The 71,650-nt window shown below is 47.7% G+C and overlaps 1 protein-coding gene across 4 annotated transcripts; it reads right to left on the bottom strand.

Moving 5' to 3' along the window:
- Nucleotides 1-51,592: 51,592 nt before the first annotated feature.
- On the bottom strand, nucleotides 51,593-57,799 carry IGSF11 (immunoglobulin superfamily member 11). 4 transcript variants are annotated; one of them, XM_065422900.1, is made up of 6 exons: nucleotides 57,644-57,799; nucleotides 55,762-55,969; nucleotides 54,729-54,884; nucleotides 53,453-53,576; nucleotides 53,066-53,131; nucleotides 51,593-52,040 (listed from the first exon to the last, which is right to left on the bottom strand). In XM_065422900.1, exons 1-6 carry the CDS (start codon nucleotides 57,680-57,682, stop codon nucleotides 51,593-51,595), a joined length of 1,041 nt encoding a protein of 346 aa, XP_065278972.1. In that variant the 5' UTR covers nucleotides 57,683-57,799. The 4 variants fall into 4 exon arrangements, with proteins under 4 accessions (XP_065278972.1, XP_065278980.1, XP_065278956.1 ...); XM_065422908.1 differs by having other exon boundaries at nucleotides 53,525-53,576; nucleotides 57,644-57,787; XM_065422884.1 differs by having other exon boundaries at nucleotides 53,066-53,216; nucleotides 53,454-53,576; nucleotides 57,644-57,682.
- Between the last annotated feature and the right edge of the window lie 13,851 nt (nucleotides 57,800-71,650).

Genomic DNA, 71,650 nt, shown 5'->3' with positions numbered 1-71,650 from the left:
ACAGAAACGTATTTTTTATTAGCAACTACACATGAAACTGGGTGGTGAAACTGGGACGGGGGCTTGGGTGAGACGGGAAGGAAAGGACTTTTCAAATTTTGGGGAATGAGAGCCTTCTGGTACTTGAGCAGTCTGCAGGGGTGGAGTGAGAGTTTTCACGGACTCTGCCGCCCCTCCTTCTTGGGACTTTGGGCGAGGGGGGTATGGGACTTGGTGGCGGGGGAGTGCGGTTAGAGATAGACTGCAGCGGGGCTCTGTCCTCCTGCCTCCGGTCCTGCAGAACATCCACAAGGCGCCGGAGCGTGTCCGTTTGCTCCCTCATTAGTCCAAGCAGCGTTTGAGTCGCCTGCTGGTCTTCCTGCCGCCACCTCTCCTCCCGTTCCATGTGTGATCGGTGCATTTGGGACAAGTTCTCCCTCCACTGGGTCTGCTGGGCTGCCTGGGCTCGGGAGCAGCCCATAAGTTCTGAGAACATGTCCTCCCATGTCCTCTTCTTCCTACGCCTAATCTGCGCTAGCCTCTGGGACTGTGATGCCAGGGTATTTCGGGAGACAGTCGCAGCTGTGGGATGGGAAAAAGGGAGTGAATTCCTCAGAAAGAGAAATTTTTTTGTGAACAAAGAACATAGTCTTTCTCTGTGAACAAGACCATGACAGCACCTATCACATGCGCACTCAGGACAAGGTCGAATTTTCGGCCTTCGCATTCAGTGCCTGGGGTCTTGCAGTGCAGATCAGACAAGCGGGACAGGACAGCGGAATTTGGGTAACAGGCTGACATGGTAAGCCGTAGACTTGTGGCTGCTTAAAACTTTAATAATAGCACTGGCCTCCTTTCACGTTCAAAGCAATGCCAGTCCCTGCTGCCAGCAATCCGGCAAGCATGAACTCTGCCCCTGTCCCACCCCCTCACGGCTGTCCCAGGGAAAGATCCCTGTATGCTGCTCCTCTCCCGCCTCCACCGCGTGGCTCTAAACCGCCAGTTACAGTTCTGTAAAGGAACAGGCAAGCAGTCCCAATACTAACATTCCCCTACCTAATTCAAAGCAGGTCACCATGAGCGACATCACTCTGATGAGGATTTCAGAGACGGAGAAAGAACGGATGCTTCGGGAAAGCCTGCAAAGACCAGGGCCGTATGCCGCCATGCTCTGCAAGGCTATGATCCCCGAGTACTTGCTTATCTCCTGGCGCGGAAACGTCTCCTACCACGGAGGACCCAGTAAGGCCGCTCTCCCCAGGAACCTGATGCAAAGGCTTTCCAACTACCTCCAGGAGAGCTTCGTGGAGATGTCCCAGGAGGATTTCTGCTCTATCCCCGGACATATAGACTGGATTTTACTGTAGCTGCACTGGCAGGGTCTAAACAGTAGAGCGCCTAGGGCAAAACAATCATGCTAAACCGGACATTGTTAGATTTTTTTTCAGTAGTTGCACTGCCAAGGACTGAAACGTTAAGCACCTAGGGAAAACTAATCATGAAAAACCCATTGTTAATATTGTTAATATTCCTGTTCTGTTAAAAATAAATGTGTACATGTTTAAAACACTTACCGACTGATCCTTCCCCTGATTCTGTGTCCGGGTTAACACCTGGGGACGGTTGGTAGGGTGATGAAGAGATGATGAAGAGTGTAAGGGTGATGAAGAGATCCTGGCTGTAAGGGTGATGAAGAGATCCTGGCTGTCGGGGAAATCAGCGTTGTAAGCGCTGTCGACTGCCTCGTCCTCCTCATCTCCTTCCTCATCTTCCCCGTCCGCTAACATCTCCGAGGAACCGGCCGTCGACAATATCCCATCCTCAGAGTCCACGGTCAGTGGTGGGGTAGTGGTGGCGGCCGCACCTAGGATGGAATGCAGTGCCTTGTAGAAACGGGATGTCTGGGGCTGGGATCCGGAGCATCCGTTTGCCTCTTTGGTCTTCTGGTAGCCTTGTCTCAGCTCCTTGATTTTCACGCGGCACTGCGTTGCATCCCAGCTGTATCCTCTCTCTGCCATGGCTTTAGAGATCTTCTCGTAGATCTTTGCATTCCGTCTTTTCGATCGCAGCTCGGAAAGCACGGACTCATCGCCCCACACAGCGATCAGATCCAAGACTTCCCGATCAGTCCATGCTGGGGCCCTCTTTCTATTCTGAGATTGCATGGCCATCTCTGCTGGAGAGCTCTGCATCGTTGCCAGTGCTGCTGAGCTCGCCACGATGTCCAAACAGGAAATGAGATTCACACTGCCCAGACAGGAAAAGGAATTCAAATTTTCCCGGGGCTTTTCCTGTGTGGCTGGTCAGAGCATCCGAGCTCGGACTGCTGTCCAGAGCGTCAACAGAGTGGTGCACTGTGGGATAGCTCCCGGAGCTATTACCGTCGATTTCCATCCACACCTAGCCTAATTCGACATGGCCATGTCGAATTTAGCGCTACTCCCCTCGCTGGGGAGGAGTACAGAAGTCGAATTTAAGAGACCTCTATGTCGAACTAAATAGCTTCGTGGTGTGGACGGGTGCAGAGTTAATTCGATGTAACGGTGCTAAATTTGACATAAACTCCTAATGTAGACCAGGCCTAAGACAGTGTATTGTAAGTGTAGTGGTGCTTGCTATCGGTGATGATGCAGGAACCATAACTGATGCACTTGTAAAAAGGGTGCTGTAAATAAGACTCAGTGTTATAACAGGCCATGATAAAGAGTGTGGGAACACTTGGGATGAACTACAGCTATATCTAATAGCAGAGCTAGGGAGTCACATTGTCTGAAAGCTGGGCTCATGGACAAAAGCCATTAAAATGTGCTATAGTCCTGGAATGAAGGGACATGTCACTGTTTGGTGGGGGGAGCGCCCTGTTGTAGATGACTGTCTTAGACATGATCTCAGGGTAGATTATGCTGTAAATCTTGAGTGAAATCTATTCTGTTGAAACTGCCAGTGAGGTGTATTAGGTGGAATAGACTCCCAAGGGAAGTGGTAGCAGTCCCATCACTTGGGACCCAAGGGTGCATAAAGCACTGGAGAACTAGAGGAAATTTAGTAGGACTTCTCAACCTGTTAATCCTAAACTCTAGGGTGTTATTTTTCTGGACAAATGATTCCCCTCCTTCCCATATTAATCTGGTTCAAAAGATTTTAACCCTCAGATGCTTGTTCTGTACAGCCATGTGCACCGTTCACTTTATTATGAATACAATTCTTTCAGGCATGTCTTCCCACAACCTTCGCAGTCCTCAGAGCTACCATGCATGGTTTCAACCTACGAGACTCAGTGGCCTGGAGGATGGTCCCCTTATGCATCATGCAACAGTATTGATTTTCAGGTGTGTGTTTTTACTAGTGTGTCTGCAAGCCTGTGAGGAATAGAGAGAATGGTGACTCCTGTGGTCTATACCACCAACCTCTTTCTATAGCTATACTGCACTTGCAAGCTGCTGGATCATACTTTGGCTTTGGGAAGCCGAGAAGCAAAGGCGGCTGTAGATAATAAACACTAGGGAGAAAAAACTATATATTGGAAAAATTTCAGGGGGAGGAAAAAGCCAGAAGAATCTGGTCAGCCTTCTCAAATATCCATCTCTACCATTTATGTCACAGTGATGCATGTTTATGCTAAAAGTCCGTCTCATCAACACAGACCTTGCCTGTTACAAGAAAACCATTTGCCCCTTGGAAAAATCCTGTAATGTGCTGATTTGCTTTGTGGTACATGTACTCTCTTGGTTGTTTTGTGCTGTATCCACTATGAATACTTGATAAACAATGGGGAATTATTTGCTTTTAAACAGCTCATTTGCCACTGGCATATACAACATTTGTTTTGAATGTTGATTGAATTTTTTTAACCTTCTGAATTTATATCTATGGGTATCAGTTGTGCTTAGATACAATGATGGGTACTTATCAAAGCTCATCAATAGCATGTGCTATAGTCCGTTTATGGTACACTGCCTGACCTTTGATCAAAAGATAAATTATTTTCATAAATGACTGACAAAGTCCTCCCCCCACCCCCACTTCGATTTAAGAGCTTTAGAATTTTATAAATTAAAGGAGCTCTGAATGGTTTCAACTCTAATACACTGGGTTGTGAATTTCTGGCACCTCCCAAGCTCAGTAGGAGCAGGCTTACCTACTACTTGAATGGGAGATCACCAACAAAGAGCAGGGTGTGGGTAATTTCAGGATGTAGTAGCCTTCCCTAAGTGCTGCCTCAGTGTGGTGTAAGTGACTACAGTGTCTGAGGTGACAGGTAGAACTGAGTCCCACATGATTGTCATTGCATAAGTTGGGTGTTAGAACTCTGTGGGTCATTCAATTCTGATTCCTTAACTTTCCTTTAGTTTCAGGTAGATTGAGAATCCTTTCCTGCCTTTTGAACTGCAGTGTTGATGATTCTGTCCCTGGCTCTGCTAATAAGTCACTTAAAGCCAAATAAGTCACCTAGCCATTCCTACCTACTGGCTAGATGGCTCAAGCTAAGCACCTAGAAACTGAGATACCCAAAAGCAGAGGCCACTGTGGAAACTCCAGGATACGTCTACACTGCTATTAGACACCTGCAGCTGGCCCACGCCGGCTGACTCAGGCTTGTGGGGCTTGGACTGTGGGGCTGTTGAATTGCAGTGTAGATATCCTGAGCCCTGGGACCCTCCCAAGCTCAGAAGTCTACACTACAATTAAACAGCCCTTCAAGCCCAAGTCAGCTGGCATGGGCAAGCCACAGGTGTCTAATTGCAGTGTAGACATACCCACTTTGGCCTTAACCGCTGTCTTGGCTTATAGGAATAATACTTACTTCAAAAGGATGTGGTAAGACCTAGTTAGTGTTTGAGATACTCGGATATGAAGCAGATATCGGTCTGTAAATTATAATTGTTATTCTTGCCATCTCAGCTCCACAAATGCTCCATTTTAATCAATTTAGTCATCTTCCTGGATTTGGGAGCAAACACATGCAGAGTGACAGGAGATGCTTCCCCTCACACAGCCTTTTAGCAAGAGGAATGCTGACACCTCTTATATAGCCAGCCAAAATAAAATTCTCCTACAACACAAAGCAATATATTTTTCCTTTTTGGATGATAACAGTGCAAAGGCCTTGTTGGATTGATTAGATGTACAGAGGACTTTGAGGCTATCCTAGGGGGATTCACAGGCAGAAGAACTGTAAAGCTAGAGCTATAGATTTAATTACTGTTTATTGATGTGGTTATGTTGAGTGTATTGATGTGTTTTATTGCTAAGCAGTGCATTCTGCCCATGTCCTTTCCCCTTGTTAACAGCAGACTTCAAAGCACTATCCAACAGAGACATGTGGCACAGTGGTTTCACTTTGCCTGCCACCGCACAAAAGGACCGATTTGAACATCACCCAAAGCTGAATTCTCTGGCTCAATGGTATCTCATTTTTTAGAAGTCTCTTCTCTTTTTTCTGCAAGTAAACACATTAGGTCAAACTCAGAAGAGACTGACATGATATTGCACGTTACTTCCATTAGTAAACAGATATAATTTGCAGGCCAAGTGAGTTGCCTAGCTGGGAAAGCAACTACCAGGTAAAGATATTTAAGATAAAGAAATGATGACTTCACTTGGTCTAACGCTTTCCAGTTAGTTGCTTTCTCTGTTGCACCATCTATTTTCCAACCCTTGTCTTGTAAATTATTCTAGATTACTGTCATGTAACATACACCTCCATTTATAATCAGCTTTGAATTTGGCCAATTAACATATCACTAGTTCAATCACAAACCTCAGACAAAAGCAACCTATTCAGTGTAGGCAGCCCAAAAGTTCTGCCTTGCTACACAACCCTGAAAAATGCAGTATCCAGAACAAGAGGGGAACCTGCAAAACACTGTGGGAATTGCTGATGATGTTTTAGTCATTGATACATTACCTGTAACATTTGCCACACACAGGCTCTGTCAACATACACTTACTGTGGTGGGAGAGTCTCCAACTGTATCTAAAGGATCTGGGGGCTAGGTTTGAATATGGCTAGTAGGGATTTTTTAAATTATATAGTGTATGTTAGAGTCATTTATTCTAATACCATTTCTGCCATCAACTCACAGGGTGTGGCTTTGGGCAAGTCACGTCCTGTTTCCATGCCTCAGTTTCCCCTTCTGTAAAAGGACATTACTACTTCCTGCCCCCACCTAACAGGACTGTTGGGACAATTAACTAATTATTGTAGAGAACTTTGAAAATACGGAGCTAAAGTTCTATAAGTGCCAAGCACCACTATCTTCTTTCTCTTCATGAAGTCCAGACACTTTTCCAGATTCAATACAGACACATCTTTAGGACTTCCTTGAAGTGTGAAGGCTAAAATAATAAAGCACTATCTATTAAAAATAGCCCTTCGTATGTTTTCTATATGCACTACAAATGTTAACTAACTAATCTTCACCACCCCCATGTTGGTAAGTCTATTATCTCCATGTTACCTATCCATCAAGGCTTTTAATATCAGCGCCTATCACTGTAGTACGTGAGCCTTCTCAAGAGAAAAATAAATTAACAGTACACTTCCCCCCAGCCCCCCTTGGCATTTGTAGATCATGTGGAACAACGGGGCTCTCTGATCCTGACTCAGGTTTTTGGGGACAGCCAAAAGGCAAATAATTCCTATCAATAATAATCTTGAAATCCAGACCATGGAGTCAATGTTATGTTTCCATAATCCACAGTGCAGTGATTTAGTGGTGCAATGATTTGCACATCATCTGTTTGGAAATTTATAGCCGGTTTGTAAGCGTAGCACAGCCTTGCTGTGCAATTGTATGTGCGCTGTCCAAAGAAGTTTAAAATTTAAAAATAAAGGCTAAAACTTTAAAATATATGAATCAAGCTTCATTAAATGATAAAAATCTGTCAGGAACCAAGGGTAAGGGCAGGGAGCTGGTTAATTTGGGAGACTAACAATTTTGAAGTGTTGGAAAGATAACAGCAGGAATCTGTAAGCAGTTTTAGTTGGAAGGTCATTCTAAGGACATGAGGCCAAATAGCTATATGACCTTCTACAGGAGAGGGTGGGTGGGGAAATACATTCTGCCTCTTTTGATAGCACAATTCAAAGATGTTTATACTCTTGAACTGTAATGATTAAGGCACCGAATTGTTCAAATAGGCCAGTAAGCATCATTCTCACAGCAAGCGATACCTCTGCACACATCTTCCAGTTGTGACGGACTCAGTCCAGAAGGCTATAAGAGAGTAGTCCTGTTGGTATACAGGGGCCCGATGAAAAGGTCCGGAGGGCCTGGGGTGCAGGGTGGGCGTGGGGCACCCTCTCGCAGGACTCAGTTGAGGTAGGCCCAAGCAGCGGGCAGTAAAGCAGCCCTGACCTCCTGAAGTACGCGCCGGGGAGTACGAGGGCCGGAGAGCGCCATGCGCTGAGCGAGCATCAGGGGATCCAGCCAGTCTCCTCGGTTGTAGTCCAGGAGGTCTCCGACTCTGGTGACTTCTGCCAGGACCAGCCTCTGTCGCACCGAGCGGGACTCTGCCACCTGCACAGAGAGTTGGGGGTTGTGTAGCAGGGGCTCCGCGAGGAGATCCGCCCCCTCGGTGACCACAATGGACCTGGTTGCCAAAAAGAGCTTCCAGGTCTGGAGGAGGTCCTGGTAGAAGACCGGCAGCTCTGAGAGGTCTCGCGGAAGACCCCTTGGGTGAAGAAAAAAGAGCTGCCGGTCGTATCAGAGCCCTCGGAGATGGCGTACCTATTGGGATCCAGGAAGTGGGCAGGCAGAAGCCCGCCCACTGCTAAAGGACCCCCCCCCCAGCCTAAGGGGAGGATCTACAAGACCCGGAAACCAACTAAGTTTGGGGGACAACTAATGTAATAACAGGGACAGGAGTGTGGTCAAAGGGTCAAAAGAAGGGAACCTGACGGGGACACCGAGCAGAGAACCCCGGACAGCGCCCACTGCTCCTCAAAGGTGTCAAGGGAGCCAGTGGACGCCGCCCAGAGGAACTCTGCCCGGATACGTGAACGGACAGAGGATTGAAAACAGGCCCCACAGTCACAGGAGCCTCCATCGGCCAACCTCCTCTCCCTGGTTTTATAGATGGCCAGTTTAGCCAGGGCCAAGAGGAAGTTGACCAGGAGGTCCCATGACTTTGTGGGGCCACGGATAGGGAGTGCGTAAATAAAAAAGGTGAGGGGAAAAGTGCAGCCAGAAACGCAACATAATATTGGTGAGGAGCCGGTATAGGGGCTGCAACCTGGCGCACTCCAAGTAAATTTGAGCCAGGGTCTCCCTCATGCCGCAGAAAGGGCAAATGTCTGGGACAGGGGTAAACCGCGCCAAGTACACGCCCGTGCTCATGGCCCCATGAAGGAGCCGCCAGCTGATATCCCCGGCGGGCCTCGGGACCAGGGTGGAGTATAGGCTGGCCCACCGGGGCTTCTCACCCTCTACAGGTGGTAGGAGGTCCCGCCATTTTGTGTCGGAGCGGGACACGAGGGTGAGGAAGTGAAGGGTGTGGAGCACGAGCGTGTATAGATGTTTCCTTGGCATGGTCTGGAAACGAACTGGCTGCAAGTCGTGCAGCCGGATCACGGAGAAGGGGCGTGGGGGCCGGTTGGGTCCACGGGGCAGGGGCCCGATGAAAAGGTCCGGAGGGCTTGGGGTGGAGGGTGGGCGGGGCATGCCCTCATGCAGGACCCGGTCGAGGTAGGCCCGAGCAGCGGGTGGCAAAGCAGCCCTCACCTCCTGAAGTACGCACCGGGGAGTACAAGGCCTGGAGAGCCCCATACGCCGAGCAAGCGTCAGGGGATCCAGCCAGTCTCCCCGGTCGTAATCCAGGAGGTCTCAGACTCTGGTGACTTCTGCCAGGACCAGCCTCTGTCGCACCGAGCGGGACTCCGCCACCTGCACAGAGAGTTGGGGGTTGTGTAGCAGGGGCTCCGCGAGGAGATCCGCCCCCTCGGTGACCACAATGGACCTGGTTGCCAAAAAGAGCTTCCAGGTCTGGAGGAGGTCCTGGTAGAAGACCGGCAGCTCTGAGAGGTCTCGCGGAAGACCCCTCGGGTGGAGAAAAAAGAGCTGCCGGTTATATCAGAGCCCTCGGAGATGGCGTAGGAAGGCATGTGCCAACGTGCTCCACGCCGGACTACCTGCACCATAAAGGAGACTCTGCAGGGCCTGGAGGCAGAAGACATGGACCTGGCTGCGAAGGCAGACTAGACCCTGCCCTCCCTCCTCCAGGGGAAGGCTCAAAACCCCTGCAGAGACCCAGTGTAGCTCCGGCCAGAAAAACTCCAGGGCGGTCCTCTGGAGCCTGTCCAGGATCCCCGGGGCCAGGCTCAGGGTGTTGAGCCAGTGCCAGAGCATGGACAGGACTAGCTGGTTCAGCACCAGTGCCCTCCCTTGCAGGGAGAGACACCGGAGCAGTACTGTCCATCTCCGGAGCCACTCTGCCACCCTGCCCTCTAAACCTTGCTAGTTCTCGGCTTAGACAGATGCATGGCGGAAAGGTAAATGGCAAGATAGAGCAGCGGACCTACGCTCCACCAGATAGTTTGAAGCGCGGGTGGGAGGGAGCTCGCCTGCCACCCGTCCCCGACCACCAAGCCAGAGCTCTTGACCCAGTTGACCCGGGCGGAGCAGGCTGCCAAGTAGATGGCCTGGCATGCCTCCACCCGCACCAGGTCGCGCGGGTCCTGGACCACGAGGAGTACATCATCGGCATATGCCAACAGGACCAACCACTTAGGGTTGGAAAGTTACTCAGCCTTTGAAGGCTCCCTCCACAGTGGTCTGCAGAGGCTCTGCGCGCTCCCCCAGCAGGGAACGATCCTTTTCTTCTCCACCTTGAGGCTCCAACAGCTCCCAGGCAGCAAACACAGCAGCAGTGGCTCTAGCAGGCAGTCCGGTGGCCAGGCAGGAGGGACCCTTTCCAGGTGGTAGTGGTGATGGTGTCCACAACAGCAGCAATGGCTGGGGCCCCTCACTCCCCTCTCCTGGGGAGCGGACCAGGAGGCCCCCCCAAGGGCTGCAGCAGGAGCAGCAGCAACCAGGGGGAGGGGGGTCCCCCAGCCAGGCAGCAACTAGGTAGCAGAGAGGAAGTAGCTGGAGCAACAGCAGCAAGGGCCCAGGGCCTAGCAGTACCAGCAGCCTCCCACTGCTCTCCAGGCCAGAGGGGAAGGCAGGGAGAGTAGCCACAGACGGAGCAGTTCCCTGGGTAGCTAAACAAGGGCTACTCCAGGCCAGTCAAGTCACCTGAAACCAATTAAACCAGTTAAGGTCATTAGGCTAATGCAGGCACCTGACTCCAATTAACTGGCAAAGGGTCAGTTAAGCTAATGGAGACAGCTGGAACTCATCAAGGTCCTACTCATACTGCTTAAGAGCTCTCCATCCAGTTGCTTCAAGGAAACCTAGGTGAAAGAAGCTGGAGGAGAGGAAATATTGCTGAAGTCTGAGGTAAGGGTGAAGCTGGGAAAAGGGGATCACGGGGAAGTGGTCCAGGGAATCAAAGCAGTGTCTGTGGTGAAGGGGAAGCTGCTAACAGCTGCTACCATTAGCATCTCTGGGCTGGAACCTGGAGTAGAGGGTGGGCCCAGGTTCTCCCCCTTCCCCTATGCTCCACAGAGATCTCCTTGAGGGGGGGAAGCAGACTCAGCTCCAGGTAGGAGGCTGAACTGCACATACTAAACTCTAAGGAGCAACAGAAACTGGGGGTATTCCACCTTCCTACCTCCTATACTGGCCTGTGGTGAAAGTAGCTCAATAAGCTGTGAACTTTGCCACTATACTGAGAAAGGGAGGTCACATTGAGGTCCTTAGCAAGCTTCTATAATAATAATAATTAATGGAGATATCCCATCTCCTAGAACTGGAAGGGACCTTGAAAGGTCATCGAGTCCAGCCCCCTGCCTTCACTAGCAGGACCAAGTACTGATTTTGCCCCAGATCCCTAAGTGGCCCCCTCAAGGATTGAACTCACAACCCTGGGTTTAGCAGGCCAATGCTCAAACCACTGAGCTATCCCTCCCCCCGGAGGCCACTGAATCTGCCTGGAAGTGTGGGACCCACCAATACAGGCTCAGAGCTTTGTCACAGTCTATAAAGCAATCTAGCCAGCAAGTCTATCTCTTATAGAACTCCTCCTCTACTCTGCAAAAGTAGAATTTTAAATCCACAGCCAATCAGGGTATTCAAAGTATGAGGCTCCTCCAGTAGCTTTCTCTTTCTGTACCAAGCATGTGTATCCATTCCCATATACTAGAGAAGCTGTTTAACTTTTTCCTACTATCACAGATTTTAAGACCAGAAGGGACCACTATGGTCTAGTTTAGCATCATGCATGACACAGGCCATAGTATTTCACTCAGTAATTCCTTTAGTGGTGGGAATTATTTTTCCCTACTACCATATGTAAGTGAATGCTATCAAGCCTGATCTCTGGCTCAACCTACAGTTACTCTCTTGATAAAACATCCAAGTTTGATTTAAAGAGTCCAGGTGAAGATAAATCAGCCACATTCATTGGTAAACCAGTCTAGGGTTATTTGTTACTATTAAAAATTACCTTTTATTTCCATTTTGAATTTTTCTAACTTCAATTTCCAGTGAGTATCTGGTTATGCCTTTGCCTACTAAATTAAAGGGTCTCTTATGTCTATCTACCCTCCCAATTCCACAGTTGCCCTCTGGCAACCAACACAATTGGGGACATAAAGTATTCTAGGGCAGAATTAAAGAGACAAAATGAAAATACCCAGCCAGCTACTCAAATCCCCTCATTCTGTGTCCTTGCTTTATATATTTATCCCTGGGCACAAGACTTTGTTTATTAGATTAGACCTGGTTGAAAATTGTCCAACACCATTTCCTATTAGTCTATGAAATCAAAATTTAGATGGGACATTGTTTTGACCTCTTTTGATAAAGTGTTTCCACTTTGTCATGCAGACTTTCATAATATATACATTCAAAACGTTTTGACTTTTTTTACGTACTACAGAAGTCCAAACAATAAAGAGGATATAAAAGTATTTTGATAAAGTTGAAACAAAATATTTACAGAAAATTCCAAGATTTTGAAATTTCATTGCAACCACAATTGGGCCAAAAAGTCAAAATCTCAGAATTTGTTTAGAAAAATAAAATATTCTGCAAATATTTTGCTTCAACCTTATCAAAACCATGTGTTAAGGTTGAAACATTTTATAGGTGTGACAGAAGCAGCTTTGCCTGTCCACCTGGAGTGTTCTGCAGCACACAGCTTGAGATCTCCTGAAGGAGGGATTTTCAATACATGATCATGCAACATATATGCACTAATGCAAAAGCTAATTGCATACATGGGAATTGTTAGAACTGATAACTTTGTCATAAGTAACATGATTGGGGAACCCTGCTGCTGGCAGACTCTCAAAGACATGAAAGCTCCAGCCAACACCTGATTTTTTGGGAAGCAAAAGTAGAGAATGCGAACTTAGGTAATTTTTTTTCACATCTTAGCTATGCCTGGCAGCCTAGTGAAAGGTGCACTAAAAACAAACCCAGATGCCATGATCTCTAGCCCAGTGGTTCTCAAACTTTTATACTGGTGGCCCTTTCAAATAGCAAGCCTTTGAGTACAACCGCCCCCTTATAAATTAAAAACACTTTTATATATTTAACACCATTATAAATGCTGGATGCAAAGTGGCATTTGGGGTGGAGGCTGACATCTTGTGACCCCCATGTAATAACCTCAGGACCCCCTGAGGGGTCCTGACCCCCAGTTTGAGAACACCTGCTCTATCCCCTGTGAAGTCCTCTCCACTTGGTGTTTACACACTTTAAACACTTGTAGATTGTTTCTTCACCCCTTTCCTACCACCAGATGCATTAAGTGTCATTGTTGCCAAGTGGCACCTGATCAAGTTTCTAATCTGTGTCTTAACAAATTAAATAATAATGAAATAAAGTACTGACAGTGCCAGGACTGTCAGTGCACCAGATGCTGCACAAGATGCAAAGACATTCCCTTTCCTGAGAAGTCCACACTCTAAAAAGACACAGCTCCGAGCATGGTGCCGAGTTAGAATGTTGGGTTGTGTATGTAGAGAGGGGACTGGCGATGGGGCTATGTGAGGGTTAGGACTTTTTTAGACCTGGCAGAAGAAGTGGGTTTCCTGGAGGTAGCTAAATCAAGAGAAGGTGCCTGGCCCATAGGGGGGCCATTCCAAACACAGCTGTCATGGAAGGCAGCACAAAGGTAATAGTGGGAGAAAGTCAAAAGCAATGAGGCATGCTGATGTGGGATATGAGAAGAAAAAGAGCAGAAATGTTGGCAGGGCGAAGTTGAGGACAAGAATCCCAAACTTGATTTTCGGAAGCAACTGGGGGGCTGGTGGGATAGGTGAGGAAAGTGATTGGGGCTGCTGCATTCTAGATGGACCAGAGGGGACTGAAATAGGAGAATTGAACAACCTGAAAGGAATTTGCAGCACCCTCACTGACACCAGAACCTCCAGAACTCTGATGGGGAATGAACAATTTGGGTCAGCTTTCAAAAAAATGTTGAGTAACTTCAACCTTCTAATTCTGGTCTAAATTAATTTAAAACAACCAAACTATTCACTTCCGTTGGTTATTGTATAGCACCCACAAGTGTTAGGCGTTTCACAGGGAAAACAAGCCCTTGCCCAAATTGCTTCCTGCGGTCTTAGTGATGGAAATAGATAATGAGGATATGCCAATGGCCCCCAGATACTTTGCAGCACTACTGGGCTAAATTCTGTTGAAAACAGTTACGTTCCACAGCAATGTTAGTTCATTCTGTTGCCATGAAGTGCTCTTCATTCTTCTCCCTGCTGTTGTAACTGGGCTTACAAAGTGCAAAAAAACCCCAAAAGATTAGTCTAAACAAAGAGGCCTACTAATATAACTCAAACAACAAGGAGTACTTGTGGCACCTTAGAGACTAACACATTTATTTGGGCATAAGCTTTTGTGGGCTAAGACCCACTTCATCAGATGCATGGAGTGGAAAATACTGTGTGTGTAAGATGGGAGTTGCCTTACCAATTCTAACAAGACAATTCAATTGAAGTGGGCTATAATCAACAGGCAGAAAAATCACTTTTGTGGTGGTAATCAGGGTGGCCCATTTTAAACAGTTGACAAAGAGGTGTGAGTAACAGTAGTGGGAAAATTAGCATGGGGAAACTAACTTCTTAGTTCTTGTAGTGATCTATCCACTCCCAGTCTTTATTCAGGCCTAACTTGATGGTGTCCAGTTTGCAAATTAATTCCAGTTCTGCGGTTTCACATCGGAGTCTGCTTTTCAAGTTGTTTGAAGAATTGCCACTTGTAAGTCTGAGTGTTCAGGGAGGTTGAAGTGTTCTCTGACTGATTTTTTTTTTTTTGTTATAATTCTTGAGGCCTGATTTGTGTTCACTTATTCTTTTGTATAGACTCCAGTTTGGCCAATGTACATGGCAGAGAGGCATTGCTGGCACATGATTGCATATCACATTGGGAGATGTGCAGGTGAATGAGCCCCTGCTGGTGTGGCTGGTGTGGTTAGGTCCTATGATGGTCTCCCTTGAACAGATATGTGGACAGAGTTGGCAATGGTGTTTGTTGCAGGGTTAGGTTCCTGGGTTAGTGTTTTTCTTGTTTGGTGTGTAGTTGCTGGTGAGTATTTGCTTCAGGTTGGGGGGGCTGTCTGTAAGCGAGGACTGGCCTGTCTCCCAGGATCTGAGAGTGAGGGATTGTCCTTCAGGATAGGTTGTATATCCTTGATGATGCGCTGGAGAGGTTTTAGTTGGGGGCTGAAGATGATGGCTAGTGGCGTTCTGTTACTTTCTTTGTTGGGCCTGTCCTGTCATAGGTGACTTCTGGGTACCCTTCTGGCTCTGTCAATCTGTTTCTTCACTTCATCAAGTGGGTGCTGTAGTTTTAAGAATGCTTGATAAAGACCTCTGTCTGAGGAATTGGAGCAAATGTGGTTGTATCTTAGAGCTTGGCTGTAGACAATGGATTGTGTGATGTGGTCTGGATGAAAGCTGGAGGCATGTAGCTAAGTATAGCGGTCAGTAGGTTTCCGGTATAGGGTAGTGGTTATGTGACCATTGCTTATTTGCACTGTAGTGTCCAGGAAGTGGATCTCTTGAGTGGACTGGTCCAGGCTGAGGTTGATGGTGGGATGGAAATTGTTGAAATCCTGGTGGAATTCCTCAAGGGCCTCTTTACCATGGGTCCAGATGATGTCATCAATGTAGCATAAGTAGAGTAGGGGCGTTGGGGGATGGGAGCTGAGGAAGCCTTGTTCTAAGTCAGCCATAAAAATGTTGGCATACTGTGGGGCCATGCAGGTATCCATAGCAGTGCTGCTGACTTATCCCCAAATGTGAAATAGTTGTGGGTGAGGAGAAAGTCACAAAGTTCAGTCACCAGGTTTGCTGTGACATTATCAGGGATACTGTTCCTGATGGTTTGTAGTCCATCTTTGTGTGGAATGTTGGTGTAGAGAGCTTCTACATCCATAGTGGCTAGGATGGTGTTTTCTGGAAGACCACCAATGGATTGTAGTTTCCTCAGGAAGTCAGTGGTGTCTCGAAGATAGCTGGGAGTGCTGGTAGCATAGGGCATACATATAACTCAAGGACTATTAAAAACACATAAACAAGAAAAGTGTGGAGCCAGAAGTTACACTAAAATTGTTTGAAGCTAGGCTTAATTGATGGACAAAACACAGGGTATGGGCTTTTCCACACATCACTTCCTTTTGGAGTCCTAAAAGAGAGACTCTTGGAAGAAAATAAGGAAACTACCCAAATGCTGGCTAGTTTAAAGACAAGAGAAGGCTTCTGCAACACAGGCTGACACAAAGACAAATTGAGAGTCACGAGCTTCACCATCATGGCTGCCACCCCCACTGTTGCCTGGAATCCCAGACCTTCTTCATCCTAATCATGAGAGATGTCCTGACCCAGATGACATCAGCACCTCCATCTCTAGCTAAATCCAAATCATGGTCTGCGATGGGAGATTTTTCTCACCCATTTTATTTGGTTTTTTTTCCTGCCTCTCACCTTTCTTCTTCTGTCTATTAGGAGTGTGGCTTAGCCAGCCAAGACTGCATATTTTTCAACACTGCTGTAAGCCTGTGACCAGAAAGACTTGCTAATGCAATGCCCTAAAGAACCTGAGGCCAGCACAAGTTCACCAGGTCTCAGATTGGCTGATAAGGCCACATGTTGTGTCCAGGTTTTTCCAGCAGTGAGGTTGAAAGTGAGAGTCAACACCAGAGAGAAACTGCACTTTCTATCTTTGCTTTTCTTTCCTCTCCCCTTTTGTACATGTTTGCATGGTTTCTTTTTTGGGGTGGGGAAAAGACTGTTATAATCTTTAATACCATCTAAAAGACTGTCACACAAGGGCTTCTCACCTCCCCACCCCCCTTTAAGGACTTTTTACAGCTAAAGGGAACAAGGGATGTTAAGACTTATTTGACATGTAAAGTATTAAGTAAAATGTTTTATCCCTCCCTATTTTCTGTGTCGTTAAACATTCTTTTTAACGTTTTATTAATGATGTGTTTGCCATAGTACAAAACAAGCTGAGTTCTCTGGATACCAAACCCCAAACTTTTTTAACTGTTTAATGTTTGACAGTGTCAGAGTCATGTTAACGCCTTTGACTCTTTGGGCCCATATATTCCATCTAAATTGATACACCACCACGCCTGTGGCTCACTAATGTGAATTTCACCAATGATTGTCTTCCTCAATTATTTTTGAGGATGGGATTGTTGCTATGCTGTCCAGGCAGCCTGGCTTTACTTCCCAAGCTTTTGTTTCCATAACATTACCTAGATGGCCAGGCTCAGAACCTCCTTCCCCACCACATATGCCAGAGGCTGAAGAAAGCTTGTAGCCAGTTTGGTCCCCCTGGCTCCATACTCTGAACTGCCATGCTGGGCTGCTCTCCAGGAAGCCCAGCTTGCCAGTCTATGCCTCTATCTCCCCTCCCTGGCTGCAAATTGTTCTCCAACTCTGGTTTCCCCAACCTTCTATTGCTTGGCTGCATGGAACAGTGCAGGGAGCAAGCACTGTAACCCAATTAACTCCCCCTTGTGAGGAAAGCAGAGGCAGCTGCAGACGGGTCCCAGCAGAGCAGGGAGACAGAAAATGTGTCAAGCCGCTGGCTGCAGCCAAATGGCAAGTTCTGTGGCTGCAGCTCCATGAAGGCCATGGTGCCCTGGATATGATATACCATGAAGGGTACAAGGGGAGACCAGTTCCAGGAGTATTATACAGTTATTCAGTGTAGACAAACAGATTCCTAGATTCCAAGGCCAGCAGGGCTCATTCTGATCATCAGCTAGTCTGACCTGCATAATGCAGGCCAGAGAACCTCACCCAGTGATTCCCACATCTAGCTCATCCACAAGCTTTGAGCTTGATCTTTTTTTTAAAGAAAGTTTCCAAGTCTTTATTTAAAGACTCCAAGTGATAGAGAATCCACCATGTCCTTCAATAAGATGTTGCAATGGTTAATTGCTCTGTCACATTCTTGGGTGCAATCTAGACCAGTGAGGGGTTGGGTCACCGCCTGTCCCATGACCTCAGGTGCCTCACAATGCTTTGAGGTAGCTCCCAACCTGAATTGTTCACAACCAGCCTACTAGCATGCAGGTCACACCCTTAGTTATCTGTGTACTAGAATGTCCTGGTTCAGCAGCTCTGACCCCAGCAGCCTGTCTACAGCCCCATTCTGGCTTTCACCAGCCTTGGTCACCCTGCAAGTAGTAACTCAACACACTCCCACTTCCGGCTTTTCCCAAAAACATGCAATATCCAGCCCTTTCCTGGACAGCTCAGATCTTAGCATTTGTGGCTCCTGTAAAGAGTCACTATTTGATAGTTTGCTACTTTAAACTGAACTGTTTGGTAACTCCAGTTAAACACATTGGATTGGTTTAGATTAAAGAACAAAAAGACCGGATTTTAAGTGAATTCAAGTACAAGATAAGTTAGGAATGGTTACCAGCAAATAAGAGTGAAAATACTCATTTAAAAGTCTAAACTTAATCTAGCAAGTTTGGGCTCAAGGCTTTGTTTAAAATGGCCTCTCACCTACAGTCTTCTAGCAGGCATGCTCTCCCCCACAGGTGTTGGGGGGCCTTTGTCATCTTAGGTGAAAAGGAAATCACTTGGGGTTCTCTGCCCCTTTCTTTTATAGTCCAGTGGACCTTTGAAGAGGATTCTTCTGAAGGTTGCCCCTCCAAATAAAATCCTTTTCCAAGCAGGAAAGGGAGCGACATGGAGCCTCCTTCACAGCCAGACTCCATGCTCTCTCTCTTCCCCTACTTGTGTTTGCTAAAATGCAAGTTGTTAGGTTTCCTGCCATCTCCTCCCCCTGCTGTTTTGAGGGCCCTGTTTACTACTTGCATGTAAATTTAGGGAACACTAGTTAAATAGGCCAATCCTGAACAACCTTTGCCTAGGCAGGACTGCCTGGTTTTGAACATGTGCTATCATCATCCAGAGGGATTTAATAGCTTTACATATAATGTTGCTATACACATTTCACCATGATATTGACAAGTTAATAATTTCCAAATAATACCTTGCAAGGTATATTGTACAGATTCTTACAATCCTGTATATCATGTTAATAAAGAGGAGCGCCAGATCACTCACTGCCTTATTTCCAGCCTGAATTCATCTAGCTTCAGCTGCCAACCATTGGATCTCATTATACCTTTGTCTGCTAGATTAAAGGGCCATCTACTATCAGCCATCTTCTCCCTATGTACGTACTTAGACTGATCAGGTCATCTCTTAACCTTCTCTTTGAGTTAAATAGACAGTTTCTTAAATCTCTCACTTTGATTCAAGGTCTGGAAAACCTACCTTATTCTTCTAGCTTATTCTGAATCCTTTCCAAATTTTTCCAACATTGCTTTTTATGTATTGACACCAGAATTGGCCACAGTATTCCTGCAATGGTCTCACTAATGCTGCATACAGAGGTAATAGAATATCACCTTCCTACTCCTGATATTCTTTCTCCCCCCGGCCCAAGGATCACAGCTTTTAGCCACGGCCTTGCACCAAGAGCTCATGTTTGGTTGGCTATATCTATCATGAACCCTATGTCCTTTGAGTCACTACTTTCCAGGATACGGTTTCCACCCCCACCATCTGTAAAAGTGCCCTACGTTCTTCATTGCTAGATGTCTGACCTTGCATTCAGCTGTATTAAAAACACATTCTTACCAAGCAATCCCAGTTGCGCTACATAACTGACCTGTCCCAGTCATTATTTGCCATGCCACCGGTTTGTGGCCATCAGCAAACTTTGCCAGTAATGATTTTGTTTTCTTCCAGACATTCATCTTGATGTCTTAAATTTTGGGGGTAGGGGGGAAGGGTTGTAGTTGCTGCTGGGAGTCTGAACTGAATGAAATGAGGAGGCAGCCTGGCAAACAGGCAAGAGGCGGATAGCCTAGAAGGCACAGATATCTGAAGGAAGAAGTTGAAAGAGGTGGTGGGTCAAGGGGACAGTGGTAGGAAATGTGAAAGGACACCAGATCAGAAACGTAAGCAGGGACTGAGAGATTGAATTTGAGGTGCAGCCCAATGCAGTGAAGTGACATATGTCATTGAGAGCTATAGGCAAATCCTCCAAGATGGCGCTACTTGTAGTCAGATACCAGAAAGAAGACTGCAGGTGCCATCATCCCTTTGCATATTCATTTTGCTACTGTTCAGAGTTTTTTTATACTGCATTGGCAAAGCTAGAAAAGAAAATGGGGGACAAAATAGTCTTTTCTAAGCTATTCTTCCATAGTGTCCCTATGAAAAGTTCTCTGGCGTGCGGAGTTGGAAGGATCCATTCTGACAAATGGAGGGTGAAAAGGTCCATTGGATAGCAACTATTTAAATATTTGATGGCTAATAAATTAAATGTTAATTGTGTGCTGTCGTGGGAGAAGATCCATTGTCAGTCAATTAACATTTAACTTGTTATAAAATATTTACAATTATGAAATATCCCATGGCAACAAAGTCTCCCCCACCAAATTGTCTCAGGACAACGTGTCGAGAGAATGAAAGGTCAGGCTAGTGTTCAAAACTCCTTAAACAACATGAACCAGCTACATTTTGAAAGACTTTAGGGAGGACTGTGGCTTTCATGGGATGCCAACAAGTTGCCTGTTCCAATCCAACTCAGATGGGCTGGGACAAAAAGCTGTTACCATCTGACGGCTGCTGGGCATCCTGTGTGAAATGGGTTGGGATTTCAGTCCAGCTCTCAGAAGCGGTGCCCATGTCACAAAACCCACCTTTGCATTTAGCATCAGTTAGTCCCTTTTGGTTGTTTATCTCCAGGAGGCCAAGGACTGAATGGAGATTGAACTCCCCTGTAGGCATTCCCTTCAGACCAGGTTGCAAGCATATTACTTCTAGCATTTAACCTTGCTTACAACCTTCCTTTGTTAGGTTCTGCTTCCATGTGCACTGGAGTGCAACAACTTTGCTGTGTGCCACCATGCATAAAATTGCAGCATCAAGCCTTAGCCAGATTCACTTTTGGTCAGCCAGCCTTGAGTTGTCAGTCTAGTCCTTTTCACCAGCATACAACAAAAGGCAAAAAAAAGCACAAACCTGATCACTTTCCCAAATATCTGTCGCTGCAGAGCTTTTCTTGACTTCATTGGGAGCTTGAAGAATGCTCAGAGGTTCTGAAAAAAAAAATCATAGCCAGGCCACTCATTTCAGTACCTAAACATGGATTCAGGTGTCTAACTGGAGGCACTCAAGTTTGAAAGTTCTGGCATTTGTTTTTGCTAACTACATCACTAGGCATTGGAGGTAAGGCTTGGGCAAAAGGAAGTCTTAAGGATTCATCACATGAGCCCCTTCAATTAAGGTGTGAACTCAACACACATCTAATGAGACCACTGAAGAGTCTTCCAGCAAGATCTGACTTGATATTCTGGAAATTTCCAAAGTTTAAAAGAAAAACAAAAAAAACCCAAACCGAAAAAACAAGTGGTGGGAACGGAGAGGAATTCTTCAATCCATCAGAATTTCACTATAGAATCATAGAAATGTGGGACTGGAAGGGACCTTGATAGGTCATATAGTCCAGTTCCCTGCACTGAGAGATAACTAAGTATTATCTAGACCAGGGGTTCTCAACCTTTTTCTTTCTGAGCCCCCCCCCATGCTATAAAAACACCACCACCCACCTGAGCGACAACTGTTTTTCTGCATATCCAGTTGATAAAAAGCCAGGGCTGGTGTTAGGGGGTAGCAAGCAGGGCCATTGCCTGGGGCCCCACGAAGCTATGTTGCTTGGGCTTTGGCATCAGCCCCAGACAACAGGACTTGGGCTTCAGCTTTCTGCTCTGGGATCCAGTGGATCTAACACCAGCCCTGCTCTCTGCTTTATTTTGGCAGACCCCTGAAACCTGCTTGCAGCCCTGCCAGGGGTCCCTGAGCCCCTGGCTGAGAACCACTGATCTAGACCATCCCTGACAGATGCGTCAGGGTAAAAAACAAGAGGGCTCAATTATTATTATTTTTTTTTTAAATCCTTTGCAGGTCACCTTTAAAGACGAAGGGTCCCAGACCAAAACATGAGTTTTTAAACCCCCTGCCCTCCCCCAGCTTTAGGGAATTTCATACCCTCAGTTCCACTTTTTTTTTTTTTGTGTGACCTTGTCCTATCTTGACTCTAAACATTTTAAAGCACCCTATTTAAGGGTGATTAGAGCACTTTTTGATTTCTAGCTTTCTTGAGACTTAGTCGTGTAGATTTTATTCTTTCTAAAACTCTCTTAAGAATGGTCCCTCTAGCCCAGTATTCAGTCTTCCAACAGTGGCCAATGCCAGGTGCTTCAGAGGGAATGAACAGAACAGGGCAATTATCAAGGTAGCCACCCCATCCTTCACTCCCAGCTTCTTTCAGTTAGGGGCTTAGGACACCCAGAGCATGGGGTTGCATGACCATCTTGGCTAACATAGGCAATGTGTAGTGGGGGCATACAGAGTCAAGTGCCCTCTCAGATTTCTGCTTGGCCTGCCAGGGGAGGGAGGGAGACGGGCTCTGTCCTTCTCCAGCTGCGCCTGCCCCCTGGCATGTTCAGCTCCTGTCCCTGATAGTTGAGCCTGCGCAGGGAGCAGAAGGGGTGGGACCAGCAACTTCTCGTACCAGCCACTCTGGGTCACTGCTCTGTGCAGCACAGCAGCTGCCTAAGAGAGCCTGGCTGGGGAGACAACGGCAGCGGTGGGTGCCCCCATCTGGGCCCAGCTGCCAGGGACAGGAGCCGTGTGAGCCAAAGTCATCCCTCTCCCCTACCTTGGCACATTTCTGGCTCACTCAGCCCCTGTCACTGGCAGCCAGGCCTGGGCAGGGAGCATGCTCCTGCCTGGCAGGGGAGGCAGAGGCTCTCTCAGGAAGCTGCTGTGCCGCACAGAGGCAGCGACCTGGAATGGCCAGCTTCAGCTGGCGTGAGACGCAGCTCCTTCCCGCTCCCCACCCGAGCCTGGCTGCCAGGGAGAGCAGCTGAATATGCTGGGGGGATGAGCAGGGGGAGGCACAGAAAACTCTGGTGGGACAGGGAGAGCATGGCAGCTCCAGGCTGGGCACAGGGCAGGGAGGGGATTGGTGGGCAGAGGAGATACATGAGGCAGCCATGTGTCCTCTCCTTTAGATTGTGCCCCTCTACTATTGGGAGGCACAAGTTATCTATGTTGGCTAACAGCCATTGATGGACCTATCCTCCATGAATGTCTCATTCTTTGGAGCCCAATTATACTTCTGGCCTCCGAACATCCCCTGGCAATGGGTTCCAAGGGTTGACTGTGCGTTGTGTGAAGAAATATTTCCTTTTATTTGTTTTAAACCTGCTGCCTATTAATTTCACTGGGTGACCCCATGGTGGTTGTGCTGCTATTTACCCCTTCAAACACTTCCCTATTCACTTTCTCCACACCATTCATGTGATTTTATAGACCTCAATCATATCCCCCCTTAGTCGTCTCTTTTCCAACCTGAACAGTCCGTCTTTTAATCTCTCCTTGTATGGAAGCTGTTCCATACCCTTAATTTTTGTTGCCCTTTTCTGTACCTTTGCCAATTCTAATATCAATATTTTTGACATTGGGCAACCAGAACTGCATACAGTATTCAAGGTGTGGGCGTACCATGGATTTATATAGTGGCATTGTGATATTTTCTGTCCTATTATCTAGCCCATTGCTAACGTTGTTTGCTTTTTTTAACTGCCATGCATATTGAGCAGCTGTTTTCAGAGAACTATCTACAATGACTCCAAGATCTTTCTTGAGTCACAACAGCTAATTTAGACCCCACCATTTTGTATGTACAGTTGGGATTATGTTTTCCAATGAGCATTACTTTGCATTTATCAGCACTGAATTTCATCTGCCATTTTTTTTTTGCCCAGCCAGCTCCCTGCCTCTCTGAGAGCCATGCAGCCAGCAGATCCCCCAACCGCTAGGTATTCCTGGAAGTGAGAGAGTACCGTGGCATGGCAGGGAAAAACACAGAAGATACAGTAGACAGGATTTGCCCTAACTAGCATTTTCCCTGTGGGTTTGGGGTGAGGTAGAAGCTGAAGCTCTATGGCCATGGCAGAGGTAGGCGCAGGTAGAGAAAGGGGCAACATTCTGTAGAGCTACAGGAAACTTGAAGTATCACCATTCTGGGGGTGGGGAAAGAGGAGTGAGGGTTTACAGAGTGAAAGGGCAGTGGATCTAGAATCATAGGCATCAACTCCTTGGGTGCTCCAGGGCTGGAGTATCCATAGAAAAAAAAATTACTGAGTGCTTAGCACCCACTGGCAACCATCTTCCCCCTAACACACACCCCCTGCACCTCCAACCTGCCAGCGGCCCCACCAATCAACTTCTCCCCCTCCCTCCCAGTGCCTCCCGCCTATCACAATCAGTTGTTCTGCAGCGTGCAGGAGGTGCTGTGGGGGGGGGGGAGGGAGGAGCAGGAACAGGGCACACTCAGGAGAGGAACTGGGCAGGAAGAGGCAGGGTGGGGGTGGAGTGGGGGCAGGGCCTGGGCGGGGTTGAGCACCCTGAGGGAAAGGAGAAAGTTGGCACTTGTTTATAGAATAGTCTCAGAGAATCTGAAGAAAAGTTGACTCACCTCTGGTGCACCACTTCATTGGCCTGGTAGGCTTTCCTCATCTAGCACCCCTTGTCAACAGGTCAGCCTCCATCTTGTGACTCAGTTCTCCAGCCAGGTTACATTCAGAGCTTACTAAAGTCCAACAAAACAAGTGCCAGATCCCTCCATCCAGTCTGCCACCTTCAATTCCAGGTAATCAATCATAGCTAGGGCCCTACCAAATTCAGCCATGGAAAAATGCATCACAGACCATGAAATCTGGTGTCTCTCTTCTCCCCCCCCCCCCCCCCTGAAATCTGGCCTTTTGTGTGCTTTTACCCTATACTATACAGATTTCACAGGGGAGACCACTGTTTCTCAAATTGGGGGTCCTGACCCAAAGGAGAGTTGCAGGGAGATTGCAAAGTTATTTTAGGGGGGCTGTGGTATTGCCACCCTTACTTCTGTGCTGCCTTCAGAGCTGGGTGGCTGGAGAATGGCGGCTGGTGGCCAGGCACCCAGCTCTGAAGGCAGTGCTCTGCCAGCAGCAGCGCAGAAGTAAGGGTGGCAATACCATACCATGCCACACTCACTTCTGCGCTGCTGCCTTCAGAGCTGGGCAGCCAGAGTGGCGGCTGCTGACTGAGGGCCCAGCTCTGCAAGCAGCAACTCAGAAATAAGGGTGGCAATGCCATCCCATGCCATCCATACTTCTGTGCCGCTGCTGGCAGTGGCTCTGCCTTCACAGCTGGGATCCTGGCCAGCAGCCACCCCTCTCCAGCTGCCCAGCTCTGAAGGCAGCACCACTGGGTGAGGACCCCTACAATTACAATACTGTGAAATTTCAGATTGAAATCATGAAAGTTATAATTTTTAAAATCCTATGACTGTGAAATTGACCAAAATGGACCATGAATTTGGTAGGGCCCTAATCCCAGAGCATCACAGGGGGCAGGACTGGAATAACAGGGGGGCTGCAGGGCAGGACTGAGGGGCATTGGCAGAGCTGTGTGGGGAGCCCAGCACTAGAATAGCAGGGGCTGCTGCAGGATTGAGGGGTATTGGCATAGTTTTGGATGGGGAAGGGAAGTTTGCAAGGCCTTTCTCCTGGCCCTAGCTCATGCTGTCAGCTACCAGCAGACTAAGATTCAAGTAACACCCATTTTTTCCCTCAAGATGAAGGAACTTCTTTCCCAACCTTGTTTAAGTTGCCTGAGCATGGCCTGTTCTCCTGAAGTGGCAGATTCTATCTCTGCCATTTACCTGTCCATTGGGTCCAGCACGGTGGCAGGTTCCCATAACAGCAGAGTACATCAGTGTCACACCTAATTACCATTCTCGAAGGAATGAGCCCATTAATGAGCCAAGCTGACACCAGATCTGCATACTTATTAGGGAGCTGCCTTGGAGGACATTAATTAGGGGTGACACTTTTAGGGCAAGTTCTACTTTCCTTCTTCGTGTCCCATTGGAGACATGCTGTGCTATGTGAATGCAATTGAGACTAGATTGGGAGGGATGGGGACAGCCCAGTTCTGCATCAAAAGACTAGGCCAGAAAAATTACAGCACTAGCTATCCCTTTTAGAAGCTGCTGATACCGCATGGAAAACTCTGAAAAGCAGTGTTTGTGATGGCAAATCATTGTCATCCATTGTATGCAGCACTCCCCATAACCACTAGCTGACACTGCTGGATTGCTAGGATACATGTCCACGAACCTGGACCTCCTAAATTCTAGTCCCAGCTCTGACACTGACTCCATTCTGTGACCTTGGGCAAGTCACTGCACTGCTCTGTGTTCTATTTCTCCCTTTGTAAAATGGGGAGAACACTATGCTACCTCACAAACTCTGAGGGGGGTTCTACAAAGGTTCGCAACACTGAGCATCATAATATAGTGACTGGAGCAGAAGGACTGGACCCTGGGTCTTCCACTTCCTAGGCAGGTGTTCTAACCACTGGACTAAAGTTTTTTTTCTTGTGTATTCTCTCTCTGGTCCAATGACTATTAATTGTTTAATCTTCAGTGGAACAGCTTCAGCATGAAACAGTGTGGGGGTCTTCTATTAAAGTATCCTACAGCTCAGTGGTTAAAGCTCTCTCCTGAGAAGAGGGAGATCCTTTTGTTCAAATCCTTTTTTTTTCCTTTTTCCCCCATCTGGAAAAATCTGGGTCCCCCCCCCCCCATCCCAGGCAAGTGCTCTAAATACTGGGCTAAAAGAATTATAAGGTGGGCACCACCTCCCTCCTCTGGATTTTGAATGGGACCCAAACTAATGGGCATGCTCAGAGGCCACTTCCTGGATCGGGCTCTGCACACAACTTGAGCAGCCAAATACCTGTCTTCCCCTGATTTATGGATTGCTCCAAGGCTGATGTGAAGAGGCAGATTAGGGGTTTGTGGGGCCCTGGGCCAGAGCAAGTAGCGGGCTTCTGCCTACAGTCCTCCCGTCCACCTGCAGTCCCCCTGTCTTCCCCCCTCCCCTGGCACTCCTGCTGCAGAGTGGGGTCAGGGCATGGGGGGGCTTTCCCTGCTCCCTGGCAGGAGCGCCGGGTAGGCGCGCAAAGAGGGGCAAGTCCCCGCACTCCGACCCCACTTCCTGGAAGGAGTGCTGGGGGGGGGGGGCATTTTTCCAGGGGGCCCTCAATTGGCCAGGGCCCCTGGGCATGGGCCCCGTTGACCCAGTGGCTAATCCTCCACAGCTAAGTCTGGGGTGTAGGCACGTAAGTACCTTTGTAGATCTGGGCCCTTGCAATCTTCGGTGTCAAAGTTATGAACAGGACAAATTCCATCTTCGGTTCCATCAGCACAAATCTGCCAAGTCAGCGGAGTTGGAGGTATGTAGCTGACCCCCCGAATCTGGACGTAGATTTTAAAGCACTTGACAGATTGCTAAGTATTGTAAAGACTAGAGCAGGGGTTCTCAAACTGGGGGTTGGGACCCCTCAGAGGGTCGCAAGGTTATTATATGGGGGGTCGCAAGCTGTCAGCCTCCAACCCAAGCCCTGCTTTGCCTCCAGCATTTATAATGGTGTTAAATATATAAAAAGGTCTTTTTTAATTTATAAGGGGGGGGGTCACACTCAGAGGCTTCCTATGTGAAAGGGGTCATTAGTACAAAAGTTTGAGAATGACTGGGCTAAAGGATGATTTCTGGTGGAAAATAAGCAGCAGGAGCAATGGAACTCTAAAGAAATGAAGATCCTATTTACAAATTTATCACATCTTTCTTCCCTAAGGATCCTGAATGACTTTATACATTATATATGTTTCTGTATGATTCACACAGCTATATATATATGAATCATTTCACCCACTACTAAATTGCAGCCACCCTACTTATTGTATTTCTAATGCGTTCCTCCCAGTACTTTCTGGATACCACACAAAACTAAGAGATGCACATAAGAATTGCCAGACTGAAAATCAGGCAATTGGTCCATCTAGTCCAGTATCCCATCTCCAACTAAGGTCAGCGCCAGATGCTTCAGAGGAAGGTGTAAAATCCCTGTAATGGACAATTATGCAATTAATAACCTGTCAATAAAGGAAGTTTCATCCAAAATCCCATCAGTTAGTAATTGACTGCCCTGAAGCATGAGGGTTTATATCCCTTATACATTTATATCTTGTCTAATGTAATTGTGGATGTTATCTATTTAAATGTCTAGTCCCCTTTGAATTCTGCAAAGCTCTTGACCTCAGTGGCATCATGTGGCAATGAGTTCCACAGGTTAATGACTCAGTCTGTAAAGGATTTGCTTGTACAAATTTTCAATGTTGCCTTTTGATGACCCCTTGCTAAACCATTATCCTTTTATAATCCAGAACTCTCCCATACCTTCCATTTCAGCTACTCTCTTATAGAGTCAGCTCCAGCAGCTGGTTTCCAAAAGTGACTTGTTAGAGATGACAGTTACTGAGAAACAATTGGGTAAAAATGAGAGCCTTTCCCTCTCCTTACAAATGGAAAGATTTTGGAATTTGTCTGCTTTTTTCTGATGGTGAGCATTTTGTTCAGGATCTTATGGCTACCATGACCAACATGGTAGCTCATGGGTGGTCTTGCAACCAGATCCACCAGCATCTCAAGAAGCCAGCAGGACTCTGTCATTTGCTTTCTAACATTGACTTTGTCCTGGAACTTACACTCTCTAGGGGTACACTCAATCAAGTCCATGTTTGGCCTGGAGTATCACCTGCATCTAAAGGTTGGATGCAGAAAGACTCCTCCTTTTCTCCACATCTTTGTGTACTTGTGAATCACCAGCAGACCAATCAAGTTGGTCCAACAACATCATCTTGTTTTATCACAGAGATTTAACTGGATAGAATGCTTTGGCTGCAGTTGGATTATGGATGATGTTGGTTGTATTGTCTGTTCTATACAGGTTCTTATATTGATCTCATCGCCACAGTATCTGAGAGCTTTCCAATGGTGCATTAAGTGATATGACTAATATCTCATGTGTGGTTTGTTTTCTCTCTTCCTCTCCAGAGGGGAGAACTGAGTGTACAGTTTAGCATTTTGTTCTGGTAGGAATTTGCTTTTGTATTTGTTAACTGTATGTGCTGATGTGTGTAGGTTAGAGAAGGCAGGTTGGAGAAATACGCCTTGCACTTGGACCTGAAGGTGGTGAGGTTTGCAATGGCCCTCAGCTCCTGTGGGCGTTCATGCCACAGTCTTGGACCAACCCCCATGTCTCCTGCACAGACAAGCTTCACCTTTCTGGTAAACAGTTCCTTTGCACCTGAGGAGCAATGTCTGACTAGTCCTAGAATCATAGGACTGGAAGGGACCTCAAGAGGTCATGTAGTCCAGTCCCCTGCACTCATGGCAGGACTAAGTATTATCTAGACCATCCCTGACAGGTGTTTTTGCCTCACAAAATGGTACCTTCTCCACGAGCTGGACAAGGGTAACATTCAGAAGCTATATAACTACAGTACTCATACCACAATGGAGTGCTGAGTTGGTGCCCTCTGAAAATACATGTCCTTCTCATATTCTGCTTGCCAATAAAGGGTCCTCTTCCCCCTGTCACCATCTGCCATCTTGGTTCACCAAAAGCTGAGGCCCTTGCAGCAAAGGCTGATGTGAGGAGAGGGGGTTGCAATGTGTTCACTAACCAGAGCTAGTGAGCAAGGGCCTTGTCTACTCCCATCGCTTTGCAAACCACTATCCCTTGCTGAGTGCAGTCAAACTAAATGGTCTGGTCTCAGCACTTAAGGGATGCAAGTGAAGCATGCTTAATGGCCTCTGCCCAGACTACGCAGCCCCAGACAGCTACAGAAAGCAGCATCTTTTGAATGGTCATTGATTTTTTTTTTTCTTTCAGTTGGGATCCAGAGTCCTCAGCAAACTAGGAAATGAAATACACATTGAAAAAGGGATTAGGAGAGACATCTGAGTCCCACCCTCAGAGGGGCTATCTCTGTACCTCACCCCCCTTAGAGTCCCCTCTATCCACACTGGGAGGAGCTGTCTCTGTACCCTCCCACAAGCTTCCTCTACCCCATACAGGGACAGAATAACATGCCGGGCTTTGCAGGAAGATTTGTCCCAGCTGCTTTTCGAGAGAGTCCCTCTTTCCTTTCCAGCTGATGTTCTGACACAGGGGAGCGCTACACTGAGTTTTATTGCTTACAGTCATGGTGGAAAGTGAACATAAAAACACTCCGTAAAAATAATCTGCAAAGTGAAACAATTCCTCCAGCTCGCTTCCACTGCCAGTGGATACTGGCATTTGCCTGCTTCTGCTGTTACTGCTTTCATGAACGAGACGTTCTCAGCCCACCAAGGTTCCAAGCCTATAGTTCTGAACCCAGCTTCCAGGAAGCAGAGCTGGAACCCAAAGCCTGTGTTCCAAACTGAGGTGCTTTATCAGATCCCCCTGTGACCGGGAGCAGACATTTCTCTGTGTAGCTCTCCAGAAAGGAATGTTGCTCCACAGGCTAGTCCTTGATTTATAGCACCCACTGCTAATCCTAAAGTGCTTTCTAACACTATAAACTATCCATGTTACAGGGATTAGAGCTGAGCAAATAATTCACACTATCATTTATTCAATAAGTTTCATCTGTTCATGAACTGTCTGCAAACAGGACCGCCAAATTCCAGAATTTGTTCATTAGTCAAAATTGTCCATGAATTTCCTCTTGCCCTCCATGGACAGTTTGTTCTGAATAGCTTCAATTCAATGCTTGGTTGGCTTAACTGCAGCTGTCTTGTGTGCTTGCCTCCGCTCTGGATGGAAATTGGCTTTTGAATGTGAAATAATATTCACAGTGAATTTCTTCCTCTCTTCACTCAACCCTGGTAGGATTTGGAACATTCCACCCAGCTGTGTTGGCTAAACAGGTCACAGCCACACCATAGGGCAGAAAGCAAAGTACAGCATATCCAGGGGCAACGTAGGAGACAGGATGGAAATACCAAATGGGATTAGAGCAAGACACCAAAGTTAATATTCTGACTCTTGCAAGCAGTGTAGGGGATGTCCCAGTGGTCGGATGGCAGCATCTCTGGCAGTACATAGGCAGGGGTATTTATTCAGTAGTGGCTCAGGGAAGAGGGCTGCCTGTTGAATCACTAGCACCACTTTCTGCAGCAACCTGGGTTTGCTATGGCAGTGTCCCATCCAAGCTCTGACCCAGACAAAGCCATCAAAGCTGCTGTGATCAATCACAATCCAAGTTAGTTCTGTTTCCTCTAGTAGGGTCACCTCTCAAATCCTCCATGAAGAAGAAACAGGGTTGAGCTTCCAGCTGTTGTCTGGACTTGTTTCCTCTTTCGAGATTGGCTTCAGGGGGTTAAATATCCAGCATGTTTCCTGGGGGGAGTTTGTAAGCCTCTTTCCCTCTCCATAGCAAAAGTAGATGAAGAAGAACATAACATGTCGTAAACACTAGTTTGGAAGTTTGAGCTACTGTTGAACAAGCCTGCAGGCTTCTTTCTTCCTGTTATCAGTCTCCAGCAGATGTTCTTCACATCAGTTCACCGTGTTGCGGTCCCCGCTGCTGCCACTATTGCTGAATACAGCTGCTCCTCACGCAGTGGCTCCGAACAGCAGAGTCACACCTGCTGCTCTTCTCCTTCCAGCTTTCACTCTGCAGCATGCCAGGGTGGTAGCACCCTGAAAACCTAGTGGAGGCATTTAGAAGAGTTTTGTGTGTGTCTCATAATAGAGCTGCTTTGGCCAGGGTGATAGCTTTCACAGGCAGCTGGGACACCCAGCTTCTGAGGGCCTGGGTGCTAGTACCTCAGCCCTCCCTCCTTGTCAGTGAGTATATTAATTGCTCCATATAGCAGTTTCACTGAGGAGGTGAAAATCCTAGGGCAGGGAGTGGCAACCTCTGGCACGCGGCTCACCAGGGTAAGCACCCTGGCGGGCCGGGCCAGTTTGTTTACCTGCCGCGTCTGCAGATTCGGCCGATCGCGGCTCCCACTGGCCGCGGTTCACTGCTCCAGGCCAATGGGGGCCGCGGGAAGTGGTGTGGGCCGAGGATGTGTTGGCTGCCACTTCCCGCCGCCCCCATTGGCCTGGGATGGCAAACCGCGGCCAGTGGGAGCCGCGATCGGCCAACCCTGTGGACGCGGCAGGTAAACAAACCGACCCAGCCCACTAGGGTGCTTACCCTGGCAAGCCGCGTACTAGAGGTTGCCAACCCCTGTCCTAGGGAATCTTCCTTGTAAACATTATACAGAACTGCTGGGCTGTAGTATTCAGACAAACTCATGGACACTGAGGTGACAATGATTATAGTTGGTCAGAAAATGGAGATTTTAACACAGAGAATTTTGACTTTTTTGATGGAAAACCCAACCCCCACCCAACAGAGAAGAAAACTAAACAGAAGGCAGCCAAAAACAAACCAGTAACTAAATACATTCAGCTGAAAACTGCCCCACACAAAGAAGTTTTCCACTGAAAAATTATTTTTCCCAAGCAAAACAGACAGTTTCCAGGGATAGCAATTTTCCACTGAATATTATTAATAAATAATATGCCCAGCAATTGTTGAGCAGCCCTTGTAATAATGAATGATCCCTTTCAGACAACGATCCCAAAGGGCTTATGGCCTATGTACGAGAGAGGGGTCTCAACAATATCTCCCAAGCCTGGCCACTGCTAAAACCCTCATCCAGGCCCATCTGATGACTTGACAACTGCAACCTCTCTGACCCCAAACCTCTCACGCACCCCTACCTACAATCTATCCAAACTGCTGCTGCAAAAATCTTCCCCATCACCTGCTGTCCTGACCCCATCCAGCCATTCTTCAGATCCTTTAATTGGTTCTCCTTCTGCTTCCACATCTAATTCAAGAGTCTTGTCCCTACCTTGAACACCCATCACCCACCTACCTCTCTGGTCTCATCTCTTCACTTACTCGCCCTCAGAGCCCCTCTGCTCTGCTTGAACCTCACAGCCAAGCATCCTTTGACCCATCATCCCTCTCCAAGAGCATCCCTGTCCCTGAAACTGCCTCCTTGACTCCATCTGTCAGGCCAGATGGCCTCCACCCTTTTCTCCTTCAAGTCTCTCATGAATACATACTCCTTCCACAAAGTCAGTAAACCCAAGCCCTCTCCTCAAATGAGCGTGAACAAAAGCAAACGCCTCCTACCCCAAAACATGGAACCCACAAGGCACATGCCTGACTTGTCTGCTCAGTGACAATACTTCTTTGTCTCTTTTTCCCCACACCTTTTATCTGCACATTTTTGATTCAGGCTGTATGCTCCCTGAATCAGTAACCTGGTCTTCATCCCTACATCAACGCTCCAACCACACTTCTGGGCACTACGAAAAGAATAACTTCACCAAGTCCTGAAATGCAACCTCCTCTGGGGTGGAATGCAGTAGCTGCTTAACAGTGTACAGCAATGCTACAGAACAATGGAGGGCAGGAAGTGAGGGAGACTCCTGTAACTAGTTAACCTTGCAAGAGGGGGTTTATGGAGGCAGAATGATTACCCTAATTGCAGTTTTCATTTTGCAAGGCCACCTGGGGTCATGGCCCTATTCTTGTGAAAAGCATGATGGGATTTTTATAGCCAGATCCAGAACAAACTTTACACCCCATTGCAAAAGACAGCACTGTGACCAGCACAGCGCCCCCCTAGCATCACAGTGTGGGGTAGGGAAGCAGGGAGCTAACTCAGAGGAATACCACGTATCGGATCAGCAGTAGCCCTTTCTCCAGCATCACGCCCCACAGCAGCGCACTGGGCTGTTGCATTCCAGACCCTCTCAGACAGAGCAGTGCCCCCTTCTGAATCTCCATCACCACTTCCTGTAGCACCCTGGGGTTTTTTTTTCCCCTTGTGACCTTGAGCGATCTGAAGGTCACAGCCCAAAGTGGTGTGAGCGCAGGGAGGTATGCCACACTTTCCTAGACAGGGTTAAGGGAATGATTGCTAAGCCATTGTACTGGAACAGAAGAAAAAGGTGCGTTGCTGGCAGCACTTTTTCTTCGGAGCTTTTCAAAATGATAAGAGTCGGGAGAGATTTAGCTTAAATTAGGTTTACAAATAGCCCAGTGAATAGGGAAATGAGCTGCATATGTTGCATGTTAAAGTGTCACCACCACGTGGCCCAATGTGACTGGGATTTGGAACGGAGCCGGGTCCTGAAGCTTAGGTGCAAAATGCTGTCAGTCAGGAGCAGGTTGGAAGGTAGCTCTTGCTGCTGCTTGGCACAGGGTGTCAAACTGCTTGACAAGGCTGCCCCCCGGTGGCAGTTTCTAGCCTTTGTTTTTTGCTTGGAGGAGTAACCTGAGGAGGAGAAGTATTAATCATAGCCTGGCGCAATACTGGACCGAACAGCAGAGCCAGCAACAGGACGCCCCTGGAGAGTCAGAGTGGCCCAGGCCACTGTGATAAAAAGTGTGTCTAGGTGACCATGAAAGAAATGGTGATTTTCAAGGTTTAAAGTGCGGTAACGGTCTGGAGGAAAAGTCTATTAAAATGACAACTTGGTGCTCTCTATTTATTCCCTGTCACAGAGATTTATTCTCCATCCAAAGAAGATTTTTCCTAACCGCTGCCACTGCAGGCTCCATCTGGCAGCTGAACATAAAGCTGTGGGTTTTAGGCCTTTTAATAAGCACATGTGCTGGTTGTGGAAGCTGCTGCTCTGACAGCCCCGGACACTGAAGACCTCTATCCACAGGAGAGGCACAGCATCATAGCTAGCTTCCACCACACCTGCCCCTGCCGGTGTGCCTCTCTCTTGGCCGCAGGGACCCCCTGTAGGGCTCAGTGGATAATTTGATCTCCATGGCCCATTCAGTCCTTGGCCTCTTTGCTGAGTCTGCCAGCTGGGGGGGAGGGGCAGCTAGAGTCAGCTGGCTATTTTCATGATTTGTTACCATCCTCCACGGATGGTGCATAAGATGAAAGCTGATCAAAAATCCCATTAACTCCCATTTTAGGGAGAGAGAGCTAGAACCAGGTATAATCTCCCCACATGCTCCTTCAAAGGCTGTCACCAGAAGTCCTACTGCAAGTGATTGGGACTCAGAAGTCTTAGCCTATCCTGAAGCTCTGCCTGCTGGGGATGGGAAAAAAGCCCAGGACCAAAGCCTATGGGAAAGCAGTTCCCCCGATAGATGGGAGTATCAGCCAATGAATTGGGGAAGATCATCTAGGAATCCTCCATTCTGAAATAAGCCCCCATCCTCCTCAGTGGCTGGGTAGAGGGATTCAGCTTCTACAGAGAGTCCCTCCTGAAGCAGGGACTCCAGGAAATAAAGAGGGAATCGCTCTCAGAAGTGTCTGTTCATGGTGGGCTTCCTTCCTAGTGCTACAAGAATCAAGCACCTGCAAGCACGTACAGTAGCATATATGTGTGGCCTAAGAGGCACATAACCAATTCTAGATGCATGTTTTGTCAATTAAACTGGAAACCTTTGGCAACCGAAACCTGAAATTTGTCAGCTTTCAACAATATAAAACCAAAATAAAAGGTTTGGTTTTGGGAGGTTTGATGAAAACCAGAAGAATTCCATGGAAAATAGGGATGAAAAACAAAACATTTATTTTCTTTGGCATTTTGCACAGAAAATAGAATATATTGTCTTGCCTAGCTCGAGAGGCCTTATAGTTACGGTTGTGGAGAGGGACTCTTGGAACCTAGCTTTAATTCTTGCACTCCCACAGACTCTGTGTGTGACTGAAGGCCAGTCACTTAGTCTGGCTGTAACTCAGTTCCCCCTCTGTACAATGGGGACAGTGGCACATCCCTACCTCAGAGGGGCATTGTGAAGTTCCGTCTGTTAATTATGAGGCACAAGAGCCATGTATGTACTTTAGCTAGGCAGATAATATAGTTAGTAACGGGTTAAGGAGCCTTTCACCTTATGTGTTCAGTGATTAAACGCTATCACAGGCAGACGGCTGTTTTCACTGCCTGTGCGAGCTGAGCTGATGGTTTCAGTTCTGGGAGCTTGCATCTGTCCCCTAGAAAGTACTGCCACTAATTAGGCCCCTTACTGCAGTCTAAGCTAAGAGGTCAAGGACTGATTGCGCCAGGGAGAGTAAACCTTTTCCTGACCCTTGAAGGCATCCTTTCAGGAGTGGTGAAACTAAATGACCCAGTTCCCCGAGCTGGCCAGAGTTTGGAGGGGCAGACTCAGTCTTCTGATTGGTTCTAAGGTTTTGACCCGGTTTCCTTAGAACCCCAAGACATCTGGTCACTGCACCACTTGGCCAGAGCCAAAGAGTGGGGCACTGCTCCTTTAACAGGAGGGGGTTCGGCTCAGATAGCAGAATGATCTCTGAGCCACTGTGTGATAGGGTGTTCACCCAACAGGACCAGACTGGAAGGGGTTAAGGTGGCCAGATAGGCCAATGAACTGCCCCGGCTGCACCTGGAGGAGCAGCCAGGGAGCAGGGAGTTGATTAAAGAAGGCTCAGCTGGGCAGAAATAGGCAGAGCCTATAAGGCCAAGGAGCTGAGCACAGACCGGGCAGTGCTTCTATATCCTGGGAAATTTTCCAAAATCTGGGAATTTGTGAGTGAAATATTTTGACTGAAAATTCCCAGTTTCCCAAGTTGAAACATTTTACTCACAAATTCCCAGGTGCTGGGAAATTTCCCAGGATATAGAAGCACAGTAAAAAAACTTTATCTGGGAATTTTTCACCAGATTTGGGAAATTTTTAGCGCTAGGTTGGGAAAAGTTGGCATCATGATATAGAAGTACTAATGAGGAAAGAGTAGTAACTGTGGGAAGAGGAAGGAGTGTTTAGGGGCTGCTGGGAAAGGCTGCAGCCATTCTGAGAGAGAAGGAAGTTGATTTGGAGCTGGTACTCCCAGAGGGGGGCAGACAGAGTAGGAAGCAGTCCAGGGCAGGAGCAGAGAGGGTAGAGCCCAGAACTGCTGAGCTGAGGGCCCCTGGACTGGCACCCAGAGTAGAGGGTGGGCCTGGGTTCCCCTACTGGCCAGTGGGGCAGTGGCATCATCATGGCAGCCTAGGAGAAGGCTGCCTGGGACTGTTTTCATAGAAAGATATTTTGGAGTAACCCTGGGAGAGGGAACCATGACTGGTGACCTGGCTGAAGGCCTGAGTCATGAAGAGGATTCTGTGGTTCCTGGACTGAGGCAGGCCCTGCAGGGTGAGGGGAGAATGGGAGAAGCACCACCTGAAGAAGGTGCACCAACTGGTAAAACTAATTCCCAGGATGGACAACAGGAGGTCCCAGTGTAGTGAGTGGGCCCTGTCTCTCACTGCTCCTTGACCTTCAAGAGGCTGAATGGTAGGGGTGAGGGAGCAGAGAGCCGGGGCTTGCACAGGATGGGGTGAAGGGTGAGAGCAAGTGAGGAGCATATCAGGAGTGGGAGATTGAGGTGTCCTGGTACCCAGGAAAAAGGCAGCAGTAGCAGAGCCCCACAAAGCACACATGATGTGCTGAGGAAGTGGCAGTTATAATGGATTTATTTGAGAGGTGGCAAGAAATGGTTGCTTTATTGATCGAGGACAGAATTGACTCCTTTGGGGGAAGGATCTTTCAGATTTTTGGGGGGCTGGCACTCTTGTCCTTAGTGTTTTAATGCAGGGGGGGCTCATCTGTAGTTCTCACAGGGGGGCCCCTCTAACCCTAAAACCACCTCTGTTGGCTAGCACCAGGAATAGCTCCTGTGCTTCCAGACGGCCTTTGGACAGCTCCAAGACCATCATTCCCCAGCATCAGTTTGCCCTTGGGACTGGTATTGGTGAGAAGGATCTTTGGGCTCCTCTGGGCTCAGCACAAAGATAAGAGAACTGGGGGAGGAAAAGGGGAACTGGAGAAAACCAGGTGCTAGTGCAGGGGTCGGCAACATTTGGCACGCAGCTCGCCAGGGTAAGCACCCTAGCGGGCCAGGCCAGTTTATTTACCTGCTGACGCGGCAGGTTCGGCCGATCGTGGCCCCCACTGGCCGCGGTTCGCCGTCCCGGGCCAATGGGGGCGGCGGGAAGCAGCGCGGGCAAGGGATGTGCTGGCCGTGGCTTCCCGCCGCCCCCATTGGCCCGGGACGGCGAACCGCGGCCAGTGGGGGCCGCAATCAGCCGAACCTGCCGCGTCAGCAGGTAAATAAACTGATGGCCTGTGGCCTGACCCCATTTCCCTGGCAGGAGTGCTGGGGGGGACCCCGCTGGCTGTGGCTCAGGGCCCCACAAACCCCAAATCTGCCTCTGCACACAGGGAGGAGTTTGAGGGAAGTAAAGAGAAGACATGCAGGGAATGAGGCACAGAAGATTGGGGGAAGGGAACTGGAGAAAGGCACAGGAAATTGGCAGAGGAAGGGGTGAGAAAGAGGGAGAGAAGAAGAAAGCAAGAGGGGAGCCCATCAGCAATAGGCTGAAGGGAGCTAGTGCAAGTGAGAAGCAAGAGACAATAACCCCCCAAAGGGGAAGGACAAAGGCAGGGGGAGAGAGGAGCAGTGAAAAAGACATAATGGGGTGGGGGGGGATAAGGTGAGGGGGGCTGGAGAAGAAAGGCAGAGGTGCTAGGCAGGAGAGGGTAAGATCCATTCAGGAGGGGGGGAGTATAGGACAAGGGGTGCTGTGCCATGGGGGTTTGTTGTGAAATGATAGTCGCCATAGGGATGAGGCACGTGAGCGGGGACAGCACTGAGGGGTCTGGTGCTGCTCGTGCTGGAGCTGTTCTGTGGAGAGGGGTCTTCAGGCTGGTACCATTTGTTGGAACGAAACCATTTCAAAAATCTCCCCGAAGGTGTCTCCAAACGCCCCTCAGCGTTAGTTCTTTGGTGCTACATAGCCAGCACCTAGGAAAGCTACTAAGGAAGGGTCTTGTTTAGCTCAATTGGCAGGGGTCTGGGCAATGGAGTGGAAGGTCTTAGCTTGTATCCCCAGTAAAGACGGATGTCTGCATGCACACGATTTCATCGAAGATTGGTAAACCCTGTGGCTGACGCAGAACCAATAGCAGTCCTGGTTCTGCTGCTCGAAACAGCCATTCTCCTTTAGCCCTAGTGACTGGGCATGTCAGAAACCCATTTCAGCTCCCAACCCTGCAAGCCTCTGGTCACATGTGGGTTATATCCCCACATGCTGGGGCTCTACTTCAGCCTGTGGAAAGCTGGTGTACTTAGCTCATGTGACACTGGTGCAGTTGTTTTAATTCCTGACTTGCTGGTGACCTTGCACAAGCACTTCATCTTGGTGACTCAGTTTCCCCATCAATAAAATGGAAATAAAGGGGAAGAAATTATAAAACAATTTCAGCTCTGGAGCAGAAAAGCAGTGCCAAGTATGATTGTTAATCCATGAGCCTCTGAATGGCAGGGGGTCTATATTCTCCCCCTAGATCAATGCATATGGAACTCGTATATGAGAATGTAGCTCCTTTCTAGCCCACTTCCCCAAGAACATACGTGTTATTTCACCCTTCTGCTTCAGAGAAGAAAGCTGCAATCTCCTCTTAAGTCTAAGGGGGTGGGGTGGGGTATGGTAGGGGAAAGAGTGTGAGAGCGCACGCAGGGTGTGTTTTACTATAAAGTCTAACTGTGGCCATGGAGAGCACACATTGCTGCTCTTTGGTTAGGAACCAGCTGCCTGGGGCCTGATTTTGCCTCTTGCAGAATGTGAGTAGCTCCTGTTGATTTTACTGAAAGTTACTTGTATCCTATGGGGTGAGAGCAGGGCTCCCAGTGGGTCTAATCTGTTCCTGTGTAAAATATGTAATGAACAGCTGGGTTTGGTATTTCATAGCCCAGCTAGGTTTGGGACCAAGGATAGGAGATCTCCCCCTTACAGAATTCGCTTAGGACTAACTCTGAGACCAACTCCCAGCACTTCTTTACTGTGCCTTTCCTAATTTCTGGGTGAATGGGTTAATTAGCCTTGTAGCTTTCTCCAGCCCATCCCCAGTCTCTCACTTAGGCACAGCTTTCATAGGCTGGTCTAATCCCAGGAAACTAACTGGGGCTTCAGTGACCAGAGTGCTAGTTCAGCTGCTGTTGCCCCGCCCTCTGTCTCCGTGCCCAGTTTGCAAACAATCCAGCAACTCACCTTTGTTCTCACAGACTCTTCCCTGAACCCTTGCAGAAAACAAATGAATTAGTAAAGTGTGGCCTGTTTGTGAATAATTCATGAACAGCAAAACTTCTTTGGGAAAAAAAAAATCTAGGGAAAGGACAATATGTCCAGCTCCAATTCCAAATGCTCAGTTTTATTAAATCCAGGCCTTGGTGCTAATTCTCAGGTATACAACATAACTGACAGGCATTGTAACATTACACAGTGCAGGGGGGAGTCATCTGGCTCACAAGTCCATTCATAGAGAAGGTCAGTTAGATACACAAACTTTGTGGCTTTGGTAAGTCACTGAGGCTGTGCACTACACTTATTGTAAAACACAGCCTAACTCTCAGACCACCACTGAGAGCATGTCGGTCATATACCTCTGGCTTTACTGGCATGAATAGAGATGATACTGGGGCCTAAATTCAGATCACAAAGTTTCAAACACATCATTTGGGTCTGATTTTTCTTTTTTGGTTTGGTCCATTATTAAGATTGGGGCTATTTGCAAATTCAGATTTAAACTCAAGCTCAGATTTCAAATACCCCTCAAGCACAGGGTGTTCACAGGTGGGAGCTTGGGTTGGGCCTGTATTCATAGATTCCAAGGCCAGAAGGGACCATTTTGATCATGTATAACACAGCCCTTAGAACTTCTCCTCCAAAATAATTCCTAGAGCAGATCTCGAAGAAAAAAAATCCAATCTTGATTTTAAAATTGTCAGTGATAGAGAATCCACCACAACTCTTGGTAAGTTGTTCCAATGGTTAATTACTCACCACTCAAAATGTACACCTTATTTCCAGTCTGGCTTTGTCTAGCTTCAACATCCAGCCATTGGATCATGTTAGACCCTTTTCTGCTGGACTGAGGAGCTCATCATTAAATATATGTTCCCTGTGTAATTACTTACAGACAGCAGTCATCACCCCTTAACCTTCTTTGTTAAGCGAAATAGATTGAACTCCCTGAGTCTATTGCTAGAAGCCAAGTTTTCTAATCCTTTAATCATTCTTCTGGCTCTTCTCTGAACCCTCTCCAATTTACCAACCTCTTTCTTGAATTGTGGACACCAGAAGTGGACACAGAGTTCCAAAAGTGGTTGTACCAGTGCCAAATATAGAGGTCAAAATCTCTTTAATTCTACTCAAGATCCCCCTGTTTATGCATCCCAGGATTGTATTAGCCCTTTTGGCCACAGCATCATACTGGAAGCTCATGGTCAGCTGATTATGCACCATGACCCACCAAATCTTTGGAGTTCCTGTTTCCCAGGACAGAGTCCCCATCCTGGAAGTATGGTCTAGATTCTTTGTTCATGGATGTATAACTTTACATTTAGCCCTATTAAAAAACATAATGTTTGCTTGTGCCCAGCTTACAAATGATCCAGATCACTCTGCATCAGCCACCCGTCCTCTTTATTATTTACCACTCCCACAATTTTTGTCTCATCTGACAACTTTATCAGTGGTGATTTTATGTTGAATTCCAGGTCTTTAATAAAAATGTTAAATAGTGTAGGGACGAGAACCAATCTCTGTGGAATGCACCCAATTCCCTGTTTACAGTTACCTTTTGAGACCTATCAGTTGGCCACTTTTTAATCCATTTAATGTGTCATGTTAATTTTATATTCTAGGGTTTTTTTAAATCAAAATGTTGTGTGGTACCAGGTCAAACACTTTACAGACATCTAAGAATATTACATCAACACAATTACATTTATCAACTGAACTTGTAATCTCAGCCAAAAAAAAAAAATCAAGTTAGTTTGACAGGATTTATTTTCCATAAACCCTTGTTGATTTGCATTAATTACAGTGCCCTCCTTTAGTTCTTAATTAATCAAGTCCTGTATCAGCTGCTCCATTATCTTGCCTAGGATCAATGTCAGACTGACAGGCCTATAATTACTCGTATCATCCCATTTACCCTTTTTAAAAATTGACACATTAGCTTTCTTCCAGGCTTCTGGAACTTTCTCAGTGCTCCAAGACTTAGTGAAAATCAACATTAACGGTCTAGAAAGCTACTCAGACTGCTCTTTAATTCACATCCAGGAGTTTTATCTGGACCTGCTGATTTAAAAATGTCTTTAGTAGCTTCTGTTTAACATTTTCTTGAGATACTGTTGGAATAGAAAGTGTTATCAGCACCATATGAGGAGACTATAGCATCTGTTTTTCCACAAATACAGAACAGAAATTTATTGAACACTTCTGCCTTTTCTGCATTATTGATGATGATTCTACCATTTCCATCTAGTAATGGACCAGTTATATTCTCAGGATACTTTTTGTTCCTAATATATTTTAAAATATCCTCCTTATTGTCCTTAACTCTGCTGACCATATATTTCTCCTTGTGTCTCTTTGCTGCCCTTATCAATTTTCTACAATTCCTAACTTCTGATTTATATTCATTACTATCAACTTCCCCTTCTTCCATTTGTATTTTTTATAGCTGCTTTCACTTTCCCCTGTAAACCAAGCAATTTTTTTTTTTAAACCAGCACAGCCTTCTTCCTCGATCGTGACTTTTTGGGCATCTAGTAAAGTGTTCTTAAAGGATTCCTAATGATCATTCACATTTTTCTGATTAAATTCTTCCTCCCAGCTGATTTGGTTCATAATTGTTTTCAGCTTTGTGCAACTGGCCCTATTAAAGCAGTGTGTGTGTGTAATTACTGATCTGGATTTTATTCTGCTTGCATGTTATAAATGTGATCAAGTCATAATCTCTTGTACCTAAGCTACCATTAATTTTTAGTTCTGTGATCAGTTCCTCTTTATCTGTTAGGAAAAGGTCTGATATAGAATTCCCCTGTGTTGGTTCCAACACTTTTTGAGTTAGGAAATTGTCATCTATTATGAATAGAAATTCAAAGGATGTTTTAGTACTGGCAGCATGAGACCGCCGCATATGTCACTCAAATTGAAGTCCCCCATGATCACACAGCTTTTTTCCTACACATTGTAGATAGGTGCATAAGGAAGTGGTCATCCTGTTCCCTAGTGTGACTTGGTGGTCTGTAGCAGAAACCAACTAGTACTCCATCTTGTGCTTTATCTATTAGGAAATCAATCCATAAACATTCGAGATCAAACCTAGCAGGCCCTGGATATGAGAGAAAGATATGCAATATTGATTCCTGGTCTGATTCAAAACCTAAAGAAATATATTTTCTGATGCCAGTTCAAATCCACTTGATCTTAAGATTTCTGCCTTTGGGGACCAGCATCTCATAAGGAGAGTTTAAGAGTCTCACTCGGTTAAATCTGAACCAGCACTCCAGTCCTGTTCTGGTTTCCAATTGATCTGGATCCAGCTCTGGACACAGCCTCCTCACCAAGTCTCTTAAGAGTTATAAAGGGGAAGCCACCCTGAACTAGAGCAGCTAGCAGGCAAGCAGGTTAGCCTCTTCATTTGCTCTGAGTCCGCTACACATCTCCCATGGCAGATGTGAAAGATTCAGGCAGAGTAGGAGAGCAGAGAAAGCACCTGCCTCCCCAAACTAAAGGAGTAAGGCAGAAGTAGAAAAAAATCATCAACCCTTGAAGCCAGAAACACTGGTTAGTAACAGTACCTAGCTCTTATATAGTGCTTTTCATCCGTAGATACTCAAAGTGCTTAACAAAGGAATTGAGTATCATCACCCCAATTTTAAAGATAGGGAAACTGAGGCACAGAGAGGGGACATGATTTGCCCAAGGTCACCCAGCAGGCCCATGGCCAGTGTTCTCCTGAGTCCCAGTCCAGTGCTCCATCCACTAGGCCACACTGCCTCCCTACGTTGCACCTAAAACCAGGAGTCTCCTGCCAACAGTGGGTGGTTTAGCAGATGTGCATTGTAAGGTGGCTGGTCCCTGTCCTTTACTTCTAGAACAAGCATTCCACAGCCATACCCACTGGGTGCTCTTTCCCACCTTAGTTTCCTAGCCATGGATTGATATGTGATTGCTGAGCAACACAGAGACTGGAGGCAGGTATCTGTGCCAGCTAGGTTTTCTTTATCCTGCCCCTTAGAAATTGGTATCCTTAGAATTAGTCATCAACCCCAAGCTGCAACGTTCAGCATGTGCTCCAGGCCTGATCATCAATAAGGGTTGGGGATGTTCGGCTCGGGGCTTTCAGTTAGCCCAGTACAGAGAAAGGGACCAGCTGTGAAGCTGAGACCAGGCCATTGTTTGCTCTGGGTGTGGGGGGAACCACATACTCAATCCCCTATGTAAATCACCAGGGACCATAGCACTATGTGCATGTATGAAATAATAATCCGTGTAAAAGTTTGGGGCGTTCAGATTTGGACCTCAAACTCATCTCTGCTTAACGTGCCCAGTGGGAATAGCTAGGATAGGAAATGAAACTGAGCAACATTCTGCATCCTTTTAAAATGAGGAGGAAAGCTGGTAATGGCAATGAGCAAGCCTAGTACCGATACAGACACACTGCCTTGGTGGGGAACCTGCATCTGATACAATTCCTCATACTTCCAGCAGGTGTCGTCCTAGAGCTGCTGAAGAGGCTAGATCTGTGACCCAAATCCAGAAAGAGGGAGAATAAACCTTAATGACACAATGTTCCTTGGACCGCAGCATGCACACAACTTCCTAGTAACCAAGAAGGAACGGCCTGTTCCAGACAAGCACACCTGTCTTTCATCCATATTGTCATTCCACAGCACCATCTCTCATGACAATGGATTTGCCACAGGTTAGTTTGGAAAATAACCCACTATAGCTGATTGGACTTGGCAAATACCTCAAACTCATGTGAGTCACAGGTTTGCCTGCTTTCTTCCTGATCTCTCTAGTGACTGTGTGTACGTATAGTACGCATTCACCCCTCTCCTCCAACGAATGGATACAGAAAGCAGACTGTCGCTTCTGTCTGTCTGCTGCCCTTTTCATGTCCTAGCCCCACCAACCCTGCATTGAGCTTTCTATGCCAGCTTTGTCCTTCATATGATTTCATCCTCCTCACTATTTCTGGAAAGGAAACCTAATAGCTATGAGCCAACCCAACACCTACATCCAGACATCCCCAATCTGTGGGCAGCTCAGATCCACATCTGATGTCAGCATCGCTCACACTCCAAGCCCTCGTATGAAGACTGTAGAATAGTCCTCACAGCCCGTGTGATTATTCACTTTTAGAGCCCATTAATCACATTAGAGGTGGAAAAACTGAGGCACAGAGAAGTGATTGACTTGCCCAAGGTCATCCAGTGACATTGAGTCAATTCCTTAGACAGTAATAGGACCAAGAAGTCCTGACTTACATTCAGGCCCGCAAGCAACACATCTCTGAAATGCTATAATGTCTTGCATTTCCCTGGTCCACACTACCCCCCCACTTCGGACTAAGGTACGCAAATTCAGCTACGTTAATAACGTAGCTGAATTCGAAGTACCTTAGTCCGAACTTACCGTGGGTCCAGACGCGGCAGGCAGGCTCCCCCGTCGATGCCGCGTACTCCTCTCGCCGAGCTGGAGTACCGGCGTCGACGGCGAGCACTTCCGGGATCGATCCCAGAACATCGATTGCCTGCCGTCGGACCCGGAGGTAAGTGTAGACGTATAAGGCCTTTCATCCCAAAGCACTCTGGGATATTTTCCGTGTGTGCCTGACAAAGTTCCTTCCGGTGGCCAGATCAGCATTTCACTGGCCAAGAATACACATTTTTATTGTGCTGGGTGTTACATCCAGACAGTCTTGTCTCTCTGTCCTCAGTGTTACATCATGGGTGAAAGAATCAAATCCCAACAATTCTCTTAACACATTTCTGTGATGGTTTCTATCCCTAATTCTGTGGCTTTGACTGTCTAATACTGCACTAGCCTTTCTATGCAGCCACTTCTAGCCATGACTTCAATCATCGCTGCATTGGTATAGATGGGCTTTGCATGGGCCCCAAGGTGATAATATGGCCAGACATAAGTAGCCCTATGTTGCATTCCCTCAAAAGTCCCTGTATAGTGGGGCATGCCAATAGTGGGAGGGGGTGCACCCACGGTACATGGCCCTGAAAGGGGGCATTCTGGACTCTAAATTAGAGTGATGCCACTGAAAAGTCAGTGACCCAAATCACACTAGCTCTCTGTGCCTGTTTCCTCATTTGTGACATTAGGATGGTAATACTTAGTTACCCAGCTTGGCACAGCACTTTGAGATCCTCCAAGGCAAAGTGCTTTATAAGGGCAAGTGTGTACTGTCATTGTTACTATGAGGAGAAGTCTGGCTCCAGACTCAGCAGCTCAGGCCCAGCTCTGTGAAATGTAACAACTGAAATACATACAATCAAACTAAACAGCTGGGGCTCTTGGCTTTAATGTGGCAGGTAGGCCCTTCAGCTCATGTGTTGCAGGCTGTGCGACAACAGCTCTCCCATAAGACTGAATCAGTTAGAAACTGGTTGCAAGTAAATGTTGCTCTTGTCCCTTCTCAAGCATGAGTTAATAAGTCCAAATCCAGAAGCTGACCTGCCTGTATAAAATGCCAAAGAATACTCTGCCAGCTCTTCATACAAGCCATGTCTTAATTGCCTCTCCTCACTGCTTTTTGTTATTTTTCAGGGTAGATTAAAATCCTGCCAACCTATGTTCTCATTCAAGCTCGTTATTGGGGGGTGGAAAACAAAACACGTACTATTTTCATTAGCCACCTTATCATGGGCCCAATCCTGACACTCACGGGAGGTCCTGTACCTGTCAGGGATTCTACTCACATGAGCAAGCACTGCTTGTAGGACCAGGACCTAATATTAAAGATGATGAGGGCTTTTCATTATCACCAGCTGGATGTGTCAGCGCCCCAGAGACAGACTTCTCTTCGAGCCCATCAACAGCCTTAGCAATGTGTCCTATGCTTTCAAGCAAGGCATCTTTCTTCCCACTCCTAGCCCCTGCTGTGCAGTGTGACCTGGAGAAACCTTTCCACAGGCCAGATGAAAGCAAGAATTAGGCAGCAGCTCTGGGCGATTGCAGTGCCAGGGAGCTCTCCCCTTGTGGGGAGTGACTGCCTGGGCCTGCCTGAGGTGAACAGGGTAAGACACACAGCTCATAGCCCTTTGCTGTGTCCTCCCCACAGACAAGTGCCTGCCACCAGAATCATCATTTGCAGGGGAGGACGCCATTTGAAAATGGCGCTAGAATGCCAGGGCTTTGGCTTTCCATCCCATCTCCTCAGACTTAAGTGCTGGCTCAGTTATTTACATTTCCTCTCTCGTGCCCAGGCTAGGATGGCCATCAGGGCACAACTCCGGATTAACAAACACAGCATCAGACTCAGTCTTGGTACCGATGACCCTCAGTGTAGGCATCCCCCACAAGGCAAGAGCATTGCAGTGATGGAAAACCCTCACACCTCCTGTTATGTCCTCACTCTGATTTTGGTGGTGGCTGGCTAATTGTGGGTGGGGCATGTCCAGCTGGTTGGGCACTTTTCAACAAAATGTTCTTTTCCATAAAAGAAATGCTGATTCCAGCAACGCATTGTGGTTTTGATGAAGGATCAGTTTTGACACATTTCTTGACTCAAGTTTGGAAATCGTCAAAATGTCCAGTTTTGACACTTTTCTAAATGAAAGCTTTGTTTCCTGGTTTAAAATGACTGTTCAGTTTGAAATCTAAGATTATTTTAATAAAAAAACTATTTTAAAATGGTTAAAATTTAAACAAAATAGAAAAGATCAGGAGGTATCAACATCCTGATTGACCTGAATCTCTTTTTCCTTCAGATTTTCAGTTCATGAACCTTTTGTGAGATTTTTTTATTTCTCATCCCAATTTGGGATGAGAAATTCCCCAAACCTCAAACTTAATGAGTGAGGACAACCATTTCCTATGCCTCTCTACAGGCTCATTCAGTGGAAAACTCCTGAAAAATTGGACACGCTCAAGTCTGTCTGGTGAGGGATGTCCCATCAACTCCTACTGGCCAGATTGCGTCACAATGGAGAGGACTTTCCTCCTGCAATAGTGTGGTGAAATCAATTAATGGACTGCTTGTGGGGTATGTTGTTAGTCAATATGAAAATAGAGGATCCAGCCCTAACTTTCTTCAAGCTCATTTCTTAATAAATATTTTGTTAAAATGCCATCATTTTGGCAGACCACACCACAACTCAGTGTGAGTGCTCCCCCTGCTGCTTCTGCAGCCACGTTCCCACCTCTGGAAGAGTCTCCGTCATGATTCTGGTGCACAAAGGAAGTAAACCGAGAATAAGATGTGCAGACCAGTGTTTCCCAAACTTTTGAAATTGAGCCCCCATTCAGGAAAATGAAATCACTGGGGCCCCTGCTGCCATGTTTCATTAAAAGTTTGAACATCTTAACGTTTACATCTTCCATACCCCTCTCATCTGCAGCTAGTCTCGTGTGCTGTTCCCCACGTGGGAAACACTGGAAGCTTTTATATGCTGTGATGAGCAGTGAACTAACTCACCATGTTGACATTTTAAGTATCATTAGTGGTATCTGACTTAGCATATAGTGAAAAGAAGAGGCAGTTCCCACCTCCGAGCTATTGTTTCAGGCTCTCTGCAAACTCAGGCATATAGTGCTGCATAGGTTATACTCAAGTCATGTTTTCAAGGTTTTCTTTGCAACCATAACAACCAGATATTTCATTTAAAATGAAAGCTGAGATTAAGGAGAGCAACTGAGAGGTCTGTCTGTGCCTTTCTGTAGTCCTTTGCCCTCTCTACTTAAGCTGCATATCCTTGTACTATGGCTACTCGAGTCCAGACACTACAAGGAGCTATGCTGGGGGCTCGGTGTCATCTACAGAATTTGACCCAGGGTGAGCTGATGGTGGGGAATGGCTAATACAGCATAATACTTAAAGGGCTGTAATAGGAATAAAATGGAAACGCTCCTGGATTAATGTAACACCAGGGTTGCACAATTAAGTTAGTAAATGCAAAAGTTAAGGTTCCAAGAGCAAGTGTAATGCATACATCCTATATGATGTGGGGGCTATAGCTAACAACACAAACACAAATATTTTAAGCTGGACATTGAAACGAAGTCCCGAACAGACACATAGTCAGCATGGCTGAGTTAATAGTGCTTTTGGACCCTTACTCTTATTCATACTGAATTCAGTTTTATGAATTGTTTTTTTTAAGGAAAAAATAGGAAAGACCAAACCGAACGTAGCAGCGCAACCATGCTGAGATAGCTATACCTGGAACTGAGCAAGTTAACAGGTACCAGTTGGCTATAATCAGCATGTATTGAAAGCAGAAAACCTCATACACTCTGGCAGTGAATATTTCCCAGGCCTGGTTCACATGGTCAGAACTTTAGTTAATTTCCAAACAGGTTTTCCCCCAAACATCAAACTTGAAGCCTGATCTAAAGCCCTTTGAAGTTAGTGGAAGTTTCTGGCCTGGGACCTTAGTCAGTCTCAGTGAGGACTAGGAACATGCCAGGTTTCAGGTTATGAAGATCAGCTGTGCTGCAATGTGTGTGAGAAAAGGTGGGACAATTTTTAAAACCCTTTTTCCCATTAACACAACTCAGCAGAAGCAATTTCCCTCTGACCAGCAAGAAAATAAAACTCACCTTTGGGCCGAGAGAGGGAGTGCACAGGCTTGGTAAATTACATCCCCAAGGAGAATGTGTCAGAGAGCTATGAGCAAGCAAAACTAGGAGGCTATAACTGAAGCCATTTTGCAACCTTAACTAAAGTGTTTGTTACCAATGAATGCGCTAATAAGGGGCAAGAATTGTCGTGTGGTCATGGCAGGTGACCTTCAGGGGAGTGTTTCAACAATAGCAGATAGAAATGTAAAGAACTAGGGTGAAAGAAAGAAGCCAGCAAAAAATGTTCCCTTTTTATATGAATAAAATTTTATTGAATTTTAGACAATTAGAAAGAATAAAGAAAGAGGAGTGAACAGTCTCATGAAGGGTAGAACCAGAAGAATTTTCCCAACCCTGAAGCAGGGCTGCCAAGGGGCAGCATCCCTTTAAACTTCACAGAGGAGTTGTTGCAAAAACAGAGAGAATCTGTTGGGATTTTTTTCACATTAGGATTTTCAAAGCTGCTCTTCCCCTCCAAGCAGTCAAGGGAGAGACAGACAGCACACTAGGAAAGAGATTGCTCCCCGTGAAAGGTGTGTAAACCAGGCAGCTGTCTGCCTGGGAGGTTTGCAATATCTGTGGGCAGAGTTGGGGGTGGGGGCAAATGGGGTGGTTGGTTTTTGTTTTTCTTTAAGCAAAGAAGGCACAAAATCTCAGCCAAGCTTCAAACCCGTGCAGCCCAGGCAGCCCTCAGCGCAATGGCTGTGCTCACATGGAGTCCAGGAGCCTCCCAGCAGTGTCTGTGTGATCATGAAAGAGATGGCCCCTGCAGCATCTGTGCCATATGGAAGGGAAAGCAGGGGAGGAGGGAGGAGGAAGAGGATGATAGTGCTAGATTTGTACAGCTCCCTCTTCCAATGTAGGGTCAAGGATAGGGACAGCAGCCTCCCTTTCCTAGGGCCAAGGGGGAGCCTCTGGTGCTTTAGTGGTGGTGGGGGGAGGTTTTCCCTTTAAGTATGTCAGTGTCAGCATTACGAAGGAGGTGCCTGTGGATGTCAGGATGCGGCTCCACCCTCCTTGAGGCAGTGGGATCCAGCCCCTTGGGCTCCAACCCCCTTGTAACAGCAAGACCCTCAAATGGTTTAGACCCTCAGCTTCGATTAAGGCTATTTAGTCACAAGAGAAAAACTTGGCTGTATGTGAGGTGTGGCCTGGAGGCAACAGAGCACCATGCACATCTGCCTGTGTGAGGTGCCTCAGAGACCCAGCCACATGGCATGGAGGGAACGGAGCAGACAGCTAGGACACCCACCCCATGGGCCTGCCTCCTCAACGAGCCCCCTGCTTTCACTCTTTCTAAACAGCAATATTTAAAACCAAACCCCGACAACCCCAGCATCCAGCAAGGGAGGAGTAAATATGGTGCCTCAGTGCCAGGGCCTCCCCAGTTCAACAAGCACCGTGCTAGGACCATGCAGGCCAGCCCCGAACAGCCCAGTAGGGAGAACCTGCCATGCAAAGGCCAAAGCTAAGCCCAGCTCATTGGGAATTTAAGCCACACGCCTAGAAACAGTGCGGCTCTTCAGCCACGGAGGCTTTTGGCCAGCCCGGCAGGAGCTGTCTGCTGCTTCCCACCCCCACTCGATTCCTTTACGCCTCTGAGAAAACTCCTGCTGCAGCAGCCACACATCCTCCTTCCAAGCGGCTTCTTGGGGAATGAGGCCCCGATGGCAGCGGTTTCCAAGGAGGCGAATGAGGCTCCAGAAGCATCCAGAACTAGTGCAGGAAACCGTCCAGTGTGAAGAGAGAAGGAAACAGAAATAAATAAATAGACGAACGTCCAAGCCCATCCCCCGCCCCTTCCGCTCTGCTCTGGCTGGTGGGTCTCTCTCTGCCTTTGCCCTTTGAAATCGGCCTGGCATGGCCAGCGTCTCCTCGCTCACCTCTCTGATTCCATCGCCCATTCTTGGCCTGGTGGTGGGCACGTGCGCAGCAGAGCTGATGTCCTTCCACGGAAGGCCCCTCCTTCCCCTTCCCCTGCCCCTTCCGGCTCTCCTCACGAACCCCACCTAACTCGGCCACTCCTCGGAAATCAAAAAAACCCAAACCCCACATCAGGTGGAGATTAGAAACAAACGAGCATCCCCTGCAAGGGCCTGGCACCCTTGGGGCCCCTCCCATAGCCGTGGCACATCTGAGAGATCCAGCTGGTGTGGAGGAGCCCCCTGAGATCCTGAGGGTGGCATGGTGAAGAAAGGACCATCTCATTGGTAGGTTAAAGTCTAGTGAAGGGGGGCGGGCACCAGGCAGAAGCACGTCTCCCCCTTCATCCCATTTCAGGGAGGAAGAGGAGGGTCTCTTGGCCAGATCTTCACCCCATCTGGTACAATAGCTTCTTGCTTTCCTTACACCCGCTCTCACTTCCTACACCAGGGAGCCTGCCCGGCTCTGGGCTGGCACCATGACAGGCACAGCCCCTATCCGCTCCAACGTCGCCTGGCTCACGGCATAGGAGCGTGTGTGCTGAGGCCTTGGCTTGCGGCTGACTGAGCCATTGCTCCTGGCCACCTCCTGTGGGGACGGTGCTGTGCTGGCTGTCACCACCAGCGTCTTGGGTGGAGCTGGGGATGGGTGGCCTCCGTTGGCATAGACAGGGCGAGCGTTGGTGCTCCCGGAGCGGGAGAAGGGCTGGCGCACGTCGTTGTTATTGCTGAAGCGGGTGAAGGAGTCTGTGGTGTGATTGGCCTTGGGGTCGTTCCAGTAGCGGCTGTTGTAGGTGTTGGAGGAGGTGAGGGTGTCATTCTCCGAGGAGGATGCATCACCATGGAACGCTTTTGTGGCCGAAGAGCATTTGGGTGGCAGGTCGTCCTCCCTAAAGAGAGAGGGCAGGAGATCAGAATCCTGTCTGTAACCCCCTCATGCCCCTGACCTCCCTCCACAGAGGAGCAGGTGACAGAGCTGGGCACAGTTTTTCACACAAAAAATATTTTGGCAACAAATACTGATTCAGCGACACTGAAACCTTATATGAATTCATGTTGATTTCACTGAACTGTTTTGCAAAAAAAAAAAAAAAAAAAAATACAAGGAAATAAACAGTTCTAAAAGGAATTCTTGTTTCAAAATTTCCTTTAATTTTATTTTAAAACTTGTAAAAATGCTCAAAATCAAAATGAAACGTTTTGTTTGACCCAAAATGAATTTTTTTTTTAATTTGCTAAAAAATTTCAAACAGTTTTGTGGCCGGGGGCCTGAAACAAGCCGGGTTTTTTTCACAATTGCTAACTAACCAAAAAATCCGTTACTCACCCAGCTGTAATGGCAGTGGTGATCAAAGGTGCCAGGTGACAGATGCAGTAACCAAGGGCACCATCCTGTCCTGATCACACGTCATCCGTCATGACTCTCATCTTAGTTCTTATTAATTGTCCCACCTGCTAGCATCGTGCCACTGAGGCAAAGATCCCATGGGAAGCAGCTGTGTGTTTACGGGGTGAGGACGCTAACCAGGGACAGAGTCTCTCCTCTATCCCCAGAGCCCTCCCCCATTGCTGTTTGGTACCATGGCGTGGGATTCCTCACTCATCTTACACCCACATTCATCCCTTCAGTTTTGAAATCTCTCTCCCCACATAGCCACTGCTGTCAGCCTCCATCCCCCTTGTGTAAAGACAGGGTATGCAAAGATCTCCCACCCCCATCGCCTCACCTACAAGAACTCCGACCTCCTCTGCCCATCCAGAAATTTGCTCTCTCTAGCATTTGCCTCCATTTTCTGGATGCAGGTGCTCTTGGCAGCCCCAGTGAACATCAATGGGATCAGCAGGGGGGAGCGAAGATCACTCAGAGCCAGCTGTGACCGGAGGTTCATTGCCATCTGTCTGCCCTGAGCCCAACCTTATCTCATTGGGAATCTCCTCCTCTTCTTCCTCCTTGTGTTTGTTCTTCCAGTAAACCAGTGCCACAGCCACCAAGACAATGCAAACAATGAGCACAACTGCACCAGTGGCAACAGCTCCAGCAATCAGGCCAACGCTCCGGGGATGAGCTGTGGGGGACATGGAACAAAAAGGGAAGGACGAAATCAGGGTTAGGGTGCAACCTGGAGCTCTACTGCTTGGAGCTAGGGAAGAACGTGGTGGCCCAGACGGGTCTCCATCCCCACAGTCGTGGGCACTAGGGTCCTACCCTGTAGAGGTGTGATGGCTCAGGGTATACATGGTTACAATGGTTACCAGAGCAGAGCTAAACTGCATGGTCAAACCTCCCATTGGAATGTACTTACGTGCAATGACTTGCAGGTCCAGAAGGCAGGTGCTGGTTCCGATGGCATTAGAAGCCACGCACTGGTAAAGACCGGAGGACACAGTGCTGATATTCCGGAGGGTGACCGTGCCCTGGACTTGGTCTAGACAAGCAGGAAGAAAAAGAAGGATTTATATATAACCTCTCCAGAAAACCATGAAAAGGCAAATCCAGCAAATAGGGAATCTGGTGTGAGACTCTTAAGACATAAATAAATTAGGAAATAACCTTCAGATGGAAGCATCTCTCTCACACACACACACACACACACACACACACACACACACACACAAATGATTAGGTCTTAAGGAGCTTACAGTAGATGTTTCTTTTTCTTTTTATAAATGAATTTTTCTACATGAAAGCTTGGGGCTGATATTGTGCATGAGAAGAGAGCCAGGCAAAATACAAGCAAGGGATGTGCAACACAGCTCTTCCCATAAAATTCAATCCTGCCCTGCAGCCCCCTCTGCTAGTCCAGTCCTGGGCTTCCCGCTCAGCCAATGCCAATGCCCCTCACTCCTACCCTGCAACCGCCAGCTATTCCAGTCCTGGGCTCCCCACACAGCCAATGCCAATGCCCCTCATGCCTGTTTTATACAAAAATCAAAGGATCCCATACCAATTGAAACTCTGGAGTAAGTTATGGTAGAAGACTAGAAGTAGGCGGGTTGCCATTTGGCCAGTAAACCAAGTCAAACTTCTAAGTCTCACAAGTGGTACCATGGGATTGTTTCAGAACCAAAAGTGATCAGGGCCTTAGCTTTATTTCACATCTGGAGGACAGCTGATCCAGAAGCACAGCACCCCTCGGCACCACTCTGGGGAATAGGGGTAAGTCCTCAGATTCAAGAGGTTGCAAAATTCTTTGGGTGATCCTAAGGCTACCTTTCCACAATTTCCAGTCCTTGGCTATTTGAGTTTGCTTTGAAATGCATTTAAATCTGTGAGGCCCCCCAAATCAATAGTAACCTGTGAACATTTTGGCCACAACTTTTTTTGTTGAGCAGTTGTAGCCCAAGAGGCATTTCCTATATGAAGAAACACTATAGAGAGAATGGCCACTAGAGGGCACCCAAGACACTACAGCTGTCAAGTCACCCTTTTATTCCCCACATGGTACCTTCTTTACAAATAAGTGACTATACGGTGACTCGGGGTAATCTCGATAAGTTGTGTCATCACTGGCAGCACAGACAAAACCAAGCCAAATTAGCCACCTGGGGAAGAGGAAGATAAACAATAGAGCGAGCACCTTGCGTGGCAGTCGGGGGTAGCCTGGGAGCATTGTCCAACTTCTCCCAGAGGTATGTCGGCCGAGGAATGCCTTCTTCTGAGTTGCAGGTCAGGGTAATATCGCTGCCGACATCCAGGGACCCCTGAATTCTGCAGAGCGGAGCGGAAGGAGGAACTACAATGAGAGCAGAGGGGAAAGCAACAGCATGTCAGGAGGCATATCCAACAACGGGCCTGGGTTCTTGCTGCTCACCCGCTGCCTGTGAGTGTGCCCCCAGGTCCGAGAAAACAGGGTCACGGATGTGAGCAACAGCGTGCAGCTGCAAGGCAGTGAAAGGGCAGAATGGGAAGGGGGGAGACTGACACTGAAGCCACAGATACAGAAGCCCCACTAAGACTCTGGCACGAAAAATGAAAGTGTAACTTTGTCCTGGCCACTTTGCATTTGACCCATCCCTGAGAAGAAGAGCATCTGCAGTTCCCTAGCTGGGATCACATGATAAATCCTTCCTTCATTAAATCCTCCTGCTCCACAGCATATGCTGGTTATGGGCTGAGGACAGGAAAACATTTGCCCCCATGAAACAGTAATGGCACATTGGCCAAGTGCATTACTGGGGGAGCTACAACCTACTATGAAGCACTCAGTACAGGCCACTTTTAGGGGAAGGAAACCAGAGTTGAGGACCACGGGTCTGTTCCATTCTCTTGTTGTTATGTAGGAAACTGTCATGGCCTCTTTAATATACCTACCCACAAGACACCCTCATCCCCTCAATACATTCCCCAAAGCACCTCACATCATAGCCCCAAGAGCCCTTTGTCCCCCAATATGTACACATCCACAAGATACCTTCCAATATCCTCCAGTACAACCATCAGCCCCACCTCACAACCTACCCCCAATGTTTCCAGGTCCCCCCAACAAACACCCAGACTGTCTTGTTCCCCAATGCATATCCCACCACACACACACACACACACATACACACACACACACACACACACACAGAGAGAGAACTCCCTTGTCTCCCCACTCCCAATACACACACCCAAGACGGTGAGTCCAATGACTCCAATGTTCCTGCCACCTCGGTCTGGAAGGTTGTTGACCAAACACTGGTACGTGCCAGTGTCCGAAAGCTGGGTGTTGTTGATGAAGATGGAGGCACTGGTGGTTGGCATTGTCCCTGCAAACCCCACTCGCCCATAGAACTGGGGTGCACCACCAAAGATCTGCCCCCCTTGGTAGAGAATAACCTAGAAAAGAAAGAAGGATTGGACATCTCTCTGTACTGGCTGCTGTGAAGAAGCAAAATATGTATTACAATGAGGGGCAAATCAGAAAGGGCCAGCTCCTAATGGACCTTAGTGAAACTGAATGCCAATTGACAGTAGCTCCCATGTGGAGAATGCCAATTGACAGTAGCATCCTGTCTCTAAGGGAGGATTGCTCTGTGATAACACGGGAACTCAGCAGTGGCCTCAGAGGCAGAGGGTGTGTGTCAGTAACACACTGCGACAGGCTCTCTTCTCAGAGGCAACATGCCAGGTTCCCAAGTCTATTTTTCTGACTGGATCTGGGATGTCTGCCTCCTCCTCCTCATTCATGCAATGGTCAGTTTCCACCAGGCGGGATGGACTCTGAGAGAATGAATCTCCATGGCTCCCTGAGCTGCAGCCCTGAGTGTTTTGTTGGAAACAGGAACTGGGGGGTGAGCAGCCAGGGTCACTTTAGTTCTCCCCTTGCTGGAGATGCCCTAACATGATTTGAAACTGCCTGTTCAGTTCATTGCAATGATCCTCACCACCAGGCAGCCAGGCCCCAGGAAGTAACAAAGGGGTACAGTCACTAGTCACCAACTGTTTACACAGCTGGAACAACAACATGAGCTGCTGAAAACCAAACGCGCTTCACTGGTGGATTCCAGAATTCACAACTGAACCTCAAGTGCCTAGGGAGGCGAGCTGGCCTGGGACAAGAAAATTTCAGAACAAGGTTTCCTAATGTTTTCTAGCAGTCTGAGCATAAGGCCCAGTGGTTCTCAGACTATGATCCCTGGGCCACCACAGAGATATGGAGGCCCTCCTGATGTCCTTCAAAATGAAACCCTCACAAGCAACAAGCAGTGGGGTGTTAGGAGGACAAGTGGGTCCATGAGAACATCTGTCTCTTAAGAAGTGTTCTGCAGAATGGAAATACTGCAGAACCCCAGTACAAAGGGATCAATCATCCTTTTAGCTTCAGCCTCAACAGCTTCCAGATTCTCCAGAGACACCTCCAAGCCCCCACCTCCCACACCACAGAGTGCCCCAAGCTGGGCCATCCTCCTAGTGCCCCATCCTACCTACAGGATACCTGGAATCCAGAGCAGCTCACTCTACACTGGACACCTGCCCAGTGTGTAAGTCAAAACAGAACAACTTAGGAGACAGGATACAGGTTAGGTGCCGAATAAGGTAGTGGGGAAAGAATTAGAAACACAAGGCAAGAGTAAGGAACATAGGGCACATACAGCAACATGGGAAGACATGCTGGGACACAGGATGACAATTGGAGACACGGAAAGATGTAAAAGGACAGAGTCAATATTGGTTACAAAAGGCAACAGAGCTAGATGGGATGACAACTGAGGCACTATAAATTCTGCTAAAGAACCTCAGTCCTGACCTCCATCACCCTACTGCTCCACTGCTGGGCTCTTCCAGAGCCGGGGCAACAGGAATGCTGTGTCTTCTGGGATGTCCTATCCTGAGTCATGAGCTGGTGACACTAATGCTGAAATCCAGCTACTGCACAGTTTTTCTGCACTAGAATCCAGAAGGGTGATCAGACAGCCCACAGCCAACACACGCACCCCTGCCCAAGTGATGTTGGTGGGACAAGGGAAGAAAAAGACACAGACAGCTCCATATTCCAATGAAGACTGGTACCTGTTCTGGCTGGTTGGCATTGGAGAGTGGGATGACCATCCAGATGACATTAAGGTTAGTGAGGGCAGCGCTAGTGGTGAAGGTACAGGGCAGGATTGCCGTCTGTCCCCGAGCAACCTGGATACTCCCTGAGCTCACTGACACCTCTAGGGGGCTCACCAGACCTGTAAAGAAAGTGACACAACGTTCAAACATCTACCCCCTTCCCTGTGTTCTTGCAATGCCACCCTTTTCACGCAGCACTGTACATGAGTGCGGAATGGCACCAGCATTGATTCAGGGGCAGCAGTCCCTTTCCAACCACCACAGGCCAAAAAGGGCGACGTCGTCCCCCAGTGCTTTGCAAAATGGAGCCATTCTCCCCAGAGCCATTGCAGAAGGCAAAAGTGAAATGCCGGCCATCTTAACTGAGGACATTGTCGCTTCAGTCCCTTTAAAAATAACAGGGCCCATTTTGAAGACAGGGAAAAATCTGCAAGAGAAGCTAAGCTGTCCTAGAGATAATGAGCAGCATTTGAAAACCCACCCAACATCGAGAAAGTGAGCAACTCTGAAACTGCCCAAGAAGGAAAACCAGGTACAAGGGTTTTAACAAGGAGGTAGTGAGACGAGAGAAAGAAACAACTCATGTTAAAAGGAGACATGCAATTAGCCCTCCATTTTTTCTCCAACAAAATCCAGTATGAACAGGAAAGTTTTTGTGATTGTTTTACATTTAAAAGGGTTCAAATAATATCTGTTTTTAAATCCCAACTTCTTTCTATGTGATTATTATGGCTCCTGACACTGAAAGAACAGATCGAAGCAAAATGACTTTCCAGCATTCATGCCGCTTACTTTTTTTGCATTTTATTCAGCCTGGATAATGCAAGTAGCCTGACCAGCCTCACTTTGACTCCTAGTCGTTTTCAGTTTCCAGCTCTCATGCACTGGCTCAGAGCTGCAATGTTTGGGTTGCAAACCATGCAGGGAGAGATTTAAATCCATACAGCCAAACTCTGCCCATATGAAAATTAACAAGAAAATGCTGCAAAGATTTCTATTAACATTACGTTTTTAAAGAGTTTTTTTTCCCCTCCCACAAAATCTCAATATTGGGTTGAAACCACCAACTCTCATCACTTTAAATGTCACTCAGTCCCTCTCATGTTTAACATATACATGAGGCCTCTAGGGGGCACAGTAAGGCATTACCAGCTATCAGATCTTATCAGGATGCTGATAACACCCAGCTGTACATCTCCGGCCTATGAAAGGTGGTCAGAAATTTTCCAATGGAACATTTTTCTGTTTGGAGGTGCCCATATGTGTTGAAATCAATATTCTGGGGGAAAGTGTTGATTTCTACAAAGTATCAATGGAAAACAGACAGATTTCGACACCTGCCTGGTTTCCTGCCATCTTGCCCACTCAGCCTCGTTGGCAGCCTGGCTGGCGGGCTAATGGGGAACAAGGAGCTTGGAAGTCATAGGATCCTTGGCTTTCAGTTCCTTGGCATCTCCCGCTCCCTGGTTCCCCAAACTGTCCAGTTCCTGGGGCTCCAGGCAGCTCTGGGAGTCTTAGAAATGTTTTGAAAAGGTCAGAGTGACATTTTCGAATTCCCCTTCTGCAGGAAATTTCAAAATCTTATTTGTCTGCCTGTTTCAAAATGATGTTTTTTATTTAGAATTTCAGAATTTCCTGCTGAAACATTTCGACCAGCTCTTGTCCTACTATCAGAGAGAACTTGGAGCTGTGGGAAGAAACAGCTGGCTTAAGTTCAAGCCAGCAAGCTACTATCAGGGGATGCTGGCAATAAGCAGAAATAGTTTGAAGCGCGAGCAGGCATGATCTCCCCTCAGTACAGGGTCTCTGCCTTCAAACCACTAAGGCAAAACACAAACTTAGGATCCTTTTGGATTCCTGACTTGCTCAGTGATGGCCACGCAACACTAGTAGCCAAAATGCCAATAGAAGAATTTCCCAATCGGTTTGTGAACAATTCACAAAAAGAAAGAAAATGGGGATTATTCATCCAGCTTTGAATGCGAGCCTGACTTGGAATAATGACCACCCAAATGGGAAGCAAAGCAACCACCGCACTCCAACGTCTACACTGCAAAAAGGTGTGCTAACTCAGGTTAAAATAGCAGCAAAGACACGGCAACTTGGCTTTTAACTCAGACTGGCAGCACGAGTTCAACCCCAGGCTTCCCTAAAGCCTTTAACTCAAGCTGCTAATCTGAGTTAAAAGCTGAGTTGCCATGACTTCACTACTCTTTGAATAGCGTAGCTGAAGTTGGGTATTTTAAGTCGACTTACCTGGCTGTGAGGACGGCGGCGAGTCGACCGCTGCCGCGCCGCCGTCGACTCCGCTTCCGCCTCTTGCCGCGGTGGATTTCCGGAGTCGACGGAAGAGCCATAGGGGATCGATTTTATCGCGTCTTCACTAGACGCGATAAGTCGATCCCCAGTAGATCGATTGCTACCCGCCGATTCGGCGGGTAGTGAAGACGTGCCCCAAGTTAACTAACGTGGGTTAGCTAACCTAAGTTACGAATATGCCTGTTTTGGCAGCGTAGGCAAACCCTGAGGTACCAAAGCAGCCATGGAACAGGTACCTGCTGTGTAGGAGGAATGGGGCTCCTTGTTATCCCTGGCATTTGTTATCCCATGCAGCTCTGCCAATGCCCCTCACTCTTGATCTGCAGCCTCTCCTACTATTCCAGTCCTGGGCTCCCCACACAGCTCTGCCAATGCCCTCACTCCTGCCCTGCAGCCCCCACCCCTCTGGTATTCCAGTCCCTGACTACTCTTCCAAACAACTGCAATGCTGAAGTGCAACACTCCCAGCTATTCCAGGACACTGTCAATCAGTGCGGCTAAACTGTGTGGTAGGTTTTAGAAGAGGGCACTAGGGGATAGCGGAGACCCAAACACATTTCATTTGCCTAGGGTACATCTCTGAACCTGGATGTGCAGTATATGAATTCAATGCATGGCCCGATACCTTCCCTCCTCGCTGAGCTGCTCCACTCTCACTTTGCCACCTTGCTCCATATTTCAGGAGCTGCCATCGCCCGGAGTGTTCCAATGCTGTCAGCTGCTCTTTGGCCCTGAGTGCCCATGATGCAGGAGGCAGATAAAAGACAAAGATTCATTTTGCTAAACTAAGTGGCACCTGCAGGGCTACAGCTGGGGAAAACACACACAACAGATTCTGACAAGCAAACTTAACAAAGGTGACAGGGGAGCGGGAGACTGTGTGTGTGCAGAGTTATCCTGCACCAATGTAAACAGAGAGACCAGCACACACACAGCACCAGGGGGTCATTACTACAAAGTGACTCCTCTGCCAGGGAGACAGTCTAATGCAGAGCAGAAACAGCAAAGATCAAATGCTCTTTACAGGCTCCTCATTTTAGCAAAAGTCCCTTTTATTTATATCTCAGACAAATAAAAATTATTATTATAAATATCCACACATGGAGACGCACACACCCCATCGGTAGACACGCACAAACACACCAACACAAAGACACATGCAAACACAATAATACACATGCCCCAACACAGCCAGATGCATGTGCTGACACGCAAACACAGACACGCATGCAGATGCCTCCCATTACTATAATGTGAAGGGTTACACGTTTAAATGTTTAAAAAAACAGAAGTTGCAAGTGTCTCGTTCCCACATTGACATGAACTTGGCCCATTATCTAACCAGGGGGATGTAGATTTTGCACTTAACATAAATATTAAGGTTTGGATTTTCAAAGCAACCTAAGGGAATTAGGTGTCCCATTTGGGTAGCTAAACCCCTTAGACGCTTTCAAAAATCCCAGCCTAATATATCGAATTATACACCAGAACATAAAGCAACAGAGAACTCAGTGAAAGCTGTGTTAAAGGTTCTCCCTTTAGTAAATGAGCATCCCCAAGCATTCAACAAGCTTAAACTGCCTGTCAGAGGCAACCACCTCTCCCCTGTAAGCAACAATCACCTGGAATCGATTCCAGGTACAGTAGCCTCTCTGAGCTTTGGACTTCAATGCCCATAGGTGCACACTGGATATTCACAAGGGTCTCCTGACTTACACTGGTGTCAGTGGAGTTAGACTGATACAAACCGGTGTAAGTGAGAGGTGAATCCAGCCCACAGCCTGTGCACAAGAGACTGCACTTTGCTTTACATTTTGGTCCTGAAACACCGGGGTGTTTCTGTGTCACCAACTTCTAGGGGAACCAGCTGGCAGATTGATGTTTTGGCTACAAGGGGACCTTTAGAAATTACCACTCGAGTATTCTTAAGCACTTGTATTTCTAGGACCTGGTTAACAAAATAATTGTTAGCATTGGATCATTTTGATTTTATCTTTGATGGGATTCCCTCAGCTTTCCAAGTGCTATCCTCAGCTACCTTCTTTATCAGTTATGGGGCCACTGTACAACATTCATGCCACACGGTTCATACTCACACCTGTGGGATCTAGCCCCACAGCTGGCCTCAGGCTCCCTGCTTGTCCTGGAGTAAGGAAGAGGCAGATGCTACTACTCTATTAACTCCCACATATAATCTCTAACCAGTATTGGGCTCAGAAACAATCAGGTGCAAATAAGGCCGATCAGACACATGGCACCTGCACACATCTCAGAGGATGTAGTAGAGCGTGTCTTGAAGAGCCCTGGCAGATACTCCCACCAGGACCTGCAACTGGCTGGAACAGGGTGTGGTGCAGGCAAAGTGATCTCTGAAGCTGCAATCAAGGTCTGTTTATTGGAATCTTTTGCGGAGTACAAAAATGCAGCAGTTCAATGAATATCTATAATGTTTGCTAAGGAGGGGAAGAGAGAAGTTGAGCTAAAGTTTCTATGTGTTTGTAGTGCAGCCCATAATCACCTTTCACCATCAATTATAGAGCTAACCCAAGTTCACTAACGTGGGTTAGCTAATCCAAGTTAAGAATATCCTTGTTTTTGCAGTGTAGACACACCCTGAGTTATCAAAGCAGACAATGAACAGACACCTGCTTTGTAGGAGGGATGGGACTCCTTGTTATCCCTGGCATTGGTTATCCCACAAAGCTCAGCCAGTGTTCCTCACTCCTGCCCTGCAGCCCCTGCTATTCCAGTCCAGGGCTCCCCACACAGCGCTGCCTATGCCCCTCATTATTAAGTATTCATATTTCTGGGACCTTGTACTTCTAGGACCTTGTTACTCTGGCATTGCCTCAATGTTCAATATCAAACCAGGGATGTGAAATAGTGTCAGAGAAGTGCTCCTGTGCCTCCGTCAGTAGGGAAAGGAGGAGGGATCAGAGAGGGGATAGGAAAGGAAGGAAGTAACAGAGAAACTGAATCAATCCAACACCACCACCTCTACCTAAAGCAGAGATGGTGGGAGCAATGCTTCAAGCTCTACCTGGCAGCGTCTGGAGCAGTGGAAAAGCCCCAGAAAAGGCGCGGAAGACACCTTCAAGGCATGGAACACTTTTGGTTTCACTAGGAATGATGCCCCAGAGAACACACACAAAGTGTGTTCAGAAAATTCTGTAACCCGTGTAGAAATGTGGTGCTCAAGTGGGATAAATTCTGGGATCCTAGCCAGAGGGAGAAACGACAGAACTGTCTTTTACTGAGATTAAAGTAAAAACAAGTCCCTGTGAGTTTGACCCCACGATAGGTGAAATGACCTAGATAAAACTGTCTTCAGTGCTGAAAAAGAGAGATTAAAAGAGAATGCTTCTATTGCTCCAGAGGCATGGTCTCACCACACTATCCACCCCAGGTGAGCTGACTAGCAAGCGGATATGGTGCCAGAGCAACAGTAGGTTCCTCTCCAAGAACGGGAGAATCACACGCATAGGAGAGAGTGATATATGCAACGAGCACTTTGGCTGCAGGACCTGCTAGCACAGCATCCACTTAAGAAGCCACTAGAGGAGACTCGCAGTTCCAAGTACTAATGACATTGATACAGAAAGGACGGCCAAGACACAAGAGGGATGTTGTCCCTGCCGCTAATCCCTTCTGGCCTATGAAGGAGCAACTGCATTGCCATGCAGCAATCCAGTTGGTAGGGGGAAAGATAGCCGTTCCTGAGTGCCAGAGAAATAAAGTGTTTCCGCTCTCTGAGGATCACCAAGGCCAGAGAGCAAGGGTGGCTAGCACACTCAGGAATCGTGAGAGGCTAGCAGAAGGCTGGTTGGCATGTGCCCAAAACAGTTACAGCATCCAAAAGAACTGCTTGCAGCCACACGACAGCTCAGACTTGCCATGGAAGAGGCTGGGCACTGATTGGACAGAATATTGATCTTGCCTGTTCTCATTGGTGGTGTGTAGACTGCCAGCTCAGTGATGGCCAAACTAAAAGCAGTACTTGTCCAGGATGGCATCCCGCGGCAGCTCCTGAGTGACCACAGCCCCTTTGTGAGTCCAGAGTGGTGAGGAAGTGCAATGGAGTGGGGGTTGGATCCAATGTATGACTAGTCCAGCATGTCCCAGTCCAGTGGGGTGACCGAACGGGGACCACAGCCTGTGAAGTCATTGCTCCGCAAGGCAGGGGAGTCAGGGACCAGGCCCACATTTGGTCATGATGGAACACGCCAGTGACCGGCACATCATACTCACAGGCACAGACACAAATGGGAAGGCTGCCCAGGGGCAGACTTCCAGTGGAGACAATCACTGAGACCTGGGATCGCTAGTAAGATGAGAGAAAGCCCAGGGCACACAAACACGGTTCTGAGAGTGTATGGCAAGAACAAGGCAGTTTTGGCCCAGAGGCGTCCATGGGTGTTGCACCCGCTTACACCACATTTGATCCATTATCAGGGGCACACAGCGTAGGCAGGTGCCATAGGGAACCCTGTCAGGAAGTCTGCTGACCCAACTGGGTACACCCAAGAAAAGCATCTACCTGTCAGTCTTACCCATTGCATTTGCAGGGCTCCAATCCCTGTAGCATCTGGGCATGTGTACCTAAGCGCCAGGCACACTGCTGACCCAGCTCCTTCCCCACTCCCACCCACAGAGCCTCCCCAAATCCCTCCAGTATCCCCACTCGCAGCTGAGAATTCGCTGATGACAGTTCATCACCCGGGTCTACAAACCAGGGCAGAAATAAGCCAGGTTGGCTTCACCCGCTTTGCTCTTGGAGAAACTTGTGATTGAGTCACACATGACAAGCTCACACTGGGATCTGGGAATCAAGAACCCAATACAGGTTTGTCCATCCCCACTTCCTGAACAGGGATGCTGTCCTGTATCAAGGCCCCAGCTCCATTCTTTCTGGCTCCAGCAATGCTGTAGCTAACAATACCGTCAATGATGGACAAGAAGGCATAGACTCCAGCTCCCTCTCCATTGACTGTGCTGGCTCTGCAGGGCTAACGGGAGTAAAGAGCAGGAAAAACTTAATACTGATCCCAGAAATGCAAGATCTCAGTGACATGTGTGTTAAAAATTTATATAGATCTTAACAGACTAAATCTTCATTCAATGTTTTTCCCCCATTCAGTTAAACACAGGTAAAAACCAGAGTTAACTTGTAAGCACCTTCATACCTAGAGAAATGGTCAGAAATCCATCTCTTTGGCACATAGCCAATTGAATAAACAGACTCATCCGTCCCAGCAGGAGGAGCCATATACCCCATTGAATAAACACCTTCTCCCACAGGGAGCATCCCTCATCCCATTCAATAAGAAGGTAGGACAATGAACACACTAATTCACATAGAGCAATCAGCGGTTTTTGGGTCTTGAGCCCTGGCCCGTGGCATGCCTTGCTGATTGCTCTGCCGGCTGATCAGAGAAACCTATTACCCGCACATCTGTGCTGATCCCCTCTGACCCTTCTCTGCTATCATTTATAGCCCACATCTGGACTAGACAGACAGACAACAGAGGAACTTGCTGATGAAAAACCCTTGCTGACCCACCCTGCCCTGTACTCAGCTGCTGGCCTGGTGAACAGTGATAAGCCAGCATTCCTGCCTTCTCCCCCCCGTAGAAGTAAGTTTCTCCCCCACTGCTGGGAGGAGGCCTGGAACCAGCTGCCTTACCACGATTCCGTGGAGCGCATCTCCTTTCCCCTGCAGCGGACATAAGGGACGGGAACCAGAGTTTAAGGCAAGAAGAAAAAAGGCGAGATTTTGCCAGATGGCTTTCTTTCCATCCCAGTTCCTCACCACAGCAATTGTACTTGCTCAATGATCTTACCTGACTTGAAAAAAATCCTAATAAAAGCTTCTGACTAGGGACAAAAGGGGGTGAATATTTTTGTCTTATTTTCAGCAATATGCGAACTAGAAATGGGTTCCAGACATGACATCATGTTCCTTGTTTTTCAGCGCTCTCCAGCCAACCTCGTGAACCTCCATCCTCTCTCTCTGCTCCCCTCCCCACTCTGTAGCACTGGCTTCCTTTCTGCCTCTCCATGCAATCTGACTACGACTGCCACAAGAGCCTTCTCCTTTGCAGCACATGCCACCTGGAGCAGGTCTCCTTGTGCCTCTCCAGTTAGGATGCTCTTTGTATGCAAACTGGTGACACAAAGTTGCATTGTATTATCTAGTGAGATTACAAAAATAGGAAGGGACATTGACAGGAATAAAAATAGCAGCTACAATGACATTAGCTAGGATAAAACTAATCAATCTCCATTCTCTGGGGCATACGTTAATCACCTCTCCATGGTATAGTGTTGCACAATTAGGTACATTATGGGAGGTTTAACGCTTCCCTCTGATACATGCTGCATTGGCCGATGTCAGAGACTGCTCTGTTCTGATCTGACAGTCCTTGAATTCCCAGCGCGTGCATCTGGCTGCAGAGAAATTTGGTAGCAGCTGTACTGACGGGTTAGGGGGGTTCTTTATCCTGTTTGCTGAGCAAGGGCATAGGGAGCCCCTGTGGGATCAGGAACCCGTTCAAGTAATAATATATGGAGATATACCTATCTCATAGAACTGGAAGGGACCCTGAAAGGTCATTGTGTCCAACCCCTTGCTTTCACTAACAGTACCAAGTACTGATTTTGCCCCAGATCCCTAAGTGGCCCCCTCAAGGACTGAACTCACAACCCTGGGTTTAGCAGGCCAATGCTCAAACCACTGAGCTATCCCTCTCCCCTCAATAGTTTGCTTCTTCTGCTAACTGGGAAGACAACAAGGCCCGTGATCTCAGTGTGTCAACCTTCGAGGTCACTGTTTCATCCCCTCCCCTAGCAGGGTGAAATAGTGACGGGGGAAAGAGGCACACAAGGCAGCCTACCTCAGTAAGTGATCCCCTTGGCTCTGTGAAGAGGACACGACTGGCACTTGGATGGGAGGCCTCGCTCCCAGGAAATGTCTAGCTGCCGCAGGAAGTACTGCTGGTGCTTCAGTAGGGGGTGCTCTTCCCTCCTGGGCTAGCGCTGAACAACTGCCCCAGTATGGTGACAGGGAGGCACCGTTGCTGGAGGCGAAGTCTCCTGAATCACAAGTCAAGCCAAGGCCTTTCTACATGTATCTGTTAAAGACCCCATTGCATTTCATGCATAAGGGTGTCATCCTTGTGACCCCAAGCTCAGCTTGGGAAAATACAGGCTGCCTACCTAGATCTCCCCTGTAGTTTCAATTGCCTTCATGCACTGTCCTTAATGTTGTACTGTGTGGCAGCTACACTCCACCTCAGACCATGCCTTTTCTTTGTATCTAAATGTCATCTGCCTCTACAGAGGAGCTGCAGGACATAGGAGTTTTGTTTCAGTTAGTGACACCTTTCCCCATTCCCAGTAGTGCACCAAAACAAGAGGCAATGACAGTCTGACTCCCAGCACTCTGGTGTGCAAAGGCACGGCAAGTGAGTGACTGGCCTAGAGGGGTGTCTGGGTGGGGTAGGGATATGGCTATAGGGAGCCAGGATAGCTGTCATGGATGGGAGTTGCAGAGCAGTCTACATGTCTTTATCTCCTCCCAAGTGCCCATAGAGGTGTGGGGAGCACCCCAGGGGGAGACCAAAGGACTAGCTGGATCCACGGACAGACCTCTCAATTGCTCTCCAGCTTCAGCTTTCATTTTAAACAATGACGTTATGGTGGAGAAGGAAACCTTGAAAATGTGAAAGGAGTCTAACCAATGCAGAGATGTCTGCCTGAGTTTGCAGAGAGCCTGAAACAGTAGCTCTGAAGTGGGAACAGTCCCCATTCATTTCAGTTGGTGCTGACTCAGGTGCTAATGGCCACTACTGTTAACTATTTCATTGCTTTTCACAGCATGTTAGAGAGGAGGGGAAATGTCATTAGAAAGATGTATATCAGTGTTTCCTGAAGTGGGGAGGGGCATGAAGGACTAGCCTGGGGGTGCAGCAGAATGGAAGCTGTATATATTAAGATGTGGAGACCTAACAGCACAAGGTGGGGAGCGGCAGCAGTGTACTTGGTTTCATTTTTCTGAAGGGGGACTCAGTTCTCAAAAGTTTGGGTTTGGATAGACATCATCCCTGTGAACATCTCCAACAGGTAGACCTTATCCCACACAGCTAGCCTTGCCCCTTTGCAGATACAGTCCAGGCCACAGTGTGTCAAGTATCCCGAGATTCTCCTACACGAGACCTGTGTAGGAATGCAGGACATTCTTACACAGAACAGGAGCCTAATTCATGCTCCGCTTGGAATCTGAAGATAGAGACGCTGCCACTTCGTTTCCCCCCCCCCCCCCCAATTTCCCTGTTAAAATTCTCTCGACAAAGCCAAGTCAGCGGAGATGCACCGCGCTGTGGATTGGTGCCAAGTGCAGTCGGCAGCATGTGCCATTGCTGACACAGCAGAGCAGCACCTCCGTGGGGGGAAGAAATCCACCAGTATCTCTGCAGTAGAACACATCCGCTCCCGGGATCAGGGAAGAGGGGTCGGAGTTAGGAATGGGGAATTGAAACAGGTCAATGAGGCTCTGCCACGGCGCTTGTTTCTATTTGCTGTTTGCCAAGCCATGAAAAATACATTAATGGCCCAGCAGCCTTGTAAATGATTTATGGTCAAAAGAATAAATTTCTTCCTCCTCCCCTGAAAAAGGCGACATGATGATAAACTGCTTAATAAGGGAAAACAACGCAAAGCTCAAACCTGATCAATAATATATCAGGGTGGGAAGGAAAGGGGCCAGCAGGCACAAGGAACAGGTACTGGGGGAGGGGCGGTGCACAGCTGTGGGGGTGGGGGAATAGAATAAATGGCCCAGGGTATTATGCATATTGGGGCAAGGCACACTGGGGCAGATAGGTAGGAAAGCAGGCGGGAGGGGGGACTGGATCATCAGCAATTTTTAACACTGCTAGAAAATGCACCAAAGATCGGGCACCACAGAGTTTGAATGTATTGCTCCAACCTCACTCCCATCCCCAACACCGACACACACCTTTCTGAAAGGCAGAGATTGGATCCTCGCCTCTCACTGCTGGAATCTTTAATGCTGCAGAGGCCCCGAAAAGCCTGCAGAAACAGAGACCCTGGGACCAGACACAGCTTCAGGGAAGTCCCCCTGCTGCTCCCAAAATAAAAATGCTTTCATCTCCTGCACCTTCAGCTCTCCCTGGGGACTCACAGAGACTGGAGCAGGGTGTCACTGCCTTTTAAACCAGCCTGTCGCAAAGAATCTGTAGTTCACCTTGAACACAAATGCTCGGGACCTAGGACTGAATTATTTGTGTCCAAAGCAGAGAGATCTCTCCCTCGCCCTGCCAAGAATCCAAGGGGGAGGGAAGGGGAGGGTCACTCTTTTTCTGTCAGGAGTAGAGACAGCAGCACACGGCCTGGAACGAGCCAGCCCTGATTAAACACAAGTTGTGTATGATGCGCACACGCACTCCCCCAGACATATGTAAAAGAGAGACACCCCCACTTTTCCAAATCTCAAAACAATCCAGCCCCTAGACACCAAGGTGGCCCCCAAGGGGATCTGCAGCAGGCCTCAGGTGGTGCTGCTCTGTGCCAGGGACAATCTGCCAGACCTGGCAGCAAAGCCCAGGCTGTGTTTGTGCTGATGCAGATGCATGTTGCAGAAATAACGAGGCAACAAGCCAATGGAAACACACAACATTTGCCCGCCCCGATGGTGATGTATTCTCTCACACACAGGCCCACAGACTGCATGCAGTGGGGTGCGGGTCTGTTATAGACAGTACGACAGTTAACATTAATGGAAGGCTTGGTTTGAGAAATCAAGCTCTTTGGAGTCGGGACATTCCCCAGAGACGGCTTCCTTTAGCTCAAGTGGTAGATGGAGGCCAATGTTTCTGGAGCTGCGGGGCCAGGGGCCAGTCTCGGCTCTACAGCTGCATGCTGTTTTAATGAGGAGAGGTGGTGGCCTTTCCAGAGTTACAGTGGGAACCATAGTCCTGCTAGAAGGTGGATTTGGGTCCCCTTTATAATGCCAAAAAAGGAAATACCGTCATGCTTTCAGATTTTTAGGGTTAAGTTTATTTGATAACTAAGAGGCTGATACCCCACCTACACAGGGGCCGTGCCACTCCAGCCTAGGGGTCTGGCACCCCGCTAATGGCCATGTCACCCCAGCCTAGGGGTCTGGCGCCCCCTCCCCCCTGCCCAGGGGCTGTGTTATGTCAACCTGGGGGTTGTGGGTTGTCAACCACAGGAGCTGTGCCACCAGGCCCACTACCCATATAAGCCATGACTCCATGGCCTACAGGTGTAGTGTTCCCACCTCCACAGGGATCACGCTGCTTATAATGCACCACTCTAAAGGATCTCCTTCAAAGTTAGGGGGCTGGGCCAACTCTCTTCAAAGTTAGTAGGGATCTTTCCATTTATTTCAATGGCAGTTGGATCAGGCCCTTAATACACACCTTAGCAGACTCTCCAGGCCTCCCTCAACCTCCAACTAATGATAATAATAAAAATGCCAAGCTCTCTCCCTCCTCCCACTCTTTGCCCCAGTTCAATGGCCCCTATTTGAAACTCCCTTTTCCTGTAGCATTCTGGAGCCCTGTACGACAGGAAATACCTTGTCTTGCTCTTCTGCAAAGTTCCTGAGCTCAGACTCATAGACTGTAAGATCAGAAGGGATCATTGTGATCCGATCCCCTGCACAGGCCGCAGAACCTTGCCCACCCACTCCTGTAACAGACCCATAACCTCTGGCTGAGTCTGAAGTCCTCAAATCATGGTTTAGAGACTTCAAGTTACAGATAATCCACCATTTGCACTAGTTTAAACCCACAAGTGACCCATGTCCCATGCTGCAGAGCAAGGTGAACTCCCCGCTTCCCCCAGGGTCTCTGCCAATCTGACATGGAGGGAACTTTCTTCCCAACCCCAAATATAGCAATAATAATATAATATATGGAGATATACCTATATCATAGAACTGGAAGGGACCCTGAAAGGTCATTGAGTCCAGCCCCTGCCATCACTAGGCAGGACCAAGTACTGATTTTGCTATGGATCCCTAAGTGGCCCCCTCAAGGATTGAACTCACAACCCTGAGTTTAGTAGGCCAATGCTCAAACCACTGAGCTATCCCTCCCCCCAATCACTTAGACATGTGGGCAGGATCCACCAGCCAGACACCTGGGAAAGAATTATCTGTAGTAACTCAGAGCCCTCCCCGTCTAGTGTCCCATCTCCAGTCATTGGGGATATTTGCTGCTAGCAGTCAAAGACCAGCAACATGCCAGTGTAGGCAATCTCATCATACCAGCCCCTCCATAAATGGATCATACTCAGTCTTGAAGCCAGTTAGGTTTTTTGTCCCCACTGCTCCCCTTAGTAGGCTGTTCCATAACTTCATTCCTCAAATGGTTAGAAAGCTTCCTCTAATTTCAAGCCTAAACTTGTGGATGGCCAGTTTATATCCATTTGTTCTTGTGTTATCATTGGTGCTTAACGCAAATAACTCCTCTCCCTTCCAGGTATTTATCCCTCTGATGCATTTATGGAGAGCAATCATATTTCCCCTCAGCCTTTGTTTGGTTAGGCTAAACAAAACAAGCTCTTTGAGTCTCCTCTCATAAGGCAGGTTTTCCA

Source organism: Emys orbicularis, chromosome 1, assembly GCF_028017835.1.
Source record: "Emys orbicularis isolate rEmyOrb1 chromosome 1, rEmyOrb1.hap1, whole genome shotgun sequence".
Lineage (NCBI taxonomy): Eukaryota > Metazoa > Chordata > Testudines > Emydidae > Emys > Emys orbicularis.
This window is presented reverse-complemented; position numbering and strand designations above follow the sequence as displayed.

Excerpts from the sequence above, each read along its gene's own strand:
- IGSF11 (XM_065422884.1), bottom strand. The coding sequence starts at position 57,682 with ATGGTCATCCCACTCTCCAATGCCAACCAGCCAGAACAG. Across the intron at positions 55,970-57,643 it reads ATGCCAACCAGCCAGAACAG|GTTATTCTCTACCAAGGGGG; the intron begins GTACCAGTCTTC and ends TTTCTTTTCTAG. Across the intron at positions 53,577-54,728 it reads ACCCCCGACTGCCACGCAAG|ACCAAGTCCAGGGCACGGTC; the intron begins GTGCTCGCTCTA and ends CTGCTTGTCTAG.